The sequence below is a fragment of the Lepidochelys olivacea genome, assembly GCF_965140295.1.
Source record: "Lepidochelys olivacea isolate rLepOli2 genome assembly, chromosome: 3".
In the NCBI taxonomy this organism is placed as follows: Eukaryota; Metazoa; Chordata; order Testudines; family Cheloniidae; genus Lepidochelys; species Lepidochelys olivacea.
In genome coordinates this window covers 68,408,209-68,480,297 of record NC_140413.1, presented here as the reverse complement: position 1 = coordinate 68,480,297, position 72,089 = coordinate 68,408,209, and the positions used below count along the sequence as shown (strand labels likewise).

Here is a 72,089-nt window from a genome sequence, read left to right as displayed (position 1 = left end):
AGTTGAGGCCTAACTAGGGCAGGGTAGAGTGGTAGAATAACTTCTCATGTCTTCCTTACAACACTCCTGCTAATACATCCCAGAATGGTGTTTGCTCTTTTTTCAACAGTATTGTATTGTTGACTCATATTTAGTTTGTCATCCTCTATAATCCCCAGATCCTTTTCTGCTGTACTGTTCCCTAGGCACTCATTTCCAATTTTGTATTTGTGCAATTAGTTATTTCTTCCTAAGTATAGTACTTAATATTTGTCCTTATTGAATTTCATTCTATTTATTTTGGACCATTTATCCAGTTTATCAAGACCATTTTGACTTCTAATCCTGTCCTCCAACGCGCTTGCTACCCCTTCAGGCTTTGTATCATCCACAGACTTTATAAGTGTACTCTCCAGGTCATTATATAAACTAGGGCTGTCACATGATTAAAAAAATAATCGAGATTCATTGCACTTTTAAACAATAATAGAATACCATTTATTTAAATATTTTTGATGTTTTCTACTTTTCAAATATATAGATTTTGATTATAATACAGGATACAAAGTGTACAATGCTCATTTTATATTTATTTTTATTACGAGTATTTGCAGTGTAAAAAAACAAAAGAAATAGTATTTTTAATTCACTTAATACAAATACTGTAGTGCAATTTCTTTATCATGGAAGTTGAACTCACAATAGTAGAATTATGTACAAAAAACTGCATTCAAAAATAAAACAATGTAAAATTTTAGAGCTTACAAGTCCACTCAGTCCTATTTCTTGTTCAGCTAATTGCTCAGGTAAACAAACTTGTTTGTATTTGCAGGAGATAATGCTGCCTGCTTCTTGTTTACAATGTCACCCTGAAAGTGAGAACAGGCATTCACAGGGCACTGTTGTAGTCGGCGTCACAAGATATTTATGTGCCACATGTGCTAAAGATTAACATGTGTCAACCACCATTCCAGGGGACTTGCATCCATGCTGATGATGGGTTCTGCTCGATAACAATCCAAAGCAGTGCGGACCAATGCATGTTCATTTTCATTATCTGAGTCAGATGCCACCAGCAGAAGGTTGATTTTCTTTTTTCCTGGTTCGGGTTCTGTAGTTTCTGCATCGGAGTGTTGCTCTTTTAAGACTTCTGAAAGCGTGCTCCACACCTCGTCCCTCTCACATTTTGGAAGGCACTTCAGATTCTTAAACCTTGGGTCGAATGCTGTAGCTATCTTTAGAAATCTCACATTGATACCTTCTTTGCGTTTTGTCAGATCAGCTGTGAAAGTGTTCTTAAAATGAACAACATGTGCTGGGTCATCATCCGAGACTGCTATAATATGAAATATATGGCAGAATGAGGGTAAAACACAGAGCAGGAGACATACAATTCTTCCCCAAGGAGTTCAGTCACAAATTTAATTAACACACTATTTTTTTAACGAACATCATCAGCTTGGAAGCATGTCCTCCGGAATGGTGGCTGATACATGAAGGGGCATACGAATGTTTAGCATATCTGGCACGTAAAAACCTTGCAGTGTTGCCTACAAAAGTGCCATATGAATGCCTGTTCTCACTTTCTGGTGATTTTGTAAATAAGAAGAAGGCAGCATTATGCCCTGTAAATGTAAACAAACTTGTTTGTCTTAGTGATTGCCTGAAAAAGTAGGACTGAGTGATTCACCAAGGGAAGGTCATGCCTGACTAAGCTAATCGCCTTTTATGATGAGATTACTGGTTCTGTGGATGAAGGGAAAGCAGTGGATGTATTGTTTCTTGACTTTAGCAAAGCTTTTGACACGGTCTCCCACAGTATTCTTGTCAGCAAGTTAAGGAAGTATGGGCTGGATGAATGCACTATAAGGTGGGTAGAAAGCTGGCTAGATTGTCGGGCTCAACGGGTAGTGATCAATGGCTCCATGTCTCGTTGGCAGCTGGTATCAAGTGGAGTGCCCCAAGGGTCGGTCCTGGGGCCGGTTTTGTTCAATATCTTCATAAATGATCTGGAGGATGGTGTGGATTGCACTCTCAGCAAATTTGCGGATGATACTAAACTGGGAGGAGTGGTAGATACGCTGGAGGGGAGGGATAGGATACAGAAGGACCTAGACAAATTGGAGGATTGGGCCAAAAGAAATCTGATGAGGTTCAATAAGGATAAGTGCAGAGTCCTGCACTTAGGACGGAAGAACCCAATGCACAGCTACAGACTAGGGACCGAATGGCTAGGCAGCAGTTCTGCGGAAAAGGACCTAGGGGTGACAGTGGACGAGAAGCTGGATATGAGTCAGCAGTGTGCCCTTGTTGCCAAAAAGGCCAATGGCATTTTGGGATGTATAAGTAGGGGCCTAGCGAGCAGATTGAGGGACGTGATCGTTCCCCTCTATTCGACATTGGTGAGGCTTCATCTGGAGTACTGTGTCCAGTTTTGGGCCCCACACTTCAAGAAGGATGTGGATAAATTGGGGAGAGTCCAGCGAAGGGCAACAAAAATGATTAGGGGTCTGGAACACATGACTTATGAGGAGAGGCTGAGGGAGCTGGGATTGTTTAGCCTGCAGAAGAGAAGAATGAGGGGGGATTTGATAGCTGCTTTCAACTACCTGAAAGGGGGTTCCAAAGAGGATGGCTCTAGACTGTTCTCAATGGTAGCAGATGACAGAACGAGGAGTAATGGTCTCAAGTTGCAGTGGGGGAGGTTTAGATTGGATATTAGGAAAAACTTTTTCACTAAGAGGGTGGTGAAACACTGGAATGCGTTACCTAGGGAGGTGGTAGAATCTCCTTCCTTAGAGGTTTTTAAGGTCAGGCTTGACAAAGCCCTGGCTGGGATGATTTAACTGGGAATTGGTCCTGCTTCGAGCAGGGGGTTGGACTAGATGACCTTCTGGGGTCCCTTCCAACCCTGATATTCTATGATTCTATGATTCTATGATTTGTAGGCTCTGAAGTTTTACATTGTTTCATATTTGAGTGCAGTTATGCAACAAAAAAAATCTACATTTGTAAGTTGCACTTTCATAACAATGAGATTTCACTACAGTACTTGTATGAGGTGAATTGAAAAATGCTATTTCTTTTATCATTTTTACAGAGTAAATATTTGTAATCTAAAATAATGTACACTTTTATTTCAATTACAACACAGACTACAATATATATGAAAATGTAAAAAAACATCCAAAATATTTAATAAATTTCAATTGGTATTCTATTGTTTAACAGTGTGATTAAACCTGCAATTAATTTTTAATCGTAATCAATTTTTTTTAGTTAGTCACGTGAGTTAACTATGATTAATCGACAGCCCTAATCTAATCCATTTATGAAGATGTTGAACAGAAACAGACCCATGACAGATCCCTATGGGACCCCATTCGATATGCCCTTCCAACTTGACTGTGAACAATTGTAAACTACTATCTGCACACAGTTTTCCAACCCGTTGTGTACCCACTTCATAGTATTTTCGGCTAGGCTGTATTTCCCTAGTTTGCTTATGAGAAGGTCATGTGACACATTGCGGGGTACTGATCAGCATTCATGTCTCACTCCCCGTCAGTACCTGGCCCAAGCTGGGGAAGCTAATGATTCAACCAACAGACAAAATTTGGTGATGAATCCTGGTCATGTGCCATCTGAGGCACATTGTGCATATGCTAAGAAAATGTGAGACCGTATCAAAAGCTTTACTGAAGTTGAGATATATCACATCTACTGCTTCCCCCAATCCACAAGGGTTGTTACCCTGTCAAAGAAGGATATTAGATTGGTTTGACATGATTTGTTCTTGACAAATCTATTTTGACTATTATTATCACCTTATTATCTTCTAGATGTTTACAGAATGATTGTTTGATTATTTGCTCCATTATCTTTCTGGGTACTGAAGTTATACTGACTGGTTTATAATTCCCTGGGTTGTCCTTATTCTCCATTTTATAGATAGGCACTGTATTTGCCATTTACCAGTCCTCTGGAATTTCTCCCATCCTCTACAAGTTCTCAAAGATAATGGATAATGGCTCAGAGATCTTTTCAGTCACTTCCTTCAGTATTCCAGGATGTATTTCATGAGGCCCTGCCAATTTGAAGACACCTCACTTGTCTAAGTAATTCTTACCCTATTTTTTCCTATTTCAGCCTCAGCTCCTACTGCATTTACACTGATGTTCACTATGTTAGTTGTCCGATTACTGCTAACCTTTTTGGTGAAAACTGAAACAAAAAAGGCATTCAACACTTTTTCCATTACTTTGTTTTCTGTTATTATTATTGTCTTTTCTTCCTCATTCGGTAATGGGCATACCCTGTCCTTGGTCATCTTGGTAAACTGTTTTCTTGTTACCCTTTACGTCCCTAGCTCATTTAATCTCATTTTGTGCCTGGGCTTTTCTAATTTTGTTCCTACATGCGTGTGTTATTTTTTTATATATGTATATTTAGCCTTAGTCATTTGACCTAGTTTCTACTTTTTTATGACTCTTTTTTTGAGTTTCAGGTAATTGAAGATCTCCTAGTAAAGCCAGTGTGCTCTCTTACCATACTTCCTATCTTTCCTATGCATTGGGATAGTTTGCTTTTGAGTCCTTAACAATCTTTCTTTAAAAACTGCCGACTCTCCTGAACTCTTTTAACCCTTAGACTTGCTTTCTATGGGATCTCACCTGCCAGTTCTCTGAGTTTGCTAAAGTCTGCCATCTTGAAGTCTGTTGTCTTTATTTTGCTATTATCCTTCCTACCATTCTTTAGAATCATGAACCCTACCATTTCGTGATCACCCTCATTCAAGCTGCTTCCAGCTTCCAATTCTCAACCAACTCCTCCCTGTTTGTCAGAATCAAATCTAAAACAGCCTCCCCACAGCTGCTTTCTCCACTTTCTGTAATAAAAAGTTGTTCCCAATGCATTCCAAGAACTCTTTGGATAATTTGTCCCCTGCTGTATTGTTGTCCCTACAGAACTCTGAGTAGTTGAATTCCCCCATCGACACCAAATCCAGTGCTTTGTATAATTTTGTTAATTGTTTTTAAAAAATTTCTGTCCTCTCACCAAGTCCCAAAGGACTTTACAGTCTCACCCCCCACCAAGAGTACTAAGCACCTCACAGAAAACACAAAGGGTATGTTTCATTGCTGTGTAAACTTCTAGGCTCAGGCTGGAGCCCTGGCTCTAGGATCCTGTGAGAGTGGAGGGTCCCAGCGTTTGGGCTCCAGCCCAAGCCTCCCAGCCCCACAAGCCCAAGTAGGCTGGCACGGGCCAGCTGGGGACTTTGCTGTGTAGACATGCCCACAGAGGAAAGTACTTGCTTTGGGGAGATTACAGTCTAAGGGGCAGATTGTCAGGTCCGGCTCTAGGCACCAGCAAAGCAAGCACGTGCTTGGGGCGGCACATTTCCAGGAGCGGCGTTCCAGCCATCCTTTTTTTTTCGGGGCAGTTGCGCTCTCGGAGCTGCACCACTTAGACAGGGCGAGGGTGCCGCGCCCCCGGCCACAGCGGGAAGGGGAAGCCCCGGCCCCGGGATGCTGAGCTGCCAGGGCTCAGCCGCCACCTGGGGAGGAGAGGGCGCGTCCTGTCAGGGAGCCGGGGCTGCGCTGCCTCATCTGCACACTGGCTGCTGCGCTGCCTTGTGCCACCCCTTATATCGGGGCTTCTCTGTGCGTCCGGGCGGGGGAGGGGGGAAAGCCCCTGCAGGCGCTGGGAGAAGGTGACATCACTGCCTCCACTTCCAGTGCCGCCTGCGAGCCCCAGCCCCACCTGAGCTTGGGGCGGCAAATTTTTTGCTTGGGGAGGCAAAAAACCAAGAGCTGGCCCTGCAGATTGTGAAAGGCCTTTGGGTAAGTGGGGAGGAAGGCAGCAATGACTCTTCCTCTCCACCTTTATGCAGTGCAGCCCCTGTAAAGCAGAGCCACAGTTGCAGTTTGGGGATTGCATGGGGCATATAGCACTCCACAGGCAACAGGACTGTGGCCCTGTCCTAGCTTGACACTGGCCCGGGGAGCTGCCCCACTGTCATGAGGGAAGCAGGCTGCATTATCCCCAAGAATGGTGCAACCTAAGCAGTTCCTGATGTGTACCATGGAACTTGGGAAGAGCTTGTGTCCCATAGCTTGATCCCTCCCCTCATGTCAATGCAGCTTTGCAATATGCCCTGCACAGACCAGTCCCTTAAAGGCATGATCTAGCCCTAAATGATGGAGATGACAGACAGCCCTGAGGGCACGACGTCCACCAGGAAGTGAGAAGGGCGGAAGAAGGACACAAGTTACAGAAATATGACGCAGTTACCCCAAATCAGACATATGCTTGTCTATGTGGCTCAACTTTTTTTCCTATGTGTAAAACGAAATGTTAGGCAGCTGGTGTGCTGTGACAGCTGCTTATCATGCTTGCCATAATCATCTCATTGTTACTTTGTGCTCCCCTTCCCCCCATCTGTTTATTTAATCCACTTGTTGCTTCTCATTTTACCCTATAAACTCTTCAGCCTGGGGCCCGTCTTTTGTTGGAAATTTATTCAGTACCTAGCGCTGGGACCTTCAGGTGCTACTGCAATACAAGTAATACGTAATAATCAAGCTGATATTTCTGTAAGCCATTTTGCAAGAGCTTAGGGGATTTATTTGAATGAAGCAAGGGTGGGCACTCGATGGATAGCTTTTGCAAGATCATTTGAAGCATACTGGGCATCAGAGAGATTTGTGGGAATAAGAGCTGGAAGAGGAATCAAGGCTAATGTCATTGGTGGACATATCCTATTATGACCCCCATGAGCAGGTACTAAGGTACCATTTCACCACCTCCCATTGCAATATGCACATTAAAGGGGAAAATGTAGTAGTCAAAAATTCTTTATGATGTTTTTGCATGTATTTTTTTTATGTTAAGTGCCCATATATTCAGAATAGGGCTTTGGATAATTTACAAACCTTAAATTTGTAGAGACTTTCATCTGCTTCAGCCTGTACTGTGCCAACTCAATGGGCAGATTGTTTGAAGTTGGAGTTGTTAGGGAGAAGAATCATATTTTAAAATGTCACATTTCAGAAAAATAATGCCTCCTTGCCTCCAGCCTGAGCCAGGTTTTCCAGAGTTTACAACCAACAATAATACAGGAGAGTAGTGTTTTTCTGAAAATATCTCTGCATAAGGCACTGACTCCAAATGATCTACCTATCTCTATGGCACAACTCAGATTATTGCAGTTGATTTTGCCACAGCCACTACAGGTGGAGTTTCCTATTTAATCCTAAACCTCAAACTGTCTCTACATTGCAGCTAAAATGAACAGAGCAGGAAGTGAATACTGTAGACAGATATTGAAGATGAAAATAGAAGGTCTTTATTCTAGTACAGTGATTCCCAAACGTGTTCCACCACTTGATCAGGGAAAGCCCCTGGCAGGCCGGGCCGGTTTGTTTACCTACCGTGTCCGCAGGTTTGGCCGATCACGGCTCCCACTGGCTGCGGTTCGCTGCTCCAGGCCAATGGGGGCTGCGGGAAGGGTGGCCAGCACGTCCCTCGGCCTGCGCCGCTTCCAGAAGCTCCCATTGGCCTGGAGCGGCGAACTGCGGCCAGTGGGAGCCGTGATAGGCCGAACCTGCGGACATGGCAGGTAAACAAACCGGGCTGGCCCACCAGGGGCTTTCCCTGCACAAGCGGTGGAACAAGTTTGGGAACCACTGTTCTAGTATAATGAATGTAGAAAATTTTAAATCAAAGCCTTTGTTTCCAGTTACTTTTACCTACAAAAAGTATGTATTAAAAGAACATGCTCTTAATGAATTTGACCTTGACTAGGATTCCTCACAGTGCAAAAGAGGCTTACAGAAAGGATACCACAATACCAATAAATAACAATACTTTGTGCTTCTGTGGCACTTTCCACCCATGGACCTCAAAGTACTTTATAAACATAAATTCATTTATCTTTGCAGCACCCCGGTGAAGGAGAGAAGGATTATCCATATTTTACAGATGAGGAAACTAAGATACACAGAGCTTATACAGGAGATAAGGATTGACTCTATATTTTTAACCCTAGTTCTATGCTTTAGCTGCATGGCCATAAATTTCTACCAGGACTCAGCTCTGTCATATATCACCCTTTACAGAAAAGACCTGATCTTACATGACAGAGTCTGAGAATGGATAGTCAGACTCTTTACCACTGCAATTTTCTACCTTTATATGGAACTTGTGGATGTTACTCAGTTTGCCCATAATGTCATAATTGTTTCCACACTAATACATATTTTTAAAGCGGGTGGTGATGCAGAGGTTCACAAAGGACAAAACTCAAATCTGAGAGCATCTGCTTCTGCACTAATTACTAGGGCAATACTCCTGTTAAGCTCATTGCCCCTTTGTTGAGTTCAGTGGAAGACTCACCTGAGCCAGGAAAACAGGCTAGGCCTCTAAAGTGCATAAGAAACTATAATAGTGTGGGAGTTCTATTAAGTGTTTATTTTGTCACTTGTTCAGGAGGACCTGTCTCATTCATTCATGTCTCCACCACTTGTAACTGGAGAAGTCACCCAAAATTTATGGCAATAGAAGTTTGGTTCCACCACACCTCTTCATATAGTCTTTTATTTTACCCATCTGTTGCCGTACATGGTCAAATTAGCTGAGACTGGGTCATGAAAAATCATGGAGCAGGTCCTCAAGGAATCAATTCTGAAGCACTTAGAGGAGAGGAAAGTGATCAGGAACAGTCAGCATGGATTCACCAAGGGCAAGTCATGCCTGACTAATCTAATTGCCTTCTATGACGAGATAACTGGCTCTGTGGATGAGGGGAAAGCAGTAGACATGTTGTTCCTTGACTTTAGCAAAGCTTTTGACACTGTCTCCCACAGTATTCTTGCCAGTAAGTTAAAGAAGTATGGGCTGGGTGAATGGACTATAAGGTGGATAGAAAGCTGGCTAGATTTTCAGGCTCAACAGGTAGTGATCAATGGCTCCATGTCTAGTTGGCAGCCGGTATCAAGCGGAGTCGGTCCTGGGGGCCGGTTTTGTTCAATATCTTCATTAATGATCTGGAGGATGATGTGGATTGCACCCTCAGCAAGTTTGCAGATGACACTAAACTGGGAGGAGAGGTAGATACACTGGAGGGTAGGGATAGGATACAGAGGGCCCTAGACAAAGAAATGTGATGAGGTTCAACAAGGACAAATGCAGAGTCCTGCACTTAGGATGGAAGAATCCCATGCACTGCTACAGACTAGGGACCGAATGGCTAGGCAGCAGTTCTGCAGAAAAGGACCTAGGGGTTACAGTGGATGAGAAGCTGGATATGAGTCAACAGTGTGCCCTTGTTGCCAAGAAGGCCAATGGCATTTTGGCCTGTATAGGTAGGAGTATTGCCAGCAGATTGAGGGGCGTGATCGTTCCCCTCTATTCAACATTGGTGAGGCCTCATCTGGAGTACTGTGTTCAGTTTTGGGCCCCACACTACAAGAAGGAAATGTGGAAAAATTGGAAAGAGTCCAGCGGAGGGCAACAAAAATTATTAGGGGACTGGAACACATGACTTATGATGAGAGGCTGAGGGGACTGGGATTGTTTAGTCTGCAGAAGAGAAGAATGAGGGGGGATTTAATAGCTGCTTTCAACTACCTGAAAGGGGGTTCCAAAGAGGATGGATCTAGACTGTTCTCAATGGTAGCAGATGACAGAACGAGGAGTAATGGTCTCAAGTTGCAGTGGGGGAGGTTTGGAAAGGTTGGGAGGGCATTAGGAAAAAAATTTTCACTAAGAGGGTGGTGAAGCATTGGAATGCGTTACCTAGGGAGGTGGTGGAATCTCCTTCCTTAGAGGTTTTTAAGGTCAGGCTGGACTAAGCCCTGGCTGGGATGATTTAGTTGGGGATTGATCCTGCTTTGAGCAGGGGGTTGGACTAGATGACCTCCTGAGGTCCCTTCTAACCCTGATATTCTATGATTCTATGAAATACCTTAATACTATGAAATACCATAATGGTCAATTGTTTTGAGTCCTAAGAAGGATTGACCAATTAGCAACTTCCTGATACAGGGTCTTACAAAACAGAGAAGTCTAATACAGAGTAATTCTGATGCTGCAGCTCATTTTGGGGCTTTTCTGCAGCTTTTTGGCTTCTCAGCTATACTGCAGAAAACAAGAATTGTGGAAGGAAATTGAAGCAAAAACTGAAGTAAATAAAAACCTTCTGCTTCCTTATTTTATTGTTCAATCGAACATGCTCATTGCACAGATTCCAGCTGCAGCAGGAGATGTGCCCAACAAGATTGGGCACAAATGGCTTTTAAAAGTGACTGTGAAGAAGGGAGAAAGTAAAAACTGAGGCAAGTTTAAACCAACATTCCATTTATCCAAGATGGCTTCTGTTGTCACTGCTGTTGAGTGAGAAGGTTATGTGACCCTGTGAGCTAGAGCCAAGAGGTAGGAGTAGAAAGTACCTTAAGGTGCAGCAGATTTAGAGGGAAAGGACATTTTAAAGTGTTTACTAAAACATTTTTAGCCCATCTTCATCCCTAGTGTAACTCCATTGACTTTTAATATAACAAAACCGCTAAATCTAAATATTGTGGTTTAGGCAACATTAGATTATGATGTATGTTTGTTTTCCTGTGTACTGCACCTTTGATTTCTAAGAACTCTCCCTGCATGCAGGTGCAGTTTATCTGACATTTTCTTCTCAGAGTTGTTTTTAGCCTCTTACAGAGGAGCCTTGAGAACATTGTGCTCTCCCATGGAGACTTTAATGTTGTTGTTTCTTGTTGTTTTTTCTTAACATAAAATAACATCCATTTTCAAATATATATTTTGCAGTGTCCCCTAAATGAAGTGAATTTGTCAAACGAACAAACTTAGCAAAACTTAATATTTTACAATGGAATCTCAACATATGTTCTCAAGATCACATGCCAAAACAGTCACTGTGTGATCTCCCCACTTATTGTCTGTCATTCTCTCGTTACAGTAAGTCTGATGTTAGGTCCCAATCCTGTCATCTGGCCTGTTTGGGCAGACTCCAGTACTTGTGCAGAACCCCACTGAAATTAATGGAGCTCCGGAAAGGTAGAGGGGTCTGTCCCCATAGATCTGATTTCAGGACTGGAACCTTAAACTTTAAGCTCTTTGTGACAGGGACCCAGATTTTTTAACATATTTTTGCAAAGCACCTAGCATGCTTTCAGCTGCTATAAAGCTAGATGAATTTTCAGGCCTGCAAGTGCAATTCAATTTCCATTTCAAAGCAGGTGAAATAATAAATATCCAAGCAAGGAAAGTGACTTCATAACCAAAGCATTTTATTAAATGAACACTTACACACAATTTTTAAGGGAGCTGCCCTTCATGTAGAAACTAGTGGAACTGTAATTAACTAAATAAGTGTGCTGGGGCAGAGGGTGTGATAAGAGAGAAATGGTCATGTATGCCTGAAAGCATTAGCCTGCTTTGACCATACAAAGGAAATAAACTCTTGTAATTGTAATAAAGGCAGATATGGCAGAGAAGCATCAGCTGAAGTCAAAGAAATACCCCAACTCCGAAGCTTGAGGGCCAGATTGTGGTCCTGTCTGTATGCTGGCACAAGACAATAGAGGGGAGCAACAGCTGCTCCTTACTCCTTTGTGCCAGTACATAGCACCACCTCCTGCACGCAGGAGGAAGCAGTCTCTGCAAAGCCGCTGTGCTCCAAGCCCCACTGCCCCTCTGGTGGGAAGGGATGGATGGAGGTGGGAACTTGGCAGAGCCTTGACGCTACCCACTCAATGCACAGAGTGCCACAGCTATGCCAGTGCACCAAGAAGGGCATGATGCAGTGGGTATAAACCTGTCACAGGTTACTTACTCCCCAGAGCAGCAGGGAGACAGGGAGGCAGATTTCTGCTTGAGGAGTCACAGTCTCCCTCGCATGCTGCTCCAAGGGCAGCACAACAAGGCATTGTTCCTTACTCTGGGCAAACTGACTTAGCACTTAAGCAATATGTTTTTTATTTTATAATAATTATTGTTCTTGTTTACTATTGATATTACAGTAGCCCCCAAAGGCCCCAATCGCAGCTAAGGGCTCATTGTGCTGGGTGCTGTACAAACACATCTGAAGAGAAGGTCCCTTCTCTAAACAGCTATATTAGGTGGTTTGAGCTGAGAATATGTCATTCTCTTTCAAAACCATAACTGTTTTCCTTGGTTGGCACTGCATATGTACATGGCAGAGACAGATATATATTGTTCCTGTTTAAAAATTGACACGGAGAGTTGTTTTTATGTATAAAAGGAACAAAGAACATGTGAACAAAAATCGAGACAGAAAACAAATCTGTATATTTCTATAACAGAACCAATCTACCTTAGGGTTGCCTGAGCAGAGTTACCCTTTTCCCCTCATACCAACGAATGATCTATATGTATGTTGTGCGGAAGTTTGAAATATGACCGTGTGCCTATTTCCAGCAAATGAAACATTCACAGCACCCACAGTCATTTGGAGACATTCCTGACTTTGATGCTTCTGTACATGAAGCATGGTTTACAGAATCAGGAAAAAGCTTTGTCATCCTGTTTATCCATCCCTTCCCTTCACTACACAGTTGTTTTTGTTTATTTATTTTTGGAAGCTCCTTTTTTTTACACTTTGCTGTGCATATTTATGATGAAAAGATGATCTACATCCTCATTACTGTTCTGGTGCTCAATGATGAAAAAACATGTTAACAAAGGAAGTGCTTTTCAGTCAGCTCATAATGTTCCCTGCTGCTCAGCTAGGACTCTAAAGAGTATGGTTTAATGAACGAAGGTGAGAAGGTGAAAAAAACTAATGAGGTTGTTCCTCTGTATTGAAAGATCACTTAGGAGAGGCAGTGATTTCCTTTGTGTTAGAAAAATGTAAAAATAAGGTTCAAAAGCAGCATCCCCAAGGTCAAAGAGGCCCCTCCTCTATAACAAAGCACACTCACTCCCCTCTATGGTAACCAGCATTTTCCACCTGGAGCAGATTTTCGGGGCTTTAGTTTTCTGATGGTTGACTGAAAAGAAACTTTGTTTGCCTTAACCAATCTTGAGCTCCCAAGAAACGTACAAAAATGCTGCGTGAAGTGCTCTAAGCTGCATGCATCATTAATGGAGCAGCTCATGAACTCATAGCTGGAACTGAAGTCATCTGCTCAAAGATTCAAACTCTGGAGAACAAGCTAGTCCAAAATTGTGAGCTTTAGCTCACAAGGCTACTGCCCTTCGACTTGTGATGAGTCTCTACCAAGCCACATTCAGCAAGCAGACAATGCAAAAAGGTTCACAGCCCAGAGCCAATTAGAGCTGCTGACACCAGAAGGTAATGCTCACAATTGGATCACTGTGTCACCATTTCGTATTGAACACCGTATTTTTTTCCAGTGTGTTTGAGCTGAGACTTGAGCATCAGAGAGAAAATCAGAAAGGAAGAGGGAGGGGAGTGTGGATTGAGCCCCACAAGAACATGTCTAAGAGGTCTTCCCTAAGCATCAGCAAGCATGTGACAGAGAAAGACTTCAATTAAGATATTCCTAGTCCCAGAACCTTGGCAATCTTTTGAATTTAAAAGTGGGGTTTCCCCATCCCAACCTCTCACCACTCTGCCAGCTCTTCTCTTTTCTGCAGCCTTTGGTGGGAGATGGGGGAAAGGAAGGTAACAAGACACAATATCACCTCCCTCAGAGCCAAAGAAGAACCTTGTTAGCACCCTGCAGTACCACCCACAGCAGAATAGTCAAAACATCTGAAAATATCAATAAAGCAGAAGATTAATCTCAAATACATTCTATCCGGTATGGTTATTAACACTCCTGTCAGGAATACATTGAGATTTTTCTTAAAATATTCTGAGGTAAATGTGCTCCATGGCTCTCTCATCTTCTTAATTTCACAGAGTGCATAACCCAAATTGCACAGAACAGTGGCTAAATTGGTTCATCATCACTCAACTCCAATCTAAAAGGACAAAGCTGGAAGAAACTGGAGAGAATGACATTTGGGGGAACTGGATAGCTTCAGGAGTTAGTTAATGATGGGTTAGAAGCTTTAATGCTGGCATCACTGGTTTTAATTTGGTTTAGATCCATAGTTACAAAAAGTCATTAATATACGATAGCCGTTTGTTCTTCTGTGTGAAATGAGTTGGCGGTCTCAGTCTTGCCCTAGTAGACATATATTCACATTATAAAAATCGCCAGCATAATTAGCATCCTTATCGGCCATCTGAGTTGAGAAGCCAAGAATGGACTAGATATGCAGACTGAACTGCCATCTCGCCCACAGATCAGGACTGAGGCATATTGGTGGGTTGGGGTGATGTGGGGGAACTTTCAGTGCCTGTACTAATTATGTGGCTAGTAACTATCAGTTGTCAGAGCTGTCAATCCAGCATCATTCGCAAGGATTAAATTAATGTAGCGGTTAAAGGAAAGGAGAAAATAGCATTACTTGTACAATGTAACGATCCCTTATTTACCAGTTTTTTGTGGCCACTACAAAATTTTACCATAAATATTTCAAAAACATTTGGATAAATGTGCAGATAGCTAATCAGGGGAGTTTCTGGATAACTAACCCACATGCAGGTATTCTGTCTTTTCAGGGGGGTTTATTCACTTGATGGCAGTAAAGCTACTTCTGGACAATAACAGTTTTGATTGGGTTTTTATTGTTGTTATGTTTTAGTGCCTCAAGGCCCTCTGCAAGATTGCCCCATTGTGCTATGTGCTATACAAACTATTAGTAAGAGACAGTTCCTGTGCTGAGGATCTTACAATTTAAGTAGACAACACAAATAAAGGATGCTAGAAAGGAAGCGTTATTATCCTAATTTTACAGATGGGGACCTGAGGCACAGATTGGTTAATGGCCTGATTGTCAGCAGTGCTGAGTATCTGGAGCTCCCTTTGAAGTCAGGGAGAATTCTGGGTTCTCAACACCTCTGAAAATAAGTCTATAACTTCTTCCCGAAGGTCAGACACAAAGTCTGGGGCAAAGCCCTGAACTGAATTCAGATAGCGTCAGTCCCAGTTCTGTGTCTAGACCACAAGACCATCCTTGTCTGTTTGATCAATTGCTGAGAAAATATAGAATATCCAAAGATTCTTGTTACCTTAAAACTGCTCTCTCCCTGTGTTTTGCTATGGCAGTTGAACAGCCGAGGTGCTCAAGGTAACAGCTGTCTGGTTTAGGAGGAGAGGGATAGTCCACGGAATTTTGAGAGTAGGGGGTCTAATTTTTGGAACTCCTTCCCCATCTTAGTCTTGTGGATCTCATATCTGCTGACCTTCAGAGTACGCAGAGACAGAATTTTATTTATGATGGAGATTCCCTTTGTGACTACTGATTCACATAACCTAATTCTTGTATATGTTTTTATTAAATAAGGCATCTAGAGTACTAGGTAGATGCATCTAATCAATCTAAATAGATAAATAACACTTGACCATTGGGATAGCAAAATTCATAAAGAAATGGGGGGAATGTAGTTTTCAACTGGAGCCACAGATACCAAATTTCAGTGAAAAAATGATGACTGTGAGAGCAACTATTGGTGGAGTTTTGTGATGTAGAAAGAATTTAGTCTCAGCTCACTTATTCCAACCAGAGGTAAGAAGTGCTGTGCGGGGGGCAGATTGGCATGATTCATGAAGAAATGTATAAAATTCCAGTTGGAGACCCAGTATTAGGACTAGGAGCAAGTGTGTGAGAGAGATACTATCCACAGGAGTGCATCGTAAATATCTGGAGGGACGAAGTAATTGCCATTCCCCTCCATGTCTGTGTCTACACTAGGTTTTTTTCTCTTAAATGTCTCACCATTGATGCTGTTGGTTTTAACACCAATGGTGGCAAAGAGGAAAGTGCTCGTTAAGACAAGGCTCTAGGTATCCACCATTTTAAGCACTTTGTCATCTAACCTTACTCTGAGAAGGTCTACACCGTGGGTTCTCTAATTGGGACCTAAAAGTGTTCTACTGGGAACAGGTGTCATGAGGTCATCACTACCCAGCCCTCACCATGTTATTAATGAAAAGGGAGTCCTGGGAAAGGATGGTCCCAGTATGGAAAAGGTTGAGAACCACAGGTTTATGCAGCATGGTGCTTACCATTGGTTACCAATGTCTGTTCTTCTATAAGGTTTTTGCCATTGTTACCACTAATGAACTAAGCTGGTGGTAGCCACATTGAGAGATTTTAAGAAAATAATTCCTAGTGTAGACATGGCCAATGAGAGCATATTTCTAAACTGAAACATCCCCTCTTGTTATCAGAGTTTAGAAGTGAAGAAAGAAGAATTATCCTGCAATTGCAGTAAGTCCCAGTTCAGGTTGGGGATCTTTTACATGCTGTGAACATGAAGGAGGAATAAGCAGTTGAAATAACGCATGTCCTTAAACTCACTCTGTGGGCTGGTTCTTGTCTATTGACATCCACTGAATGTGATTTACCTTAGGAGAGGAGATGCTTTGGGAAGGTAAGTATAAACTAGGTTCACCGGGGGAAGGAGACCAAAGCCCTGAGGTAAGTGGGGAAGTGGGATACCAGGAGGAAGCACGAGCACGAGAGCGCAAGAGGGGTGGGCTCCTGCCTCATACTGAGAAAGAGGGATGATCAGCGAGTTATCTCAGGTGCCTATACATAAATGCAAGAAGCCTGGGAAACAGGCAGGGAGAACTGGAAGTCCTGGTACAGTCAAGGAATTATGATGTGATTGGAGTAACAGAGACTTGGTGGGATAACTCACATGACTGGAGTACTGTCATGGATGGATATAAACTGTTCAGGAAGGAGAGGCAGGGCAGAAAAGGTGGGGGAGTTGCACTGTATGTAAGAGAGCAGTATGACTGCTCAGAGCTCCGGTATGAAACTGCAGAAAAACCTGAGAGTCTCTAGATTAAGTTTAGAAGTGTGAGCAACAAGGGTGATGTTGTGGTGGGAGTCTGCTATAGACCACCACACCAGGGGTGTGAGGTGGATGAGGCTTTCTTCCGGCAACTAACGGCAGTTACTAGATTGCAGGCCCTGGTTCTTATGGGAGATTTCAATCACCCTGATATCTGCTGGGAGAGCAATACAGCGGTGCACAGACAATCCAAGAAGTTTTTGGAAAGTGTAGGGGACAATTTCCTGATGCCAGTGCTGGAGGAACCAACTAGGGGCAGAGCTCTTCTTGACCTGCTGCTCCCAAACCGGGAAGAATTAGTAGGGGAAGCAAAAGTGGATGGGAACCTGGGAGGCAGTGACCATGAGATGGTCGAGTTCAGGATCCTGACACAAGGAAGAAAGAAGAGCAGCAGGATATGGACCCTGGACTTCAGAAAAGAAGATTTTGATTCCCTCAGGGAACTGATGGGCAGGATCCCCTGGGAGAATAACATGAGGGTGAAAGGAGTCCAGGAGAGCTGGCTGTATTTTAAAGAATCCTTATTGAGGTTACAGGAACAAACCATCCCGATGTATAGAAAGAATAGTAAATATGGCAGGCAACCAGATTGGCTTAACAGTGAAATCCTTGCTGATCTTAAACACAAAAAAGAAGCTTACAAGAAGTGGAAGATTGCACAAACGACCAGGGAAGAGTATAAAAATATTGCTTGGGCATGCAGGAGTGAAATCAGGAGTTGCAGCTAGCAAGAGATGTTAAGAGTAACAAGAAGGGTTTCTTCAGGTATGTTAGCAACAAGAAGGAAGTCAAGGAAAGTGTGGGCCCCGTACTGAATGAGAGAGGCAACCTAGTGACAGAGGACGTGGAAAAAGCTAATGTACTCAATGCTTTTTTTGCCTCTGTCTTCACGAACAAAGTCAGCTCCCAGACTACTGCACTGGGCAGCACAGCATGGGGAGGAGGTGACCAGCCCTCAGTGGAGAAAGAAGTGGTTCGGGACTATTTAGAAAAGCTGGAGAAGCACAAGTCCATGGGGCCGGATGCGCTGCATCTGAGAGTGCTAAAGGAATTGGCGGATGTGATTGCAGAGCCATTGGCCATTATCTTTGAAAACTCATGGAGATTGGGGGAGGTCGCAGATGACTGGAAAAAGGCTAATGTAGTGCCCATCTTTAAAAAAGGGAAGAAGGAGGATCCGGGGAACTACAGGCCAGTCAGCCTCACCTCAGTCCCTGGAAAAATCTTGGAGCAGGTCCTCAAGGAATCAAATCTGAAGCACTTAGAGGAGAGGAAAGTGATCAGGAACAGTCAGTATGGATTCACCATGGGCAAGTCATGCCTGACTAATCTAATTGCCTTCTATGACAAGATAACTGGCTCTGTGGATGAGGGGAAAGCAGTGGATGTGTTATTCCTTGCCTTTAGTTAAGTTTTTGATATGGTCTCCCACAGTATTCTTGCCAGCAAGTTAAAGAAGTATGGGCTGGATGAATGGACTATAAGGTGGATAGAAAGCTGGCTAGATTGTCGGGCTCAACGGGTAGTGATCAATGGCTCCATGTCTAGTTGGCAGCTGGTATCAAGTGGAGTGCCCCAAGGGTCGGTCCTCAGGCTGGTTTTGTTCAATATCTTCATAAATGATCTGGAGGATGGTGTGGATTGCACCCTCAGCAAGTTTGCAGATGACACTAAACTGGGAGGAGAGGTAGATACACTGGAGGGTAGGGATAGGATACAGAGGGCCCTAGACAAATTAGAGGATTGGGCCAAAAGAAATCTGATGAGGTTCAACAAGGACAAGTGCAGAATCCTGCACTTAGGATGGAAGAATCCCATGCACCACAACAGACTAGGGACCGAATGGCTAGGCAGCAGTTCTGCAGAAAAGGACCTACGGGTGTCAGTGGATGAGAAGCTGGATATGAGTTAACAGTGTGCCCTTGTTGCCAAGAAGTCCAATGGCATTTTGGCCTGTATAGGTAGGGGCATTGCCAGCAGATCGAGGGACATGATCATTCCCCTCTATTCGACATTGGTGAGGCCTCATCTGGAGTACTGTGTCCAGTTTTGAGCCCCACACTACAAGAAGGATGTGGAAAAATTGCAAAGCGTCCAGCGGAGAGCAACAAAAATGATTAGGGAACTGGAACACATGACTTATGATGAGAGGCTGAGGGAACTGGGATTGTTTAGTCTACAGAAGAGAAGAATGAGGGGGGATTTGATAGCTGCTTTCAACTACCTGAAAGGGGGTTCCAAAGAGGATGGATCTAGACTGTTCTCACTTGTAGCTGATGACAGAACGAGGAGTAATGGTCTCAAGTTGCAGTGGGGGAGGTTTAGGTTGGATATTAGGAAAAACTTTTTCACTAGGAGGGTGGTGAAACACTGGAATGCGTTACCCAGGGAGGTGGTGGAATCTCCTTCCTTAGAGATTTTTAAGGTCAGGCTTGACTAAGCCCTGGCTGGGATGACTTAGTTGGGGATTGGTCCTGCTTTGAGCAGGGGGTTGGACTAGATGACCTCCTGAGGTCCCTTCCAACCCTGATATTCTATGATTCTATGATAACCCAACCAGTTTAAATTAAAACCCTAAACCACAAACATCTCTTAGAAAAGGAATCAAATAAAAATGTTAAATTCCCTTAGAAAGACAAGTTAGTACTTTCTGAAAAGTAAAGCCACAGAAGAACCTGCTCTGATTTACTGTGGTGTTAAACAAGTTTCCTTTCCACACACCAGCATTTAAGAATAAGCAAATAGACTGTCTTTCCTCAGAAACGCTTGTTGGGCACAAATGAGTTAGCCCTCCCTCCTCTTTTTTCCTCTAAGAGTAACGATGCTACTTTTAAAATTCTATGCCTCTTTCTTGTGAATTTAATTATTATAATCAGAAATAGCCCTGTGGACAAGAAATAGATGTAGTAAGTCATGGTTTAGCAGGCTTTGCATGGGACTGGGAGCCAGAAAGTCTTGAATGCTAATCCTGGTTCTGATTCTGACACTGGCTTGCTCTGTGGTCTTGGACAGACCCACATTTTCAAAAGTGACTAATTATTTGGAGAACCTCAGAGTGTCCAACTTGAGGCACTTTAAAAAGGGCTGGTTTTCGGAAGACAGATACTCAGCACTTTCTGAAAATCAGGCCACTTTGAAGTGTGTCAAGTTTAGCAGCCAAAAACTTAGATTCCTGCAAATCTCTAGTCACTTTTGGAGATTCATGTGTTATCCTCTCTGCCTCCGTTTCTCTATCTGTAAAATGGGGAGAATAATACCTTCTTCACAGGTGTGTTCTTTGGATTGACCAGTTGATATTTTAAGATACTATGTACATTATATTATTTTTATTAATATGTGTGGGGACAATCATATCTTTTTAATACTATAGAGATAGGGACTGGGGGGCAGGGGGGAATAGATTTGTTTTTCAGTGAGTTGAATTTAAAATAAATTCCAACTTTTCAGGCTTGCCTCCTATCTTTGCATCCTGGCTGACATTTCAGCGCTCAGAGATCAGGGATTCCCTTCATTGTATCTGACAGTATTATTTTATTACTGTAATTTATTATTTATTGTGCTGGTTGCTATGCAAACATAGAAGGTGCAATCCCTGACCTACAGCAATAATCTTGGGGGGAGTGGGGTGTCACATACAATAGGCCAGAGTTTGGGAGCCTAGATACTACCGTGACAAATGCCTTCCCAATGGACAGGGAGAGGCTGCAGTCTTGATGTGCGGTTAGGTTTGGGGCCATGGTTGCTGAAGGAGTACAGTCCAAGAGACACAGTTTTAAAAAAAAAAATCCTTCAGCCCTTGCTCATCAGCCTCGTGTGTGAATGCATTTTAAGCCGTAACCATGATAAATGTAAAGCCCAATCAAGGCTTGATCTGTGCATATGGGAAGCAAGCAGAGGGCTGCTGTTATTGTAACCAGCTAATTAGCATGCCCCCTAAATACCCCCGCTGGTACAGCAGCCTGCCCCGGCGGGAAGCTTCCTCGGTGGGTTTTGCAGTCACATAACAGGAGGCGGAGGAGGGCTGGGTGACCTGGCTTCGCCGGACGCCGTCCCGGACCAAGCGAGAACAGCTTGCGGAGATGTGGCCCGCCAGTGAGCACCTTCCTTGTGTGAATTACACTGGGGGCCGGCAGTGCCCCCCGCCCCCGGGGGCAGAAAGGGCAGCAGCAACATTGCAGGGCAACACTTCCCCCTTCCTCTGTGGGGAAGGAGGGATCTGCTGCTCCCTGGGGGTTGGGAAAGGTGTCGTCCCGCCCGGCAGTGGGTCCCGACCATGCCCTTCTGTCCCCTCCCCAGCTGCTGTCACTCCGCAGAAGACGACAGCAAGACGATGATGATAATAATTAATAATTTAAAGCCCATAACGGGATGAATGGGGAAGGCTGTGTGCAAAGGCAGGGGCTGGCTACGCGAGGGGAGACGTTGCTAGGTTGCTGGAAAGGAGCAGAAGGCAGGGAGGGAGTCTTGCCCAGGACACGGTCTCTTCAGGAGAGGAGAAGTGGGGACAAGGTTGTGCTTGGAAACGGAGATCTTAATCATCTCCCCCATCTAACGCTCTCAGACCCAGAGCAGCGCAAGTTCCCCCTTGCCCTCCCAGCATCTCAGTGCACAGAGCAGCCCCGCCTACCCCAGCACCCCAACGCACAGAACAGATCCCGTTCCCCGTCCTCCCCCAGCACCCCAATGCACAGAACAGATCCCGTTTCCCCTACCCCCTGCACCCCAATGCACAGAACAGACCCCGTTCCCCCTCTTCCCCTGCACCCGAATGCACAGAACAGACCCCGTTCCCCCTCTTCCCCAGCACCCGAATGCACAGAACAGACCCCGTTCCCCCTCTTCCCCCAGCACCCCAATGCACAGAACAGACCCCGTTCCCCCTCTTCCCCCAGCACCCGAATGCACAGAACAGACCCCGTTCCCCCTCCTCCCCTGCACCCTCATGCACAGAACAGACCCCGTTCCCCCTCTTCCCCCAGCACCCCAATGCACAGAACAGACCCCGTTCCCCCTCCTCCCCTGCACCCTCATGCACAGAACAGCCCCATCTTTCCTCCAGCACCCCCATGCACGGAGCACTCCCGGGTCACCCTCTTTCCTCCAGCACCCCAATGCACAGAGCAGCGCCCACTCCAGCCCCGCTCCTCCCAGGGCGGCGAGCATCCCTCCCTCCCCAGGCGTGTGAATGAAGTTTGCTGCTGCGCTTTGCCCCCTTCCCCGCTAGTTACTGTTGCCGTGTCTCTGCCGCTGCCAGGGCCAGGACAAAGGCACATTAGCACGTGATGGGGACGGAGCTTCATAAATGGGACCCGAGAGAAAGAGGGGGGGTGCGAGGAGCCAGGCTGGGAGGAGAGGCGCGGACACACACACTCAGCCGGGGCCGGGCGCGCAGCAGCTGCAGCCGCAGAGGAGGAGTGGGGGCGGCTTCCTCCCAGCCGGGGGCAGGAGGAGCACATGGAGAGCAGCGCCCGGCGCGCTGCCTGAGCCTGCCTGCTGTCCTTCCCCAGCTCCCAGCGCCGCCTCCTCTCCTCTCCCCGGCGCCCCGGGCCCGGCCGGGGCGGGGCGGCCCGCGTGCTCCCTGCTGGGGGGGAGCTGTAGTGAGCGCGGGAGCGCGTCTCAGTCCCGCCGAGGAGCCGCCGCGCCACTTGGCAAGAGCACGAGGCAGGCGAGAAGGAGCAGCGGCCCGGAGCAGGAGCCGATGTGAAGGGTAAGGAAGAGCGGGAGGGGCGCTCAGCACGGAAGGAGCCGTCCCCTCCCGAGTGTGTGTCTGGGGGGGCAGCCCTGAAAGCGCATCTCACTAGGGGGTGAGAGATACCGGCTACTACACTAGTGTCAATGCCAGATCAACTTCCTTGCTGTGCTGGTCAAGGGGCTGCTGTCCTCCCCATGTCTCTGCTCAGTTCCTTGAGTATTCTAAGGCTCAGGTATCTGTCTATTACAAATAGCTTCCTGACCCTGTGTGTGTCTGTCTGTCTGTCACAAATAGCTTCCTGACCCTCTGTGTGTGTGTGGGGGGGCTGTCACAAATAGCTTCCTGACCCTCTGTGTGTGTGTGTCTGTCTGTCTGTCACAAATAGCGTCCTGACCCTGTGTGTGTGGGGGGGGGCTGTCACAAATAGGTTGCTGACCCTCTGTGTGTGTGTGTGGCTGTCACAAATAGCTTCCTGACCCTCTATGTGTGTGTCTGTCACAAATAGGTTGCTGACCCTCCTTGTGTGTGTGTCTGTCACAAATAGGTTGCTGACCCTCTGTGTGTGTGTGTGTGTCTGTCACAAATAGCTTCCTGACGCTCTGTGTGTGTGTGTGTCTGTCACAAATAGGTTTCAGAGTAGCAGCCGTGTTAGTCTGTATTCGCAAAAAGAAAAGGAGGACTTGTGGCACCTTAGAGACTAACCAATTTATTTGAGCATAAGCCTCTGTGTGTGTTTGTGTGTCTATCACAAATAGCTTGCTGACCCTTTCTCTGTGTGTTTTTATCACAAATAGCTTACTGACCCGCTCTCTCTCTCTCTCTTTCTGGGTATACCCCCTACTAACACACTTAAGTAATACATGTAATCATCTGTATAATAATATACTATGGATTATTTGTTAAGCACATTCTTGGTGCTGTACAGAATAGAGGGGAAGGTGCAGTCCATGTCCCAAGGACCTTACAATCATATTACAAAGGGACTCACACGCACATATTCTGTTGAAAAAATTTTCTCCTCATTAAATGTAGAGGAATGCATTAGAACCCTCTTAAACAAATACCTGTTAAACTGATAAACTTTATTTGCAGTAGCTTGTAAATTACAGTAGTAATGCCCCTTATTAGCTGAACAAATTATGTTCCTTGAACAAAACAGGAATATTAAAATGCAGGAGACTGTCCCAGTAAATTGCCATTTAATTAAATAATTATTAGAGACAGTCCTCCCTGCGCGCCAAAACTATGACATTTAATTACTTTTGGTGTATTTTCATGAATTTGAGGTTTAAATGGTAACACTGTGAATTTGTGTGTTCTGTATGTATGTACTGCTTGTTTTACTGTGTGTACATACATGAATAGCATGCTGGTAAAATGAGTATGTTACTGAAAGCTACATGCTTGTTAAAAGGCTACCAAAGTCTTTTGAGTATTGTAGTTTATTTTCTTTACACATGTATATTAATTATGGTCTTTTGTCTGTTTTGAATGATGCTCAGTAATTTCCTCATGGCTGGCTGTCTTTATTTTTCTGTTTTTCACACTATGTCAGCAGTCTAACCTAAGATTGGTAAGGACAGTTTGTTATAGAACAACATTTACTGGATGGAAAATTTTGTCTGTTTCATTACTTCCATTAATAGATATGTATTGAATAGAAAGGACAAACCCAGCTCCTGACAAGAAAGAGCCCTGTAGATGCTAAGGACTTGTGGTTTTATGGTTAATATAAGTCTATTCTTCTGTGATTCTGAAGCTCTCAGAGAAATCAACCTCTTAGGTTCCCATAGGACATTAGCTGACATTGAGGATTTCTTCTCTAATCCTAACTCATTGATAATTTACAGTGGATAACATTCTTATTGATTTTTTTCTATACTTCTCCCTCCACCTCCCCCCCAAAAAAGATAACCCTCTGCTATTGACATTTTAACTGAAATAAAAGTCAACTTGTAATTGTGTATGCAAAGATGTTCAGCGAGGATGTCACTAAACCTTGAGCATTGAATCTCATTTGAATATTCAGTATTGTTGGTTTTTTAAACCTAAGAACTGAAAAAAATTCCCCCAACCAGTCAGGTGTTTCTAAACTTCTTGCATGTATCATAATAAACTTTCAGATTTACAGTTACAAGTAGCCAGCTGGGTTTTATTGTAAATGGACATTAGCTGATATTTTGGAAACAAAATAATCTGCATTGAGGACACCCCTGGATGAGGTATGTATTAAGTCTTTGATAGGAGAAAAGGTTTCACTGGGATACTTTGGTTTAAGATCAGTAAAATAGTGTTAGAAGACAAAATCTATAGCTTTTCCCATTTTCCTAAAATTACGATGAGTGTTACTTCTTGTATGAAAGGAGATTACATGAACATGTTATGCAGCTTTGATCATAGGTAGTATATTTCAGAAGAGTTAAGGAAATGTATGACAGTGAACTAGAGCTGAAAAATTCTTCTTTTTGGTATTTTTATGCTTTAAGATATAATTATTTGTTGAGAGTTTTTTTTTTTAAAGTCTTAAATGTAGGGTGGTGGATTTTTATCCTTTTTATTTGTATCCCTTGTTTTCAGTTTTATTGTTCACCATTTCCTAAAGGAACATGTTGTTCTCTGTGTAGTAGTGATACTAATATTCCCATCTAGCAAACTTAGGTGCAGGACTAGAGTGTTGTTTTTGGTATTTAATAATGTTAGAGTACTCAAACTGTTAAAATGATAACAATTAGTTGAGAGCAGTTAATGATTCTTTTCAGATTACACTTAATAACTGCTTGCCATAGGTTTTCCCATTTCTTCTCCAGAAAGAAAAAGGCTCACTGATTGTGTTGGAGGTATTTATTAAACAGAAAGACTTAATTAAATTAACTGTAAAAGAAATGCATGAAACACCTTTTAAATAACTTAAAAAGATGAATGTTAAATTTTTTTATTTGCTTCAGGCTGAAATTAGTTTTGTAGCCACCACCAAATTCAGGTACCTCATTATTATTCTTTGGAATAAAAGGCAGAACAATTTGAATAAAAAACATTTTAAAATGGAATTGACAAAAACAATAAACATATTTCTGGGGATTGTAGTAGGGATTACTTGCGGGGGAGGGGGGGGAAGTTGGCTAGGTAAAGAGAGATTATTTTCTATGCATTTATCTCATCAACTAACCAGTAACAATATCTCAGAAACATTAAATTAAAAATACTTTACATCATGCTATGGAATCAGGATTTTATTAGTAAGAGAGTAAGCTGGTTGAAGCCTTTGATCTTAGCCGTTGTTCTTTAGTTAATTATGTTGGCTCAATTGCATAAAGGACACCATTAAGCGCTTTCATGCTTTACTAAAAGGATGGCATGTCTCAACCAATGTAAGTCTGTCTTTCTGTTTCAGTGTTCACAATTTTCTAATTTGGCTATTGAAATTTTAAGCATGAAATAGTTTTGTTTATTTAAATTATTTCCTTCTTTTATCCTTTTGACTATAATATAGACTTGATGAAAAATGCTTGCAAGCTATAATAGAACTGAAAATTTCAGTGCTGAAAGGTTTATATTCTAGAGATTGAGTACTTGGTTGCTTTCTCCTCTTATTGAATAGAGCTTTGTGATAACATTAAAAAGCAAGTGGAAACCCAGACCAATCTTTATATTCACTTAATACTACCAGAGAATTTTACACATTTCTCTTCATTCCTGACTCTACAGGTCTCTTTCATCTACTCACTGCCACTCATTTCACTAATTTCTTATAGAAAAAGTTTGGTTTAGTTTTCTATATTTAGAAAGAGATTAACATATTTTTTTAAATACAAACTTTGTGACCTTTCTTTGGCAATTCAGTCAGAGGTTTCTATGTATCTGCAGAATTCATTTTTGTCCACAGTGATTTCTTTTCATTTCTTTGTGCATGATTATATTGGCTTTATCTGATTCTCCTCATGAAGCAGTACATGTCTATAGAGATGTTTTGCTGCAGCTCCCCAAATAGTTCAGCCTATCTGAAATGATGAATGTCATACAAAATCATTTATCAACCATCTGAGTGAAAACTTGGATATTTTCCTTTCTGTGCCAGAGAATTTGTGCAGTTTGCTGCTGATTTAAAATGTGTACTTGCAAGTGACCCTAAAACTGGTGTTTGGCCAAGTTCAAAGCAGCTGTGCAGATGGACACAGAAGACAGAAGTCTGAGGGAAATAGACCCTTTTAATCATAACAAGGCTGCTCTTGTTTTCCTATCGATAGTAGAAATGCATGCCAGGCCCTTGTACTCAAACGCAATCTTGCAAATGTGCCAGAATAGGCAGCAATGGCATTCTATTATTAATATAAAGTTAAAATGTGTTAGGATTTAGTAGGGTTGAACCCTCTATCTTGTTCATATTGTTCCCTACTTCTGTTCTATTCGTAGACTGGCACTGTATTGATGTAAAAGGTGCACATAGAATTACTATTGTTGAGATAAGGACTTCCACTCAGAACCTATCTTATTGGAAATGTATGTGTTTGTAACTGATTGCAGAAGCCAGGTTGGAGTTGTCTATGGAATGGTTATAATTACTTATAAATCAGTTTCTTGTTGAAAGAACTTCTGAAGTTGCCTTTGGTGCACGTAAAAATAGTTCAATTAGCAACGTGAGGTTGGACAACATTTGCTCATGTTTGTGTATTATGCAAGGGCTTTATGAATATCCAACCATTGGGCCCAATCCTTCTCCAGTTGTAGGCTTTTCTGATCAAATTAGCCAAATTCATATTGCAGATAAAATAACTAATTCACTATTGAATTACTACTCCATTTACCCCATTTACTCTCAACTATACTACTTAATACAATACAGTTTATTTAGGTTTATGTTGAGCTGTTACCATAACTAGACATATAGATTTAAGGTTTTGTCCTAATTGTGCAGATTGGGGCTAAATTTTATTAGATTTTGCCTGATCCAGTATAAGCCTTATCTCTGGCAAGTGTGTATTTATTCTTTCTGAGAAAATCATGTTTACCCACTAAAAAGTGATGAGCAGAAGCAGTTGATTAGGGAATACTATGAAATCTATTTCAGATCCAGCTGGTGTAATTTTCACACCTGCATTTTAGGAAACCCTTTCAACATTTTTGTTTGTTTGTTTTTGTTTTTTCTTTCTCTTTGTGAATATCTGAATGTGCCTGCTATAATCAGGAATCTTTATTTTTAGCCAACTCTGTCTCTCTAACAGTGCAGACTGCATCTGTGCTTGGAAAATTATGTAAAATGGGTTTGGAGGTTTTAAATAAATACATTGACAGCATCTCAGTGGATACACTGACTTTAGATTTTTGCTTTTCCCCCCACAAAGGCTGTGTACGGGATATATTAAAACAATGTGCAACAGATATTTCACATATAGTAGCTCTGCCATCTATTATACTTATTCTTATTCTTCTTATTCTTTAACTTGTCTGCTAACATTTAGCACCAGGAATTTGGGTTTATTGATGCTAAACACCATTGCGACACTCTTAAGACTTTGCGTTTCTCCAGTGAGATTTGATACTATATTTTAAACTTTCAAACTGAGAAATGAATTTTATCTTTTTAAAAATTTATTTCTGCAAATGAAATATTATACTGGTTGGATGTATTTTTGCTTTTTGTTCTGATATAAGGGAGATCAGAATCTACTATAATTCTTCTCTCTGTTAAGAAAAGCATCTGCATATTTCAAAGACATGCACCATTGCCAAGCAATCTGGTGTAGTGGTTTAATATTCTGGCAAATAATTTCACAAGTTGCTTGTGTATATAAGGGCAGTATAGCAGAATATTATAATCTGAATGCAACTATGAAGAGTTATCTGATCTTATTTAAATTTGATAAAAGTCGATAGAGATCTAAAATCCAAAGAATGTTTTCCATTTTTTAACTGAAGTACATCTTACAAAGAGTTCTGGAGTGAGACATCAAATTAACTAAAAACCTTGCTATCGCAAATTCTGAGCATTGCACTATATGATGGTCTAACAATAATTTCCAAGAGAAGTGGACTCCTGAGAACTAAAGTAGATTAATATTGCATGGTGGGTACCCTTTTGACCCTCTTTGCACTGACCTTTTGTTTTCACCAGTATACCCCTTTCCTTTCCATATTCTGTTTATTGTATCCCCTGCACTGATCATTCTGTAGTTACATTTGAGATCCTTCTCTTTCTTCTCAGCCCAGTGCTTCCATTTTCTCAAACACTTTGATTTCACTAGAGTCTGCAGCCTGAACTGCTCATCTGATCCATTCTTTGCTAACCTTCCCCAACCCCAGTGCCTTGTGTCAATACTTACAGTCCTGTCCTGTTCATTGCCCATAAGCAACTTGGCACCATCAGAATTCTTCATTTCTTCCTGCACTGTCTGAATACAGATCAGAAATAGACCTTCAAATGCACAAGCCAGTGCCTTAAAAACAATGATGTGTGCTCTAGTTCCATATCCACTATAAAATCTGGAAATCCTATCATACCCCTCACCTTACAGTGCATCCGAAGTGTAATCCATATTCTCTTTCAATTCAAAAGGCATTGGTAATCTTCTCATGCTTCCATGCCATTACTTTTCTCCTTTACCCACCCAGCTTTTCTCTGGCCAGCTACAAAGAATATTTTCCTTCTTTAAATCTAAGAACCAGCATTTGTGCTAATCTCCCCTCCATCCTGCTCCTCTCCACTAATGCCTTCTCCTCTTCTCTTCCACTTTTCTGTTCCCTTCCCACTTAGCAATAATCTGTTAAGAAACCACGTGTTCTTTTGCTCCCCACCATTCCCCAGTTACACACGTCCTTCTCCTATAGTTGTTCCTACATAACCACCGCTGTCAATATTTACTTTGCATCTGGCACGTTACTTAAAATCTGCTGCTGTCCACTTCAGTATTATTTATTTATGTATCATTCTTTTCAGACAGAAAAAAGAGAGTCACAGGATCTGCCCCAGTTTCTTAAAATCTCTCTAGAGCTTGACTTCTTCCTACCATTCTGTCTCTAACCATCACTTTCTCAGTAAAGTACAGTACATTTTCCCCCCTCCCTTCAATCCTTTCTACCACAAGAGTATCCATGACCTTTTTTTATTCTGAATTTTGCTATGACATGGAAACAGCCCTCTTCTGAGTAGATAATTATTTCTTCCTTTCTGTTAATTAAGGTTTTTCCTCTCTGATTGTTTTTCCTTAACTTCACATTGTGGACCATTCCATCCTTTGATGGATCACTTCCAATGCTATCCAGTAGTCTCTGGTTCCCTCTTTGAGGCTCTGCACCTTCGAATCAACCTGCTCTTTCTCTCTGTACTTGATGATCATCCCTTTCTGTGCCAAGCCGTTCTCTGTGCTGTCCCACATAATTCAGTGCTAAGCTCAGCTCTTTTTTGTCTACTTTCTCCCTCTTGGTCATCTTGTCCCTACCTATAGCTTTTACATCAAATGGCACTCAACTGTACATAGCAGTTGCATCTTTCAGTATTAAGCTAGTTGAAAAATGCAAGAAAAAATACCTTTTCATCATTTTTTGGTTGCTGAAATTTTGAATTTCTGAAATTTTTTGACCAGCCAAGTTTGGTAAAAAAAAACAGCAAAAATCTTCTGAGAAATTTTTGTCGAAACATCAAAAAGTCAAAAAATGTTGACCAGCTCTCTTCAACACCTTCAATGAGTGTTCTTTCTACTTTCTCTGTCTTCAGTAGGTAAAGGGTGTTTTTGACTTCTCAGCTTTCTTCAGCTAAATGTCTCAAAGACAGAAGTGCTTCTTTTGGGAAAGGGGAACATCTCTAAATAGAGTTATATCTTCCCTATTGACCCAGATCTCCCACTTGCCTCCACTGTCCGCAACCTTGGCATCATTCTTATTTCTGAACTCTCCTTCTCCTCCCACATCTCCTGTGTCTGTAAATCTGCTTATCAGCGCCTCTGCAATATTTCCTATGTATACTACTGTCTCAACTCCACCTCTACTGAAATCCTTAATCAAAATGTCTAGCACACTGTTGGCATCATACAACTAGAACTTAGTAATATTCACCTTTTATTGAAATGTTGTTCTTGATGGCTTCCCCAAGTACTAGCTCTCTGGACTCCAGCATCTATACAGAATGCTGCTGCCCAATTTCTCACATTCACAAAGAAGCATCATCTGGCTATCCTGGAACAGCTCAGATGGCTTTGTATTAAATTGTTAGGTTATAGTTCAAAACCCCCCTCCTTGCCTTTAAAACCTTCCAGATTAACTCATAGGAAACAGGAAGAGAAAAGGCCTCTCTGCCCCCCTTTTCACCTAGCACTAGCTTCTTCTCAGCCTTCACACAATCGACAATGCAAGGAGTATGGGGAATAAATAGGAAAAACTAGAAGTATTAGTACATAAGCTAAATATGACTTTGTGCAATAAATCTCATGACTGGAATATTGGTATAGAAGTGTATAGCTTGTTCAGAAAAGACAGGAAAAAAAGGGAGGAGGTATTGCAGACCAGTTGAAAGCCTCTCTGGGAGAAGATAAAAGGAGAAAAAACAAGGGCAACACCATGGTAGGAGTCTACTATAGACCACCAAATCAGGAGGAGGAGATGGATGAGGCATTTCTGGAACAAACACCAGAAATATCCAAAATAGAAGACCTGGTAGTAATGGGGCATTAACTACCCAGACATATGAAGTAATACAGCAAAACACAAAATGTCAATTAAATTATTGGAATGTATTGGGGGACAGCTTCGTGTTTCAGAAGGCAGAAGAAGGGGGACAACCATTTTGGACTTGATTCTGACTAACAGGGAGGAATTGGTTGTAAATGTAAAGGTAGAAGGCCATTTGGGTGTACGTGATCATGAAATGATAGATTTCATGATTCTACGAAAATGAAGGAGTGAAAGCAGCAGATTAAGGACAGTGGACTTCAAAAAAGCAGACTTTAACAAACTCAGAGAACTGGCAGGTAAGATCCCATGAGAAGAAAAATCTAAGAGAAAAATGTTCAGGAGAGCTGTCTGTTTCTCAAAAAGACAGTATTAGAGGCACAACTATCCTGATGCAAAGGAGAGACAGGAAAAATAGTAAGAGACCACTATGGCTCCATCAGGAGCATTTAACTGACCTGAAAATCAGAAGGGAATCCTACAAAAAGTGGAAGCATGGACAAATGGCTAAGAAGTACAAAAGAATAGCTCAAGTATGTAGAAACAAAATCAGAAAGGCTAAGGCACAAAACGAATTACACCTAGCAAGAGACACACAAGGCAATAAGAAGAGGTTCTATAGAGGAGCAAGAGATGGACACAAGATTACTTAGTAGGAAAAGAGAACTAATAATGGATGACATCAAGAATGCTGAGGTGTATAATGCTATTTTATGTCAGTCTTCTCTAAAAAAGTTAATATGGCTTTTGACACAGTCCCAAATTGCATTCTCATAAGCAAACTAGGGAAATGTGGTCTATATTAAATTATTGTAAGGTAGGCGTAAACTGGTTGAAAGACTGTATTCAAAGAAAAGGAGTACTTGTGGCACCTTAGAGACTAACCAATTTATTTGAGCATGAGCTTTCGTGAGCTACAGAATGCATCCGATGAAGTGAGCTGTAGCTCACGAAAGCTCATGCTCAAATAAATTGGTTAGTCTCTAAGGTGCCACAAGTACTCCTTTTCTTTTTGCGAATACAGACTAACACGGCTGTTACTCTGAAACCTGTATTCAAAGAGTAGTTATCAATGGTTCAATGTCAAACTGTGATGATGTATCTAGTGAAGTGCCGCAGGGGTCTCTCCTGAGTCTGGTACCATTCAATATTTTCATTTAATGACTTGAATAATGGAGTGGATAGCGAGTGTACTTATAAAATTTATAGATGACACTAAGCTGGGAGGGGTTGCAAGCACTTTGGAGGACAGGATTCAAATTCAAAATGACCTTGATATATATGAGAACTTTTCTAAAATTAACAAAATTAAATTCAATAAAGATAAGTACAAAGTACTACACTTAGGAATGAACAATCAAATACAAAATGGAAAATAACTGATAGGTAGAAGTACTGATAAAAAGGATCTGAGGGTTATAGTGGATCACAAATTTGAATATGTGATGTAGTTGTGAAAAAGACTAATACCATGTTAATCGGAGTACCATATGTAAGACATGGGAAGTAATTGTCCCAGTCTGCGCGGCATTGGTGAGTCTTCAGTTGTAGCACCATGTCCAGTTCTGAGCACTACACTTTACAAAAGATGTGGACAAATTGGGGAGAATCTAAAGGAGAGCAATTAAAATGATAAAAGGTTTAGAAAACCTGACCTGTGGAATGGTTAAAAAAACTGAGCATGTTTAGTCTTGAGAAAAGATGGCTGCAAGGGGACCTGATAACAAGTCTTCAAATATGTTAAGGGCTGTTATAAAGAGGACCATGATCACTTGTTCACCATGTCCACTGAAGGTAGGACAAAAAGTAATTGGCTTAATCTGCAGCACGGAAGATTTAGATTAGATATTAGGGAAAACTTTCTAACTATAATGACAGTTATGTTCTGGAATAGGCTTCCAAGGGAGGTTTTGGAATCTCTGTCATTGGAGGTTTTAAGAGCAGGTTAGGGATGGTTTAGGTTTACTTGGTCCTGCCTCAGAGCACAAGGGCTGAACTGGATGACTGCTCGAGGTCCCTTCCAGCCCTACTTTTCTATGACTGTATGAATCTTAAAGCTACAGGTATGTGAGTATGTGAGCCTTTTCCTGGGCAGCTCCTGTTGTCAGGTAGAGCCATCCAGTGTTTCTGCCTGCCCCTCACAATCAACCATCCACCAATTTTCAAATCTCAGAAGAGAACCTATGTTTTTCTTCCCTGTTATTTCCCTCTTCCTCTGGTTTCACTTTTTATTCCCACTTGGTCAATCTATTAACTCTGCAAAGCTTTTTGCACTAGAGTCTGCATGAAAGAGAGTATGCAAAACAGTGAGTTTAGAGCATGTACCCCTTACACTGATTGCAGAACAGTTTCCAGTATAAACTCATGTATTCACTTGGTCATAACCCTTCCAAAACATCCACCTTTTTGGCTGAAAACGTCCATGTTTAATCACTGCCCAAACAAGATTTTTTCCCCTAGAAAATGTAAGCAATCTCCCTTCAGTTGTTTTGGAGTTTAGTGAGAGTGGAGAAGGAATATGCTACCAGTTAAAATCTAACCATACTTTTTTTAGACAGGGCTAATGCTAAAATGGCTGAAGTTTGAAAGCTGGCATAGGCGTAGGCATGGAGGCTTTTCCTGGGTTGGAAAAAGTCCCTGGAGGTTGATTTTTAAAAGTTATGAGCATTTGAAAATTTTGCTGTGAGCCCGGGCAATAGATGTTTCGTTATGTATGTTGGTGCATATTTAGGCTCCGATCCTGGAATGGGCGCTATGTAGGTGGATCTTTGCATCCATGTGAATCCCTGTTGACTGCAGTTGGGCTCTGAATGGGCACAGCTACTATCATTAAGTGTACATTAGTTGAAATTAGTTTGCAGAATTTAATTATGAAAAACTATATCAAACTGCTATTCATTGCCAAATCTATTCTGAGTTGGTCCCACCTTAACTGAGTTTATCCTGAATCCAGATCAATCTTCTCCAACTGCTGCTCTTAATCTGAACCCTCCCCTGTCCTGGCAGTTGCTTTATTGTCTCCCAAAACTGGTTTATTTTTTTTTAAATGCTTAATAATGACCTGTGAAAGATTTTAAAATTTTGAGCTTGTGCCATTTTTTTATATATATATCCTAGCAGCTGAAGGCCTGTCCTGTCACATGGGTGTAATTCATAAAGCCATCGGTAAAAGAGCCAAAACTGAGGGTTCTTGTTTCCATGCACTGTGTTGTAGTGAATCATGTTGCTGTTTGTACTTGTTCTCCAGCCTGTGCACAGAGCTGCGCTGGCGGCATGACCACCTCTTTGTTACCTCGGGTAGCCCTTATTCCCACCTTCTCTGATCAACCGTCACATTCCAACCACCATGGAACCTTTGGACTCCAATATTCCGTCTCGTTCTCACAGGGCCAGTGACGACTGAACATTTCTAAACAAAATAATATTTTGTAATATTTCTTAGTAATATTTCTAAACAAAAAGAGCTCTTAGCCCGCTGTTTCCATCACCTGTCACTGACGCAACAGACATTCTAGGCTTCCGAGTGGCACAGTCTGGTGTCAGTTCTGGAATATGTGTGTTGCTTTGTGCAGGTGGCAAATGAGGGGTGTTTGCTGCTGTGAGGGAGTATGTGTACCTGTGGTTATTGTTTGTGGTGTTGTGTGGGTGATTTTGAAGAACTGTGATTGTTGGGCCAAGTAATCCACCATCTGCCTCATACAACCAATGAAATTATTGCATGCAAATTGGCACTGGAGTAAGGGTAGTGATGGGTTGAGTTACCTCTGATATCACAATGGCCTAGGTTTCTTGGTGTGGCATAGATACCTGCCTTGCTGTCGCCTGGGTGTAATTCGTAAAGTCAAAATGGCTGAGAACTTAAAAATGGATGGTAGCAGACCACGAATCCCTGTGATGGTTGACCCTGGTGATATTCTGAACAAAAATGTCTCAGCCATGGTTGGAGCTGTTTCCATTGCTTCACACTGCCTCTACAGACATTCTAGGCTTCAGAGTGAAATTTCTAGAGTCTTATTATATAGCTAAAGGAGGCCTGCAAGGTGGGGTTTTGATTTGTTTTGTTTTTTCAAAAAGGTTATGCACATAGCCAGTCTCTGTAACCATACCTTCCCATCACTGTTACCCTCATCCGCCCTCACCCACTCCCTCTGCTTGTTTGTGATGCCAACATGTTGTGTCTTCTCTTAATTTAGATTATAAACTCTTTGGGCCAGGGTACAGCACCCAAAACAATAAGACCCTGATCCTGATGGGGCCTCTGAGCACTACAATAGTAAAACAAACAAATAATAATCACTTACCACTGGTTTCTGACTAGTTTACACCCAACATAAAACTTGCATCACTAAATTATATAAAAATCTGAATTTAGTCCGGTGACTTCATAAACATCACACTTGCTTATGCCAGTCCTGATCTTTGGCCCACCATAGCTAGAAACTACCTTATTTGTTGAGAGCACTTATTATTCTCTTTAATGATCTTCCCTCTGAAGTCCTCACACAGGCAAAATTTCCACTGAATTCAATGGGAGTTTTCCTGAGTAGCTAGTGTCTGTACACTTGAAATGTTATTTAAATCCTAAAATGTTAAATAAACAGCATTCAAGATGTAACAAACATTTTCACGTTCTTTTGCAACAAGCTCTTTGCATCACTTCAGTGAGACGCAGTCTCACTTCTTGTATTCTGCGTTTTCTTTTTAAGGCTTGGAAACCTAGTTCTGGTCTCGGCAGTTGTACTGTTCACCACCATTTATAATAACGCAATTATTAAACTAAATTTTAATTGTATACGCCTGTTCTAATTCATTTAGGCTATCATCTACTATTTCTCTAACATTTTTGATTACCCAGGCATGATGGTAAATTATTATTATTGTTGTTATTACTATTATTTCTACTGGGCTAGGGTCCATGGGACCAGTCAAGTTTGTAGTCCCATTTGGCTTGGCATTGTACAAACACATAGGATACAATTCCTGACCCAAAGAGCTTACAACCTAAGATGGTGAGCAACATATGAAGACTTTGGGAGAGGATTACAATCCAAATATATGATTTTATATACATATTTCAATGCATTTTAAAAAAATACATTTCAACTATACAAGCTGCCCTTTGACCAATTCTGAATGATCTGTAAATCTCATAGAAGAACCGTGTAAAATGGAAATCCAAATATTTTACAAAATGAAAATTAGTGAATCATGATTATTATTATCATTGTATTATTTTAGTATTGTTTTGACTTCTTGTTCTCAGCATATCTGCAGTTTTCAGCAGCACCATCATTTTACCTTTTTTAGGAAGAATTTTACTATTTATTTTTATAGATTATTAAAATTGCTTTGTCAATCATTCTGCCTTGAAGAAAAATTCAGCTTTTATAGATGATGGCAATAATTGTAATAACCTGCCTACTGCAAAAAGAATAGAGAATTGTTATTCATATTAGTGTAGTATTCTTTTCCCCTGAGTAAATGAGCTTTGCATGGGGGACCTACACAAGGTTTAGGAGAGAGTTGATCCTCCTGTAATCCAACCATGTATTTACACAGCCTTTCCATGGTCACTACTGCATACAGCTTCTGGATTCTAGTAATATCTATGTAACCCTTAAGAGGCTTTACGTGACTGTGCAATGGGGAGCAGAGGCAGAATTTGCCCCGTAGGCTTTAATTAATTCAGCTGTTTAAGGGTTCACTCCTACAAAGTGCCAAGTGCCCACAACTCTTAGTAGAAGGTGTGGGTGGTCAGCACTTCGCAGAATCAAGCCCTAATAATGCAAACTGGAAGGAGAATTGATAAACCAAAGTCAAACCAAGTAATGTCATTGACAGACAAGATGGCCAATTGTGTCCTTAAAAACTAGTCCAGTTAATGGATGACACTTTGTACATTTTCTGTGGTAGTGGAAGTCACAATGCCACAGGCTTGTGGAAAACTTCTTATGTGGAAGAAGTGATATGGGCTAAAGTAGTGTGCGTTTGTTTTGTTTGTTTTTGTTGGCAAGGAGGTTAAGGTAAAAGGGAAGATTATTTATCTTGTACTTTAGCTGGAGATTTTAATCTATTAACTTTTGTCTGTAGTTAGAATTCACTACTTACTGTGAACTAATTCATGTAGTTATGTAATTGCACTAAAACTTTTAGGGTTGGCACCAGCAGTGCCTCTAATTCATCTTTAATCAATTTTTTTCATTCTTTTAAAGCCATTTTTAAAAGCAAGCCTAGAGAGCTCATTTCAGGTGCCAGACTAAGCGCTTTGGAGATAGAAGTCCTATATTCTCAGAACAGGTACAGACAGCACAGGCAGTAGAAATGCAAGGTCCCACACTGCTGCATTAATATGTCTCCACGCTGTCCTGGAGGGACCACTCCTGGGAGGAAAGATTTTGAACACTATTGAAGCTGCCAACAAGGGGAGAAGTGTGCTGGTGATTTTCATGATGTGGACTCTTGTCCACTATGAAATGGCAGTGGCGCTCACCCATTTATTTGTGTTATCAGATGGTCACTATTGATCTGGGCTGGATTTAAACCAATTGCTTAGAAGAGGATGGCCACATAGTTCATTTCAGTCCCCTAAGATATCCAGCTGCCATTGGCACTTCCACACATGCCACCAATCTCTCCATTTGTAGAGTAATAGTACTGAACTGTTTCTAGATGGAACATTTGAGAGCTGACATCTCAGAATACTGACATATGCATCTTACAAGCAAGTGACCCCATGAATGAGGGCCTGCCTTTGAGAATATAGGACCAGATTCTCAGCCAATATAAATCAATGTAGCTCCTTTGATTTTAGAGGAGCTACGCTGGTTTATACCAGCTGAGGATCTGGACCACAGTCATCTGCTAACTCTGCAGCCATAAACTCTGACTTCTGTTTTCACTAGCTGGAAGTGAGGAAGTTTGCTAATTGATTATATATATATATCCATACTATAGTTTATACAGAGACACCATATTATGTATATTAAAAATAAGCTAACCCCCAATAAAATACAGTTCAGTGTCACTTGAATGGTTGTTTTACTGCAACTTTAATAAAAATCAACTGCTACTTTAATAGGTGCGTGCACACATACTGCCAGAGATTTCCAATTATGATATTCCCAGCAGCAAACAATAACAAAATTAATGTCAGTTGTATCCCCAAAAGCCTAAACTGTATTACTAATGAACTCTCAAAGAAAACTCTATGCAAAGGCAATAAGGTGCAAATCACTATAATAATCTAAATGTAGAAATACAGAAAAACATCATTGAAATGCAGAGTAGGATTTGCCTCTTGTGATCCCATTAACCGTCTTGTTAGCTTAGTGTCTGCATACATAGTGGTACTGTAACATACTCCTTCTAAAATACAAACACACAAATTCATTTCCACTACATGCATCTGACGAAGTGGGTATTCATCCATGAAAGTTTATGCTCTAATACGTCTATAAGGTGCAACAGGACTCTTTACCACTTTTACAGATCCAGACTAACACGGCTACCCCTCTGATACTTGACACAAATTCATGTTTTTTTTTTGTATTTTAAACAAGGGTAGGATTTGAACCAGGGCTTGTACTTTATTATGAAGCAATATATACTTAAGGTGACTCTAGCAGAAACTATCTCCTTCCGAGTAATTTGTCTTTCTCGTAGATGTACTCAGTTGCATAACAATTTGCAGTCTTGACTCAAATACAATCTTCTTGACATTGAGTTATAGCTTTAATGATTAAGACAGCTGTCTTTCCTCTGGCAGAAGTAAATTCTAAGACCATTGAATATTTAAATACTACCATCATCTTTATATGTGTATAGAGTTAATTGGTTTTTTTATAGTTTGAAATTAATAAAGTGTTTTTTACATACTGTTATAAGCTGTGTTCTGTTAGAAAGTTGCCCAGTTCACCCGAGAGTTGGTTACAAATCAGTTGACAGCAAAATCATTGTTATAATGTATACAATCTATAAAAACAACGAGGAATCCTTGTGGCACATTAGAGACTAACACATTTATTTGGGCATAAGCTTTCATTGGCTAAAACCCACTCCACCAGATGCATGAAGTAAAAAATACAGTACGCAGGTATTTATGTTACAGTATGTGAAAAGATGGGAGTTGCCTTACCAAGTTGGGGGTCAGTGCAAACGAGGCCAATTCAATCAAGGTGGAAGTGGTCTATTCCCAACAGTTGACACGAAGGGGTAAATATCAACAGAGGGAAAATTACTTTTTGTAGTGCTAACAAGGCCAATTCAATCAGGGTGGATGTCGCTCATTCCCAATAGTTTACAAGAAGGTGTTAGCACTGATGTCTCCACTTGGTAAGGCAACTCCGATCTTTTCATGTGCTGTAACATATATATACCTGCCTCCTGTATTTTTCACTCCATGCATCTGATGAAGCTTATGCGCAAATAAATTTGTTAGCCTCTAAGGTGCCACAAGGATTCCTTGTTGTTTTTGCTGATACAGACTAACACGGCTTTCCCTTCTAAAACAATCAATACAATCCACTATAAACATTTATAAAGTACCTTCTGGATGAAAGGAGCATTAAATGTAAGATTATTATAATTTATTTTCAATATGTTCTTCAGGAAAGTTGTCTTTCATCACCATTCAGACCTTAAGAATTCTAATCCATTTTAAGACTGTGTGTTTTACAATGAAGATTTTGCTTTGCACAGTTATGAACCCTATACATGATATCAAAACTCACACAGCCATTTGTTACGTATTAGACTCTCCGGTTATTACATATACTTTTTCACCATTTTTACAACACTGATGTTGCACTGTCCTCTTGAGGTGTAGCTTTATATCCTACCTTTAACACTAGCTGTCTAGGAGCTTTATCCAAAACGCATTGAAGTCAGTGAGAAAGCCTCCGATTGACATCAGTGGATTTTGGACAAGAGCCTAGGTGCTCAGATACCAAAGCATAACTGCAGTATAAATATCTAGCTAGACAGATGATCTCTGCTTCTTTCTGGAAATACCAATGATAGCCTCCATTTTGAAATGTTTCTATTGTCATGAGAGAGGAAACATACTTTTTACTACATATTTTTTTTATATTCAGTAATACTGAGCAGATGTATTTTCTTATAATTGTGGAACTCCCCTCTTTACTTCAAGGACTGAGGCAATCAGTTTCTCTGGATTTTGCCAACTAATCCCTTGTATGCTGTCTAACATTTATAGCCAGCCATACCAACTGATCAGGTGAAGTCAGTGTGTGGTTGTATGCAATACCAGTAATTTGCTGGTGACCCCATCAGTTTCTCCAGAGTTTAAGCTTCCATTTTAACACAAACAAAACAAAAAAAATAATTTTTTGGCACTTATAGTTGCTGATATAGCCTTATGAATGTCTGATTAAGGCTTAATATAAACAGAAACAATGGGTCTGCTTCTCACTTGCACTATGACTCTTTTACACCACTCTGGCAATATAAAGGGGCTTTAAGGTAGATATTTAAGGTCCTTTTATACTGCCAGAGTAGTGTAAAGAGGTTTTGATGCAAATGAGAATCAGGCCTGGTAGCTTTAGGGCAAAAATGAACTGCCCCTATTCATCTCTATGGGGTGTTAACTCTGAAGTTTATTGATTGAAATTACTGTAAAATGTCAATATTGACTATTTAACTACTGTTAATTTTATCAGAAACATTCTGGGATTGTGGGCACAGCTTATGTAGAATACCATCACTTTTCCCTTGTTTTCTGCTACTACTTCTGCTAGAAGTAATTAACAGAATAATGACACTCATTATCCTCCAAATGCATATAGTGTGTATATAAATAAAACAATTTAATAATTAATTGTCAATAATTATTATATATCCAGTATCCTGGCACTAGGCCTTCAATATGTAGCTCAGATTACTGCAACACAGACCTAGACACACACACAGGAATACGGACAGGGTGAACAGTGAAATCTGCATTTGTATATCAATCTTTGTTGATCCGCTCCTTCAGTGTTCTTTCCTTGCAGTTAGATTTACAACACCCTCAATAGTAAAGTAAAACAATGATTGTTCAATTTAAAATGATCTCTGCACTGGCAATTGTTTCTAAATGGAAAAAGTCAGAAAATGTTGTTCCACAAGGTTCTTTGAAATCAGACATCTCAGCTCAGTTCTAGAGGTAATATCTTTCTGGTGGAGCTGCTCAGAAAATTTTGATGAAAAATTAAAACTATTTTCTAGGGAATATCTTTTCCCCATTTTTCAGCTTCTTTCTCATGTGTAGACATGTAATGTGTTTCAGATGTTTTGCTTCTAAATAATTGATCAACTCTTCTGACTACATAGCAGGTGACAAAGGCTAGACCTGTAGTTCAGTACAAGGAAAGATGAAATGTTATTTGTCATGACTGAGTTAAGTTGTTTGTAAACTTTATCTACCCGTTTATCTTAATTGTTTGATCTTTTTCCCCCTTCCCAGGATTTCCTCACATGTATTTTTTCCCAAGTCTCTTTGAATCCTACCTAATACAAGACTGGGGTTATGAAGTCGATCCTAGATGGCCTCGCAGACACAACTTTCCGAACAATTACAACAGATCTTCTTTACATGGGTTCCAACGATATCCAGTACGAAGATATTAAAGGTGACATGGCCTCCAAACTAGGATACTACCCACAGAAATTCCCCTTATCTTCCTTCAGGGGTGATCCTTTCCAAGAAAAAATGACTGCAGGAGATGATCCCCTATTAAGTATCATTCCATCGGATCAGATCAATATTACAGATTTTTACAACAAGTCCCTATCCACTTTCAAGGATAATGAGGAGAATCTACAATGTGGGGAGAACTTCATGGATATGGAGTGCTTTATGATTCTAAACCCCACCCAGCAGCTGGCCATTGCAGTGCTGTCCCTTACCCTGGGCACCTTCACCGTTCTGGAGAACCTTCTAGTGCTGTGTGTTATCCTGCACTCTCGAAGCCTCCGGTGCAGGCCCTCCTACCATTTCATTGGCAGCTTGGCAGTGGCTGACCTCCTGGGCAGTGTAATTTTCGTCTACAGCTTCGTTGATTTCCATGTTTTCCATCGGAAAGACAGTCCTAATGTGTTTCTGTTCAAATTGGGTGGAGTTACAGCCTCATTCACTGCTTCAGTAGGCAGCCTTTTCCTTACTGCAATAGACAGGTACATATCTATACACAGGCCACTAGCTTACAAAAGAATTGTTACCAGACCAAAGGCTGTCGTAGCATTCTGTGTGATGTGGACCATAGCTATCGTAATAGCTGTTCTTCCTCTGCTCGGCTGGAACTGCAAAAAACTCAATTCTGTTTGTTCAGACATCTTCCCTCTCATTGATGAGACCTATCTAATGTTCTGGATTGGGGTCACCACTGTACTCCTGCTGTTTATTGTGTATGCCTATATGTACATATTGTGGAAGGCTCATAGTCATGCTGTTAGAATGATTCAGCGTGGCACTCAAAAAAGCATAATAATTCATACCACAGAGGATGGTAAAGTACATATTACTAGACCTGATCAAACTCGTATGGACATCAGGTTAGCCAAAACCTTGGTCCTTATTCTGGTGGTTTTAATCATATGCTGGGGTCCTCTACTTGCAATTATGGTGTATGATGTCTTTGGGAAAATGAACAAGCTCATCAAGACTGTCTTTGCATTCTGTAGCATGCTCTGTTTGATGAATTCAACAGTGAATCCCATCATCTATGCTCTAAGAAGCAAGGACTTGAGACATGCTTTCCGGAGCATGTTTCCACCCTGTGAAGGGACTACGCAGCCTCTTGATAACAGTATGGAGTCTGACTGCCAGCACAAACATGCTAACAATGCAGGTAATGTTCACAGGGCAGCTGAAAGCTGTATTAAGAGCACAGTTAAGATCGCCAAAGTGACCATGTCTGTCTCCACAGACACAACTGCAGAGGCATTGTAAATCAAAGCCCTCTCAACGTTGTAAGAATAGAAGTTTGTTTTAAACTAACAAAAAATACATGACTTAAAGCTTTTGTTCCCTCACCTGTAACATTTAAGTTTGTCATAATAAGCTATACAATGATTGTTTTAAGAATCATTGCCATTGGCCAGTCCTCCAAGTTTAACAATTAGGGATTCAAACTACTTTAAAAAAATAAAAGTTTTCAATTAAAGAAAGTGCTCATTGAATAATAAAGTATAAAACTCTGGCAGAACGTACAGAAAATGTCAAACTAGCAACAATTCCTTCAGAAGTTACTGGGGGGGGAGTGGAGGGGAATCTGAAAACTTGTGAAACCTAACTGAAAACTAAAACATCCTAAAGCCATGTCATCAAATAAGAAAAAGCCTTGTAATCATAATGTTCATTCCATTGTGAAATGTATTAAATGTCTATAAGTCATAGAAGTTTTCATTTCGTTCCAAAAGCGGCAGTACTGAGTTTTAGAGGTTCTGTAAAATGTGTTGTGTCCTGTGCAATGTATACTGTTTTATTACTTGTTACTGATATTTGTCTAACTAAACCAAGTGATAACGTAAAGTTGTGTGGAAATAATGTGAAATATGTGTTATGTAAACCCCACTGAAAATACCTTCTGTATTTGAAGCACTCCTATGAACTATTTTGGAAATTTTACATGTTTAGTCGGCTTCTGTGGATTTAGAGGAAAGGCATTGTATTTCTTCAACTAAAATTATTTGACATTTGAAATCCCCATTAATTTTAACTTTCATCTGTGTAGAAGAATAACAGCAACAAGGGAATATAGACTAGCACTGCACAGAAAGGAATGCACTGGTTCAGACTTTTAAATACCACTGCGTTTATACATAAGGACATTTATTGTCTTACGGACTATGCCTTTCTGGTGGGCATTATGTAAATATGAACACTAAAAAGAAATGGTACTGGATACTGGCTTCTTTAATTGGCAACTGCTAGCACTGGACCTCTGAAAACAGCATGTGTCAGATTCAGTGTATAATGTTATTACTGTGCAGTTGATATATACTGGAACTGTGCTGTGTTCCTATATCCCAGGATTAAACAGATTTAAAGCCTGAGATGCCAAACTCCAGTCTTCACTAAACAAGGAGCAAGTATTGTCGAAATTAGACATTTTTTATGTTTGAGCGTTTATATAAATAAATATCTGTGTTTGTGTGTGCACACACTTGTGTGTACGTATACTAAGTAAATGTGGGTCACAATAGTATTACTAAGATAGGAAACTGTGCCCAAATGTAAACTATTTCTTGTTGCACTCTTTGCACATGAATTCTGTTCCTAAAATTGAGTTCTTCCAGCTGATCAGTGATGAACTTACTAATTGTAAGATTCAGAACATACTCGTTGATCCACACTGAGAGACTTATCCATGTATTAGAGAAAATAACCTTTTTAGTTTTACTTGAGAACAAGGCAGAAAACAATCAGGAGGAAAGGGTAAGAGGCAAAATATGCCATGAACAAAAATAGACAACAGAAAATCAGTATTTACAGTGTTAAAAAAATTGAATGTTGGAGATAAGACTTTTTTTTTTCAAAAAAGTCCTTGAGTATTAAATCTATTTGCTTGAAATCAGGTGTGTCTCTCTGTAAAAACAGGGTATCAACCTGAAACCATCATAATTAAGGCAAAGAAAGAGTTTTTAGATCCAAAGGTGCAATTCCATCTTATAATGGAAATTTTTAAAAGCTTGGATATTTTTTAGTAATTAAATCGCCTTCTTGACATGGATATTCTCTAAATCTCATTCTGAATAAGAGCCATTGAGCCTTATTCTCCACTGCCTGGTACATTAGGTCATATTCTGTCCCCTGCTCCACCTGTTTTATGCTAAAGCCGCCACAAAGCCAAGCTAGCCAACTAGCTACCCAAGGATTCCCCCAAGACGGGGAATCCCTCAGTGGCATAGGGCTTGTGTAGCCAATTCTACACCACCTCTTCATGCTCTATGGGGAGGAGCTTAGGAAAGGAAGCATGGCTAGATCACTGATGATCTGTGGCTGCCAGAATGACCTCTTGGGCACTGTGGTAGCTGCTCACAAGTCAGAGCAGCCAGTAGCACCAAACACCAGACAGCCCCAGGATTGTGGGGGGAGCAAGGGAGTGTCATATAGCCATCTTTGCTCCCAACCCTATCTAGGGTACTGTGCTGAGCAGAACTTGACTGGAGCTAAGGATGTAGCTCCATGTTTAGTCATTTACATCTGTGGTATCTGAGTCCAAATCAGAGAAGTTGCATTTTACGGCTACTGTGCACTGGTGTAAATGACTCCACAAGGTACAAAGCTGTGAAGATTCAGGCCTATTTCCTAAAGACTGGTCATAGCATGGCACTTTGTAAGAGCCCTGTCCTGCAAGGTTCTGAGTAATTCCTGACAGATACTGAGTTCCTGCCATTCATGCTTACCTGGGTGGGAGAGCAGGGAGCCTAGAACCCTGCGAGGAGGTCCACTGTACCTTGTAAGAGTAGGCCCATGGGATGACTAAAGGATGAGGTTTCTCAGAGTATTGCTCTACTTCTGGTGAAATCTAACAATGAAAGAGCTTTCTTTCCTTTCCACAAATACATTGTTTTTCATGCAGCAGTCTGGGAGGAAAGAACACAATGTCAAATGAAAAGGTATTTTAAGAGCCATTTTTTGAAACTGTCTTCTTGTGAATTCAATGAAAATTTTATAAATTTTTGTTGTTGTGGATTCAAGTTCTAAATTTTATGTGATAAATCGTGGGACAATGGGGCTGTCTTGGCACTAAACTTGGTGCTTATTGATATAAGAAATCACATCCTGTGAAATATTCACATATCAAGATCTTCATTTACATATGAGTTTTTTAAAAGGTTTGTGGATTATATTTCATCTTAACATCATTTCTCAATTTAGGTGGCAAAAAAGTCCCTACAAAATGTAAACTAAATAATTATTATTTAATTAGAAAATCAGTTCCTGTTCTTAGATTTGCTGTACTTAAACTTGTGCCTAAGGTAGTCCTATTTTGCAATTGCCCACCTTCCTTTGGTGATGGCACAACTAACCCAAATAGTATTCCACAACCGCCCCCACTCTCATAAAATGAATAACTCTGTAGTTACAGTTCGGTGTATTTATCAACTTTAAGTGTTGTATATCTATAAAAGAGACCATCCATATCATGTGCAAAGTTAGATTCTCAACGATCTAATTGTATATTTGTATAATATCGTATCTCCTCGATGCTGTGCAATCACTGTCAAAGTTTTCTTGCACTGGCCTTCTGATGAAAATGTTAAGATGCCTATTGTAAGATAAACAGAACATTTTACCTGCTGTTATTGGGCTGAATGTATGTAAATAAGTAACAATAAAAAAGTCATCTGTACAAGCAGTGGCCTAAAAAGTCTGTAATTTTAGGATAGGATTGAAGTTGCTGTGACATCTGAAAAGCTACCTTTGAATAAACTGTTTACAGGGCCTCTTGGGATGCAATGTCATAGAGAAAGGAAAGTCTTTCTTTGTGACAATATGCCATAGAGAAATTGGATTACCAGAGCTTTTATTTCCAATGTTTCAAAGTGGAGAACATAATTCTTTATTGTCTGTAAATCTAACATTATTACTTCCTCTTAGAAGAATATTGTATTGTTAGATGTTTGTTTGAGCTGGTAACATCCTTGCAACTGCTGCAATATCTTCTGTTAGCAACCTGTATGATACTTTGTACACAAGTACTGGTAAGATTGTCATTAACAGTAGCTTCGACCATTTAACTACCTATAGCAGAATAGTATTTCTGTAATATTTCCAATGTATTACTACCATGCCATATTTTATTTCTATAATGTAATTAAACTGTTATTTATTCAAAGAGAAAGTATTCCATTATGTTTGTTTTCCAAAAGTCAAAATTACTGAGCGTACCCCAGAAGATGCCACTTCATCCCACAATCTGGGGCTGTAGATTTTATTTATAAAGGTTTTTTTCCCTTGTCAAATGTGTAAACAACTGGTTATATACAACAGTTGTCAAGCTTCATGCATCTTCATTGTATTTGTGTTTCTTTGGGGGTCGAGGGTAGATAATATATAAATAAATATATAAATTTTATATATATAAAACTGTTATGGAGACAAAGGTGTGATGACGTGGATAAGACTGAATCTCTTACGTCATTACATAGGCAAACTTTTCACTTCCTCGAACTGCAAAAGCATAACTAAGGAACCTGGAATGTCAATATTCAGAAGGCTATCTCAAAGTGGAGCTTTTCTGGAAAGTTTGAGGGAAATCAGACAAAGCATTTCCAAGAGTTATTTAAAATCTAAGGGAAATTCTTAGACAAGAAAATTTGTTAAGATGAGGTTAAGGATAAAAATCAACTTTGATACCAACACTCAAACTAAACAATCTTTGACATTTCACCAGCATTATCTTACACCCAAGGCAGACTTTTTCTGAAAAGTGTGTTGCAAATCAGATGAAGGCTTTGTACTTTCTGATGAATTTTCCTATGTTTTCTTTTGAGTGTAATTTTGACTTAGAATTTCCAGCCTTACTAATGTTTGTTCTTTTCTGAAAAGAACACTTTTATTTTAAGGATTCCCTCCCCCCCCCCCAGTACCCCCAGTATTTAGTTGCCACCCAAGCTCCAGCACAAGGAAGTTATGAAATACTATTATTAGTTTTCATTTTTTGCCTCTGTCAGAAGCTTATGTATGCATGAAGATGTAATCATATTAAGAAAGAGAAACTGTACCATACAAGAAAGATAAATAAAAGGTCAGAAGAGGGGAATAAATATGTCTTCTCTGCCAAGTGCATCAAAAAACAAAACCCTGAATTAGTTACTGGTAAGTATACAAATGAAAAGAGCAGTGAGTTAAACATGGGGGGGGGGGGTTAGATTGTCCCCAGGTTTGGCCACTATTAACTAGTACAAAGGGCCACTAGAGGAGGAAAGTCTATAAAAGGAGAGGGTATAGTGGCACAAGGCTGTGACAACCTATTTGCTGCTCAGGGCTCACAGGAGCTAGCGCTAATGCTTATCAGGGAAGAAGTAGCAACAGGACATTTAGATGACAAACATCCTGAAGCACACACTAGTAGTGGGGCTTTTTTATGGTGCTTCCAGCAAAAACTAACCCTCCTGACCTAACACCTGGTGAGGGTGAAATTCCTCTGACGGCACAAGAGAAATATTGCTGGCTGGCACGAGAAAAACAAAATTTGTGTCTCTCTGCACCATTCAGGGTGACCTAACCCACTAACTATGGTATTCACACTGTAGTAGGGCCTCGTCTCCCACACCCTCACTCCCATGAGTAAACCCATTAACTCTAATGGGACTATTTAAGAGTGTGCAGATTAGGAACCTACATGAAGAAATATTCTCAATGGAATTTAAGTAAGATTGTAACCTTATAAAATGACAACAAGGAGAACTTGAAAGCTATCCCACTTGTTTAGACTAGATTTAGTCACAGATGTTTTCCACTTTTTCAGTTGAATACCCAAAGTACCAGTGGGACCCAAGCAGCTTAATGAAGAAGTGCAGTCACAGTGGAGTGAAACTTGACCAAAGTTTGATACAAAGCCATTAATAGTACTTGGTACTACGTACTTTTACAAAAGTGGTCAGTATGATTATCCCTATTTTACAGATGGGGAAATGAGGCACAGAGTGTTACAGTGACTTGTCCAAAGTCACCCAGCAAAACAGTGGCAGAGCCAAGAATAGAACCCCAGTCTCCTGGTCCAGTGCCTTCCGTTAGAGGGAAATCAGTCACATTGGGAAAGTTCATGGTAGGAGCTGATATATTATTTGACCAAATAAATGGGTTCCATAGTGATAAACTATACCTCCATTACCAGATAAGACAATTCAAGGTCTTGTTTAGTCTAATCTAATCTAATCTAATCTATGTTGTTTATAAATCCACAAAGGTCTGGTCCAAAGAATCCCATTGACTTCAGTCGGTTTAGGATTAGGTGTCTATAGGATCTGGTGGTATATCTTAGATCCAAGGAAGTTGAACAACTTTCTCTTTTCACCTTTAAGCTTCCAAGACTACTAAGATCTTCATATTGAGGTCACCCCTGGACTGAGCAGGGGACAGGGACTTCTTGTTGTTGATTTGACAAATTATTTATATTTTAGAAAATATTAGATCATTAATCATTGAGAAATAATTGACTAAATGAAAGCAAAGAAAAATTAAGATCAAAATCTGAGCATCTCAGGCAAAAACTGTAACTATCAAGACAACTAGGAATATATTCACATTTTGTTAGCATGCCATGTAGTGTTTCATTGATAAATACTAGGCATACTGCTACAAATCAGCAACATTTCCTCTTGAAAGTACTACATAACTGAATTGTATGTCTGTTTTTAACAAAACAAGAGGAAATAATGACAAATATCCAAGCAACTGTCTTTCCAAACTATTCTTATTCATGAAATATGCAGTCAGATATACCATCATCATTTGGGCCATTCAAGTTAACATCAAGCCCATCATCATTCCTATTCTTCTGATGTTCTTTTTAAAAATCACAGTATCATCCCACTCACAATAATACATATTTTTCGTCTCCAGTGAAAACACAGAATTTGACCAGATTAAGTACTGAAGTCTTGATACCCAATGGAAGAACAATAAATGCAGAAACAAAAAATATCTTTTCCGGCATAATTCAATAAGACTTGGCCCAGTAAAAAAAAAATTGATTTTTCCCTTCATATTTTAGAATACCTTTCTACCTTCACATTGCAGGCATACCTCAATCTATTTCAAAAATGGACATAAAAGGTCTACTTAAAACAGCAGAGCTGGGTATAGCAATAGGTAGTTGTTCTTTAATGGGATTCTACCAAACTTAATCTGGAATAAATCATTATCTATTATTATGATGCTTCTCTTGCGGTACACAGAATTGTAAACCACTGTGTTACCCCTCTCGGCCTCAGGAAATGTGAGTTTTGCTGCTGCTAAGCTATGTCACATCAACTTGTCTGCCTTGCCAGCAAGCTCGACAGGACTCTGCCAGTCCAAACCTTGCCTTCCAGGCAACAACCAGTGAACCCCAATTCCTAAGAGACATCTCTGCAGTGTCCAGTCCCCCTCACTGGACACTCACAGAAGTTATGAAGTTTGCTGCCTTCAAAGAGACAATATGCACAACAGCCAGTTGGGATAGCTCAGGACTCGCTCCCCAGTTTAATACACAGCACTGAGATGGTTTTGTAATAAAACACGAATATGTTTATTAACGTAGAACAGAGACTTAAGTGAGAATAAGTAAGAATGAAAGAAATCGGTATGGCTGAGTAAAACAAAAGAAAACGCGTCCTAGCAACTAAAACACAATTTCAGTTTTAACTGAACGTAAGTTACAATCTTTGTCTAAGCAGCTTTCTCACCTATAGTCAGTTTCCAGGATTGCCTCCCAGGATCCACTTTTCATGAACTCAAAGGGTGCTGTGCCCCTTTGTCCCCTACGTGATGGGAGACTAAACTGTCTCTTTGCCCCCCTTATGTTATCTCAAAGTTTGTCAAAGAACAGGAAGGGTCCCTTGGGGGAAGGGGGGGAATATGCAGACTTTATTCCCCATTGTGGTCGTTACGTGGGCATCTCTTCTACTTGCTAGCTTGATGGCTTTGTTGTACTTTTCATTGTCCTCTGCAATCAAATTTGGCAGACAGCACATAAAGCCAAGTCTGCCCTAGACAAAGGAATTTACTTGTCTGACCAACACATTCTAAGAACACATTTCCAGCATACCTTTATAGCTCTTTGTACACACCCTGTCCATACATCACACAATGATTTTCAGGACCAATGGGTAACCAGTTTTCATATGACACTTTTCGACATAGTTAATGACAACAGTGTGTTCAGGCCTGATGTGTGTGTCAGGCCTGATGAGTGTGTAATGAGTGTGTCAGGCCTGATGTGATTTAGGGGGGACGGGAGGTTTACTGCCAGTTGGCATTGAGAGGGCTCCCACGGTCACAAACATTAATTCTGAACATTCAATTATCAGAAAAATCTAATACCAGGTCTTCAGGTAATTCTAACACTCACATTTACGTGCCTTGGCATTGTATTCCAATAACTCAATTTTATTATATAAAGAGAGATTATCTTTAATGCTAAAGCAATTCAGGAGTGAAATCCTGACCTCATTGAAGTCATTAGTAGTTTTTCCATTAACTTCAGTGGAGCCAAGATTTCAGCCAAGATTGTCGCACTGTTACTCTGTGTTTGAAGTTTAGCAATATTGTGTTCCACTGGATTTGTACTTTCATTAACAGATTCAAAAAATAAAATACAAACTAATTTTTTAATTAAGAGAATGAGTCTTGGATTCCAATGGATAAATGCATAGTTGAGTGTAAAAACTCAACTGAGTTCAATGGACCAGTCATGTGAATAGCTTTAGGGCCTAATCCTGAAAACACACATAAGTAGCTTTATTTATGTGTGTTTTCAGGATTAGGCCCTTATGCTACAGATGGGGGGGGGAGGGGGAAATGTCATAAACAAAAATACTATGCAAAAACAAAACTGCCCCAATCATTCTTCTAACTTCTATACTGATTTTGTGCTTACTCTGCTTTCCCAGAATATATCTAGGGAGAACATTCTGTCTGGCATTCCAGTAAACAAGTACAAAAAATTCAGAACTGTACCCCAAAATAAATAAGCTCCTGGACAAGTAAAAACTATCAGAATATGCTGCTACTTCCCTGACACTCATTGCCCACTTAGAAACCTAATTGTTTCCATTTATACTCATACTAGGGGGGATTGTAACCTGACATTGCCATTTAAATTTTCCTTTTTCAAGAGAATCTGACCTAATATAGCTTGGAAATATAAGCAGGGGGGATTTTAGAAATAACATGATGATTATTCACTGCAGGCCAAGTCTGTAGCAGTGTGTGAGACTCTGATGAGCTTCAATGGCAGTGCTGTATGCAGCCCTGTAGCAAGAATGATCAAGTCCACCGTTCAGACAGCTGGACCCAAAGGCCAGATCCTCAAAGGCATTTTAGGTGTCTGATTCCAATTGATTTGAAGGGGAGTTAGGCACCTAAATACCTTTGCAAATCTGGGGCCAAATGCTTTACAGACTGTGGACTAGATCCCCAACTTGCTGAGGATTTGATGCTGTATACATAGGGATCTCGTCAGTCCCCATTAAAATGCACGCCACATGTGAGGTAAAGCAAAGCAGCCGTTGTGCGCCAGCATTGTTACATAACACTGGTCAAAGGGGAAGTGACGAATAATTTCTCCAGTTGAAACTGGAAAGGGAATTTAAGTAGTTCAGAAATAATGTAATCATCAAAGCTAGAAAATGAATTGAACACCCAATAAACAGCCCTACTCATGCAAAAAACAAAAACCATGAGACTCTTCTCACCTCTATTGGTGTCATTCAAGAATACCTCCACTGATGCCAGTGGACTTACATCCAGTGCAAAACCAGTTTAGGTGAGAAAAGTCAGGCCCGTGTAATCTCTAATAACCATAAATAGTCGGCACCTCGTTTTTTAGGTCTCATCTGAACTGTAACACCTTAAAACACCTATTGTATAGTTCACTGACATTTCAATTTGAAGATCCTCCTCCAACTGCACTCCATCACTCAACAATGCCAAGCTGGTTCAGCAGATCACTTAGAAGCTAATATAAACCTGACATACTCAACTAGTTCAACTTCCTGGCCTGCCCGCCTTCCACCCACTCCTCCCCTTCTAAAATATAAAGCTACGCCACTTAGACAAATTGTAAACTGGCATGGAGATTGTCAAGATGCCTGGAGTGGCCCATGAACATGAGTATAAGCCTCAGGGGACCCTGTTACAAACCGGGCCAGAAACCCCAAGTTGGTTGTGTGTGTTCTATACTTAGATTTCACCAACCAAGTATCAACACTTCAGGCACTGCAACAGCCTTAATGCAGAGTCACAGATGGTCCCCTTGGGTACCCCAGTCTATCCTGCCACCCATGCAAGCCTGCCTTTGTGATAGATGGTCCCTTACACCAAAAATCTCAGCAAAATTCAGGTTACTTCCAGTCACTTACCCCAGGTCAATTGCACCTTAGATCTCACACCAAAGACAATGTTGGTAGCCAATCCTATAATAAACTATTTATAGCTATATTAATGAAGAAAAAGAAATGAGAGTTATTTACAAGATTAAAGCAAGTAAACATACACACACAAACGAGCTACAGTCTTAAGTTCCAAAAGATGACAGAAGCTGCTGTAATGTGCGAGCTGTATAGGTTAATCCAGGCCAAGCCCTGGGGCACTCTTGCTTAGGCTTAGAAATCTTCACCCTCCCCCACAGAGTTCAAGCAATGCAGAGCCCCAGTTTCTTCTTCTTGGGGATTTTTATTCCCTTCCTCCCAGAGTTCAAACTGATGGGAGGAGTTCACACACAGGCCTCCACTTCATGGGTGCAGGGGAGGGGGAGAGCGGAATGCAGTTAACACAGTCTTTGTTCTTTGGTGTTTCACATTGGCTCATTTGGTTTCAATGGGCGTTCTTATTGGGCAGGCCCTAATCCCTTCTGTAGGAAGCCAGGATTTACATGAGTTAATGCCACCTTCCTGTTTGGTGAGTTGCAGAGAGTTACAATGGAAACACTTAATATAACCTTATAAAGTGGGGTACAGATTTTATAAGTGAGATTAGTACATGCAGCATCCTACAAGCACTTCATGAAGTCTAAACACTAAACACATTTTTATAAAGCTAGTACTTATTTTACCAATACTAATACACAGGTGAGCCAGACTGATTTCCAGCTATGCATTCATCAGTGTTCAGTTGGGGTCTAGGGGCCTTGGCATGAGCTAGCACCTGGCCTGCCAGCATCATAAAGATAGCTTCAGGAAGATGCTCAGAAGGACCAGAAAGTGCCCAGGGCTTAGTGTGCTTTGTAATCACTATAATTATTCTGGAATGAAGTGACTTTTATGCCAGAATACAGTGTCCACATGCAGACATAGGGGAGCTATTTTGGAATAGATATTGGGGAATAGTTTATCTTGGTCAAGTTCCACATGTGAACAACCCCAGATATTCCTTCATATTGTCCCCTCAGGAGCGAGAAAGGCTTGGGACTCTATCAAGGATCTCCTAACCATATGGCTCTCCGGGCTCTATAGGGAAGGGAATCCCTATTTCTCTGGGGAGGTCAGAGACTTTGTTGCTCTTCTGGCCCCTTTCCCAATCAGAATGGTTGTTATCGAGGACATGCTGCCATTCACCACAACCTGTCCCTCCATGGGTGAAGTGACAGATTCTTAAGTAATGCTGCTTTAAGCATCGTTCGTTTCGGGGTGGCTCTCAGAGCACAATACTACAGAGGAGGATGCCCCCCACAAGTCCCCAGAGTTGAAGCCTCTGGCGCATTACTGGAGTCAGAAAAAGATTGCCTTTAAGACTTCACATGACTTTCATGCCATGGAACGATTCCAAAGTATTAAGCACTAGTCGGGGCAAGGGCTTCAAATCATAATTTTATCTAAAAACGCACAGCAGAATATTATTAGTGAGTATCAATTCAGTCTAATCAGACACATATAGAGAAGGACGCATTAACTCACAAACCGCATTGGATGTAGTCAAATCAGGAAATGCCAGTCCATCCTCTGTGCAATCTTTTTTACTTTTAGTTTAGCCCACTTTGTTTTTAGGCTTTCTACTAAGCGAATAGCAACAAAAGTCTTAGCCTCATGCAATCTTTACTGAAACTTGGGCAAACGGATTATTGTGCACACAAAACCATACAAATAACAACAGAAAATAAATGGCCCACCTCCAGCAGCCCCACAATATTCTCCAATTAGTGGGGTTAAAGTAGACCTTTATGGGAGTTCTAAGCACAGGAGGATAAAATAAATCTCCAGTAGGTACCTCCTTGGTGCCCTCCTTCTTCCATAGGAAAGTTCAGGAGACACCGAGTAGAAAAACTGAAAGGATTAAGTAAACACTGGGATTTTATTAAATTAATACTGAAATCTGTCTGAAAAGAAGCAAAGTAATACAGAATCAAAGTTATTAGAAGGACAGAGCCTTGGGCTAAGCTATAAAACATAGCAGATTGATTCTGTATAATACTGGTTTGATGATAATAATAATAGCTCCCAGTGTGATTCCAGAAAAGTCCCAGTGGTCCCTCAGTACATTAGCTAAGGATAGCAATGAAAAAAGCAAAGCAAAATGGAACTTGTGAACATCCCTGACATGTCCTGTATTCTATCTGAAAGAATGCGGATTAGGGTGTATCATTAATAATGGTAGCGCAGAGAATTACACAGGGTTATCCACTCAGCGAATACTTCTCCCAAACCAAACCTTCTCAAAGAATAAAACTGACAATCTGGTCCTACCAAATGCCTCATCACCAGTCCAAGAAACAATGCAGTCATCGCCTCCAGAGCTCATAGCCCATAATCTAATACGCAGTAATGGTCACAGTATATACGTAACACCTACCGGCTACAAATCCAGTTTGATCAGGCAAAAACTAATAATAAAGGCATTTTCTCTCAATCTGAGGGTTAAAGCTTTAACCAGAATTTTAACATGTAGCTTGAGTAACACAATCTGCCTTTGAGCATTACAATGATCTGCCTCCTCCTCCTCTTTTCGTATTGATTTTTGCATTATTTTAGTGCTTTTGAAAGATGCTGACAGAACTCAACCCAGGGAGTGGGAAAGGAATCTGGGAAAGAGGACAACTATTTTTTTCAAAGAAAGGTTATTATTATGGTGCCCCGGGGACACCTCACCCAAGACCTCGGCCTGATTGTGCTAGACCCCATACAAACACATATTAAGAAATGCAAGTGAAGTGACTAGCACAAATTTAAACAGCAGGTCAGTAACAGAGCTGGAAAAAAAGAAACTGGCTCTTCTGATTTGCATTCCAGTTCGACCATGCTTCCTCTCAGCTAAGGACAGCCAACGCATAGGCTGGATTGGTGTCTGCCTTCATTACCAATTTCGGGAAAGGGGGGCTGGGACATCTTGACTCTGGGAGGAGTTCAACTGCAGGAAGAAGACATCTAGTCAGAAAATCCATCTCTATAAGTAGTAAGCAGATGTAGGCAGGCTGGCCAGAAGACAAGGTCCCCACCCTAGCGAGGAGGAGTCAAGGAGAGATGGAGTGGTAAGGGGGAATAAAAAAGACAGGGAAAGTCTGGGGTGAAAGTGGAAGGAGTTGAATGATGAAAGGGAAAAAGATGAGTGCACACCGGTCGGTTGACTCTGTGCTTGGAAGACACATTCACGAGAGGAAGGATTCTCCTGTGGTTAGGACACTAGCTGAGGACTCAGGAGACCTGGGTTGAGCTGTGCCATAGACTTTCTGTGCACCATTTGGCAAGTCACTTAGCCTCTCTGTGCCTCAGTTCCCCATCTGTAATATGGGGATCATAGCATTTCCTCACTCCTCAGGTTGAATACATTCAGGATTGTGTAGTGCTCATGTAATCCACTCCTTGATATGTGTTACATGTCCCTCTGTGTCTGATCTACAAAGGCTATAGGTCATTTATACCTTGCAAGCCTGGGTCTTTAGCTCATGCTGTAGCAACTCATCCTCTTAACTATGGAGGGACCTAGTTCAAGCCCTTTATAACAATGGCCACAGTCAGAGGCTACAATAATAGGAGCATGTGCTGGCCATTTAATAGAACTGTAGACACAGCAAGGTCTGCTGGGAAAGTTAGTTACCAAGGGGACATAAGAAGCAGCTTTCCCTGAGAGCAGTGAGAAACTGGTGTTGGGTATCTCAAAGGGAGTTTTGGAAGAGTCCTAGAGAAATAACAAAGAGGCTGAGGAAAGGGTGGTGGTTGGGCCAGAGCCTAGAGGAGACCTGAAGAGAGTGGGAGCTCCTTGTAAGTCTCTGCCAAAAGGCTGTGGAAGCGTGCCAGTGCAAAAGGATGGCTTGTAAGTCCTGGGCCAAAGGAGAGATCAGGCCTCAGCTTGAGTATTGTGTCCAGTTCTGGGTGCCACATTTCAGGAAAGATGTGGACAAATTGGAGAAAGTCCAGAGAAAAGCAACAAAAATTATTAAAGGTCTAGAAAACATGACTATGAGGGAAGATTGAAAAGAGTGGGTTTGTTTAGTCTGGAGAAGAGAAGACTGAGGGGGGACATGATAACAGTCTTCAAGTACATAAAAGGTTGTTACAAGGAGGAGGGAGAAAAATTGTTCTTCTTAACCTCTGAGGATAGGACAAGAAGCAATGGGCTTAAATTGCAGCAAGGGCGGTTTAGGTTGGACATTAGAAAAAACTTCCTAACTGTCAGGGTGGTTAAGCATTGGAATAAATTGCCTAGGGAGGTGGTGGAATCTCCATCATTGGGGATTTTTAAGAGCAGGTTGGACAAACACCTGTCAGGAATGGTCTAGAGATAATACTGGTGCCTTGAGTGCAGGGGACTGGACTAGATGACCTCTTGAGGTCCCTTCCTGTTCTATGATTCTATGATTTCTATGAAAGGAGGACTGAGGAATGAAGATTTGGGACATTTTGTTTGACTTTCCTGGCCCCCGGGAAGGAGAGCAGTCTTTGAGTTTGGCTGGAGGGCTAAATTACCCTAGTAAGAAGAGGGGAATGGAGGCAGTGGCTGCACTTGGTGCTGGAGAGGTAAGTTACTGCCACAGAGCCCTATAGGGCTGCCTCCTTTAAAAAACAAACAAACAAAAACACAAAGGATGGGACCCATGAAGGGACTTAGGTGTTCCAATGCTGAGCATCACAGCACCTGGATTCACAGATTCGAAGGCTAGACAGGACCAATGTGATCATCTAGACTAATTTCCTGTCTAGCACTGGCCACAGAACTGCTCCAAAATAACTCCTAAAGCACATCTTTTAGAAAAGATCCAATCACAGGAACAGCACTGCGATCCACAAAGACCCATGCTCAGGGTGACCCTAAACTTCTGACTACCAGAAGCAGAAAACAGGAGTGGATCACTCCATAACTACCTTGTTCTGTAGATTCTCCCTGAAGCTCTGGTATGGGCCACTGTCAGAGACAGGATACTAGGCAAGCAGAACCATGGTCTGGCCCAGTACGACAGCTCTTATATTAGACCTCCTGGTGCAATGAAAAGGGCTCGAGACGCACCTTACACTGCAGTCCACAAAACCCAGCATGCGAGGTGGACCTAAACCAGCCAATGGGAGGTGCTGAGGTGCAGGGGTGTGTGCTGAGCCTTGACCCTCTCACCGAGATAGGTGCCAAAGTCTGGGCTGCAGTGCGGTGCCTTGTGACCCACAAATGGGACTTCACTGCCTGGAGTCAGGTGCCTTTGGCACTTTAGCTGCTGCTTGTGGGAATGAGTTGGGTGTCTGCTTTGCACCACCCAAAACAGCCAGAGGAGGAGGTGGCACTGTTGCTGCCCCCCACCTATCCCTTTTAGCCTGAACACTTGTCTGGGAGGTGGCAAACCCAGGTTCAAGCTCCCACTCTCTGCCAGAATGGGGCGGGGGGGAGAATTTGAAAATGGGTCTTCCGCCTGTTAGGAGAGTGCTCCAAACACTGAGCTATGAGCTATTCTGATGTGGGCCTTTCCTGTTGAACCGGTTCCACGGTGGATAAAGAATGAGAGAGTAATTGGAGATGGGGGACTAGACCTGAAGGGTCTCCCAAGCACCGGGCTGCAGAATCAGTCTCTCGCTCTCTGGCCCAATTACTTTTGAAATATTTAGCCACAGTAGAACAGTCATGATGGGGTGGGGGGGCTGGGCAAACAGAGTGAGTGGCATTGCACCCTGGCGCCATTCAGGTTTGACACCTGCCAATGATATTACAGGGAGCAACTTGCCCATCCTGACTATGCCCAGAACATACCATTGCCACTGCAGCCATCAGCATGCCAAGCCTGAAGTGACCCACCAGGCCAAGACCCCAGAGGCAGGAGTAGGGTTGAGTGTCAGGGATATCACTTCCACTGGCAGCTAGGTCTGGCACTCAGGGAGAAGCAGGATTGAGAGCAGGTCCCTGCCCGTATGCAGGGCAAAGCCCCCAATCCCTACGCAGAAGGCAGCAATTCCATAGGCCTGGAGGCTGTGACCTCCATCCCCATTCCCAAGGAGGGCAGTGATCCCACAGGCTTGGGCCCTCTCCATCTAGTTTAAGGAAGGGGGGGGACCCAATTTCAATAGTGCACTGGCCCCCAGATTCTTTAATCCAGCTCTGACAGAAATCATGAAACTGATTTTTTGAGACTTCATTGCTAGGTATGCATGTGCGTGACTTCCTGTTATGATTGTATGGGTGTGAGCTTTGATAGCCTGGAAGTGGGGGGGGAAATCCCTTCCATGACTCTCAAGTTTAGTATAAAGAACAGGAGGACTTGTGGCACCTTAGAGACTAACCAATTTATTTGAGCATGAGCTTTTGTGAGCTACAGCTATAGTGCACCCATTGGACCGGGAGGCTACCTCCATCCCTGCTTAGGCTCCAAACTCTGGAGTTTAGGTGCCTAAATTGCTTCGTGCATTACACAGTAAATCCTTTTGGGTTCAATCCTTCAAGATGCTGGGGCACGACTTGAACTGAGGGTCTTGGCAACTGGCAAGGCTCGGCCTTTGTTTGTTCTTAACCACATGTAAAATACTGCTACAGTTTCTTCTCCCTATGAACCAGAGTAACAGTGTCTCCTTATTTATTCCATGCATGATAAAACCTCTGATTATAATAAGAAAGGGCAGAATCAGCTTTCGCATTCAGTGCAGACTCATATGTTGTTCTTACTAATTCCCAATCTTCCCCATCTTGCTGATTACAAGAGGTTTTATGTAGTTGCTTGTGATATCTAATCTTAGACTCTAAATCAGCTGGCCTCTGCTTAAAACTTTAGCCTTCCTGCTGACTGTGAAATTATAGGTTCAAGCCACTGGAAATACCTTTGCTGTCCTGGTATATTCCCTACTGTTGGGACCTTGTGCCAAAAAGGAAACAAACATCTCTATTCCAGAAAGCAGAATATGAGAGCATGATTAAATAGTAAAATACTTATCATGGGGAAGGGATGGCAAGACTCTAGGAAGCACTGAAGCTGGGCACTCCCAGGGGCTTTGTTGAAATTAGTGCTGCAGTATGTCAGTTAATATGATCACATTCTGTGGTCAGTACCAGAACTGAACTAGGGCAATGGTGTCCATCAACAGAACAACCACAAACTGTGCTTCATCTCCGCTGGTGGAGTCCTTTCCTGTCTGCTCCCCTCATTGCCTTGCTAAATGGATCCCTAGTTCCGCTCAGCTGTGTCAGGACAGCACCTCTGAGTCACAAATCCAACCCAGGGTATGTCTACACTGCAGCTGGGAGGTGTGATTCCTAGCATGGGCAGACAGATTGGGGCTGGCTCAGCCTGAGCTAATGGCACTCTATACAGTAAAAATAACGAGGAGTCCTTGTGGCACCTTAGAGACTCACACCTTCTTATCAACTGTCTGTAATGGGCCACTCTCTTACCACTTCAAAAGTTATTTCTCCTCCCTTGGTATCCTGCTGTTAATTGATGTATCTCGTTAGACTGACCTCACACTTGGTAAAGCAACCTCCATCCTTTCAGGTATTTATACCTGCTCCTATATTTTCACTCCATGCATCTGATGAAGTGGGTTCTAACCCACAAAAGCTTATGCCCAAATACATTTGTTAGTCTCTAAGGTACCACAAGGACTCCTCGTTATTTTTGCTAATACAGACTAACATGGCTACCCCTCTGAAATCTTTATACAGTAGTGTGGACATTGTGACATGGGTAGCTGCGTGGCCTAGCCACCCAAGCCAAGGCCCAGGACTACATGTGGGCTTGGCCTAATCACCCAAGCCGCCACCATGGTGCGACATCCACGCTGCTATATTTAATGTGATAGCTCAAGCAGAGTGAGCGGGTCTCTCGACCTGCACTGATAAACACAGGTAGCTGCAGTTTAGACATACCTCAAGACTCCTTTGCGCTAGCTGCTGCAGTTCCTTCTTGGATACTGCCACAGCTGACTCAAGGGCTCTGGGGATTTCAGGGTCTGGTGTCACATACAGCAGACAGAACTGGATGTGTTTTGGAGGAGGAACTGGCATGGCCAATCGGGATGTCAGAGTGGCAAAGCCAGAGGAATACCAATTCCTGCTGCACCTAAGGCACCATGGTCAAACAGCAGCCACCACAGCGCCCTAGGTACCAAAAGCCCTCAGTGATTCTTATTTTCTCAAATCCCCATCTACAATAATATGAGAATTGGAAAAATGAGCACTTTTCGAAAACTCTGATTTTAGAACAAATGTTTGGAGGCACTCGGGGCACATATAGTTAAAAAAAAAAACATGTTTCTTCCATACCTAGTCCTGTCTCAAAATCCATGTTCCCTGGATACCAGACTTGGTAAATAAATCTGATAAGGAAGCTCTTGTGAATTCAAACAACTCCACCACGTTTACAAGCAGACTCGTGAGCTAGCTCAGCCCACCCAGTCACATTTTAATTGCATCAATGACAAACGTGTTTCCTGCACAGATTTAACTTGGCCTGTAATCCTATTTAAGAACCTTTTTTTCCTCTGAAGGGAAAAATAACAACCAGTGACAAATGTTGAGCCATGTTCTTGGCTTGTAGCAGCAGAATTTTATAGCACATCTGGGTGGCGGGGGGCGGGAGGAGGGGGTGAGGAGTAGGCTGGCTTTCCTGGAGATGCCTTTGTGAAGTAAGCTGTGGTCAGTGGTTCCTTCCTGTAGATGCACTTCTGGCAAATCTGTTCAGATCTAACCCATAAATCTTTAAGATGGGGCTTTCTTTAAAATTCCTCTTCATCTGTTGGGGAAGCCCAGATGAATAGTATTTGTGGTAAGGGACTACTCCAAAGCCCCTTAAAGTTAATAGGAGACTTCCTTGTTGACTTAAGATGCTATAAACTATGCATGGAACCAAACCAGTGGCCAGGAGCAGGAGACACCACCAGCTCATTTGTGGCTCTCTGACATTTGCTATGACCAAAGTTGACTGGGTCCCATATAGTCTTTTTCTCAGATCACTGGTTGTGTGGCCTTGCTGTACATATTGCTGTGAGCACCTGGTAGTGCTGCTAAAAGAGGTTAGTAATAGCACAACAAAATAAACAGACTTCCCCAAACACCAGCACTGCCTATGAGTTCCACGGTCCACTTCGTACTGTGAGTCAACCCATGTCACAGTCTATATTCCATTAGCGTAAAATTCAACCCTGAGTTGAGGGACCACACCAGGCCCTATTTGTTAGCTAAGCCCCTATCAAGGGCCTTAACTGGGGCCTATTAAGGCCTAAAGGGTATATATTCTGCAGGCCCTTTGCGTGGGAGAGCACACTACAGTGCAGCCGGTGCACTGACTATATTAGTCTTTCAAGATGTAGAAAAGATATTGCTCCAACTAACGGGAGCCCATCCTGTGCCCTGGGCAAGCTGACCAATTAAAATTAACCCTCTCAAATAATGTAACCACTAAAACAAACAACAGACTGATCGTTCCAGTAAAAGTAACTGACCTTCTCTCCTCACTCAATGCTTCAACAGTACATAAAGCTCTTGCTCTCCCTGCTCCACATTTCTGGGCGAAGGGATTGTGTAGCATGACCAGAAAGCTAACAAATCCAGATTCTGGCAACCCCAGTGGGAATCAAGCTCCAAAGAAGAGGGCTTTCATGAAGAACCTCTTTTCTGCAGCTTCCTGCCATTTGTAGTGAGGGTGTTGCTGCATCAGTATCTCCATTGATCTCAGCGGCAGTAGGATGGCATGTGGAAAGAGGCAGGTAACTGGGTCCCAAACCACTAAGAGGCCTAAAGGTTGGTTTGCAAAGGAATGGTGATTGCGTGCATGGCAGAACAGAACTCCACAAGGCACCATGGAAGGAGGGTGTACATATAGGGGCATGGCCAGTCATTGTCTGAATAGGGAAAACTTGTCTGGAGTCTCATTCCCTTATGTTCTGCCCCAGAAGAAGCTGTTGAAGACTCTGGAGCAGGGCCCAAAGTATTGCACAGCCCACTGGTAGGACAGGATGCTTCCAACCTTCCTTCCACCTCTGGCTCTGCAAGTGGTCAAATCATCAATGCAGCCCAATGCAGCTGTGCTCTCTGAAAGAGGGGTCACTATAGGATGTGTACCTTGGGTGCCTTCGATTTTGTTCCTGCATGGTTCCCTGAAAGCACTTGCCATGCAATAGGCATTATTCTTTCTTTCAAATTTCAGTCTGGATTTTCTATCTCATCGGCTCCCTCCCCTGCCTTGTTTCTGTAAATAATGTTATTTGAAGCACAGTTATCTTTCCATGGAAAGAACAGTTTCTCAATGGTGAATGCATGATGGATCCTCAACATACACCACCTCACAATAAGGCCATGCAGCTCTTAGGCTGGACTTTCTATCAAGTCATGTTTTGTGTCACTAAGAAGTTAGCTTCTGACAGAAAGTCTCAAAGGGCTGGAGCATATCATGTCATGTAGAATGTGTGCTGCAACTTTTTTCACAACGTAGATATGTACTTTCCATTCTGCCGTGTTCTGTTAAACATTGGAACATATCCTAGCATTGCTTTTTATGAAAAACTCCCATTGACTTCAATGGGAGCTCTATGGAACAATGACAGCACACAGGGCCTTGATTCTGCAAGGTTCTGAGCACTGTGGCCCATTCCAGCAAGACAAGGCTTCACTTTAAGTTCATGAGGCCCACTGGGGATTTAAGTGCTTTGCTGGATTGGGCCCCAGTGTTCATCATCCTGCAGAGCTGTGTCCATAGCATGGTATTATGAAGCATACTGGTAATGTTTCTATATTTGGGCTAGTTAATAAACGGGTAAGGTGAAAGGAGGTATTTTTAAAAAAATCAAAATTAGGTATTTGCAAGTTTAGGCTTCCCCGTATATGTAATAATAAAGCATTGACTCTTGCCCTCAGATGCATGCACGTGAACCCCATTGGTAAAACATTGGAGAGGATGCAGAAAAGAACTACAATCATGATTTGAAAGCTGGAGAAAATGCCTTTTATAGTGAAAGACTTAAAGGGCACCATATGTTTAGCTTATCAGAAAGAAGACCCAGAGATGACTTGATTAAAGCATGTGTACCTTCACAGAGAGAAAATACTGAGTATTAAAGGTTCTTTAATCTAGCAGAGAAAAGCATAAAAAGCACCAATGGCTGGAATCAGAAGTCACCTCACTGTATCATTGTCACATCATTGCACTGAGCAGGCTGGATTTGGTCCTATAAGTAAATATTTAATATGGCCTGGAAGACAAAATGTGAAGATCTTCGGAAATATGAAGCTCTCCAGAATCCACTTATAAATTTCAAAGAGTAAAATCTGCAAGTTCAATTAGGTTCCTATAAACTCAGGAGAGAAACTATAATTAATCATGGGTATTGTTTAAATACCTGCAGTAAGTTACACTCAGGAGGAAAAGTACTTTTTATTTATTTTGAGGATAATTTTCTCTCTTTAAGAATCCACAAATTCTAATAAGAAATAAGGCACACATTTTTAACAGAGTGTGTGAGTTAACCATTGGAACAAAATACCAATGGAAGCTATAGATTCTCTGTCTCCTGATGGCTTCACATCAAGACTGGATGGATTTCTAGATGGCATGCTCAAGTTAATCACAAGTTATTAGGCTTACCATAGGGATAAACTGGGTAAAACTTAATGGCCTGTGATATTAGGAGGTCAGTCTAGATGATCTAATGGTTCCTTCTGGCCTTAAACTCTATGAATCTATTCAACTAAATGGGAGCTGGGTATGTACACAGGGTAGACCTAGATCCGGCCTCCATTTTAATTTCTATAAAGCTAAGAAGAATTGGTATGTAAACATTCAGAAGACAGTTGGATCAAGTGATGAGTCAGAAGCTAGTCAATAAGAAGAAATGTATCAAATTATGCATGTCTTTTTTCATAGATTCCATTGGAAGTCCAAATGACTGTAGAAACTGGGACCGGTAAGGCAGTAATTTACAGTGAAGATGTTCAAATGGAATTGGGAAATATAAATGTATGTTTGGAGACTGTCAGACTTGTGTGATGAAAGTGCTTTTTTAATTAACAATCTTATTGAAAATAGAGCCATCATCTGCTACCATGTGTCTATTAGCAGATAAATCCAAAGTGAAAGATATCCCCTGTGGGACTACTTGATGGATCATATTAAATTTAATGGTAATAGAAAGAATACTGTAATTGTAAGTTGCTGGAGGAAAAGTTATTGGGGGAGGAAAGAAAGAGACACTGCTGATATGATAGACCCATTTATATAGAAATTGGTTAAATTCCTGCCATGCTGCACAAAGGGAGCAGATGAAGATTTATCTCTTCACACAAGCAGCAGAAGTGCACTAGGTGAGTCCAGCTACTATGGCATCCTGCTGACAGCATCCCTATGGGAGTTTTGTTCTGCAGCTTGGGGTGAGTCCAGATCCCCAGACCAACTGGCACTTGTACAGCCACCAATGGCACGCACTAGCCAGCAGACCGAGGGTGTGCACAATACTCCTGCTTAAAGAAGCAACGAAGTGATCTTCTTGTGGCACAGCCAGACCATCCAGTGGGATGCTACCTTGGCTAGCAGAATTTCTTTGGCAGTGGCATCACCTCACTGTATCATTTTCACATCATTGCACTGAGCAGGCTGGATTTGGTCCTATGTGTAAATATTTAATATGGCCTGGAAGACAAACTGTGAAGCTCTTCGGAAATATGAAGCTCTCCGGAATCCACTTATAAATTTCAAAGAGTAAAAACTGCAAGTTCAATTAGGTTCCTATAAACTCAGGAGAGAAACTATAATTAATCATGGGTATTGTTTAAATACCTGCAGTAAGTTACACTCAAGAGAAAAAGTACTTTTTATTTATTTTGAGGAAAATTTTCTCTCTTTAAGAATCCACAAACACAATAGCTAGCATCCTCAAAGTTCAGAGGCAAGCCTGTATTGAGCATCAAGGCACATACAGCAAAAAGTAATCCAGATTTAAGTAAAACAGAAACACATTTATAGTGTCTGGTGTCCAGAGACATGGTAGAAAAATAACTGAGTTTCACAGAACTGCCACATCCCCACAACTTTCCAGCAGAATACCAAAAGTTAACATATTCAGCCAGTGAAACATCAAATGAGTATTATGTTAGCAGCACACACTCTGAATCTGATCTTTCCCTGAAACCCACTGCTGTTTCTATGATGCTGCCAAAAGCCACCTTCTGCAGATTGAGCTTTTTCATACACTCCAAAACTAAAAGGAAAGAGATGAACATAAACCAACACATGTTGACACACCACCATAAAAATAACATCATACTATAAAACATACAGTCCATGAAACAATAAGATACCTCTGGAAGGAATCCCTGTTTTCCACTAGTTTTCTTTGTATAGCTAAGCTAGTGGTTTTCCAAAATCTTGGTCAGATCTTGTGAGAAGGAGTTTTATTTTTGGTGGCTTTGTACCACTTTTGATATTAAAGGTTCAATGTGATATTGGGGGAGGGGTGGGTTTCACACCACTTGTATAACTAATTAATGACAGATAGGGCTCTTGTCTAATAATGACTAGTCCCTATAGTTGTTTACCTCTCCCACATGACATACCCACAGTAAATATGAGATCACTGGAATAGCATTACTAAATACTTTATTCGGGTGAATTCTGAATTGCTTCCTAAAGAAGCCTGTTTGGGAGCAAGGGATGTTTCAAATAATATACAAGCAGCTGCTTAGAGCTAAAAACCTGTCAATGTGGGTCAAACCATAGCCCATTTTCTCAGGGCAGTATCAGTGAAGCAGAGCTGGGAGCCAAGTACTTCCAAATCTACATCCTAAATCTGCCAGTGACTTGCTGTGAGAACTTGGACAAAGTACTTAACTTCTGCCTCACCCACCTCTCGCAGGGTTGTTGTGAGGATTAACTATTTAATGTTTGTATATAGCTTTGATGTAACATGCATCACTTCACAACTACATAAGTGCTAAGTAGGATTAGTTGATGGATCTCGAATCACAAGTTCACTAAATGTGTTTTCCTAGCTAGCATGGGGGAAAGAACAGATTTTTTCAGTCCACAGGCAATTCAGAAAAATAATAATGATAAAAAATTCATTTTGAGGAGTGTTGGGTCTGACTCTGGCACTGTCCGCCCATGGTGAGAGTCTACAGTGGTGTTGCCCAGTGATGAGAGTCAATGGGGCTGACAGTAGGGGAACCTGGGTTCCAACACAAGGCACTGTGACTAGCAGGTTGGCTATGTGGCATAGGGGGTCAATGCCACCAAGTCTATTTCCTGGGTCACTTCCTACCATGGCTTCTGCCCCTCCAAAGTCACAGCCAGGGCAGAGCTGCTAGTTTCTCTGCAGGAGCTAGCAGCATAGGACTGCTCCCTTGCTCTGTCCATGCTGACTGAGCTGGGCCTCTCCCTTTTCAGCTCGGTTTCTATTGTGAGCACGCCCAGCAGGTGTGACTGGGTGGGGACTTTTGGGCCCCAAGCTGCTCATTAACCCTTGGTTCCCTGGTGTTGAGCTTATACACCCCATCGCCACGTCAAACTGAAAACAATTTTTTTCTAATTTTCAGTTAATCAAAAAGTTTTGGTTTGGGTTGGAATGAAGCATTTCATCTGACCTGAAAAAAAAAAAGTTTTGATTTTGAGCATTTTTAACATCTTTCCTTTTCATTTCAAAAATTCCTTTCCTTTCTTTAAATGTCATTGAAATGTTTCATTTTTTTCAGAATATTTTCTTAAAAATTGACCAGAACAATTGGTGACGTTTCAATGTCACAGAATCTGGGTCACTGAATCTCCCTTTTTTGCTTAATGTTTCTTTGAAAAGTTGCACCCAGCTCTATTCCTGGACTCACTTAGGTGCGTAAGTATGACTTAGGCACCCATATTTGAAAAACTGGGTCTTGATGCGTAAATAACACCGAGGCTGTGACATAACAGATCAAAGCGGGGGAACTCAACCTGTCCAGATTTAAAGCTTGACTAAAAGTTTCAAAAGTGCCAATGGGTATGTCTTCACTGCAATAAAACACCCATGGTTGGCCCATGTCAGCTGACTCATCCACGCAAGGGGGAAGGGTCCCAGAGCTCAGGCTCTAGCCCAAGCCTGAACATATGCACTGCAATTAAACAGCCCCGTAGCCTCAGCCCCGCAAACCCGAGTCACCTGACGCAGGCTAGAGGTGGGTGTTTAATTGCAGTGTGGAGTTTGGTCTCATCTGTGCGGCAACACCAGGAGAAAAGGGACTGAGTTAAGCTTGTTCTTATCTTGTGTTATAATGCTAATGTTATCTGAGTGCATTCTTCATATGTTAATAGGTTTGTACATTGTTAAACAGAATCTGATTATGTTTTGTTTGCTAGAAGCAACAAATCATGCTCACAATCCCATTTTCATAAAAGCCCCTATGATTCTATGTAAAGATTTCATTAAGATGTTAATTGCTCTCTCTGAATTATAGGCACATAAATAATAAACAAGAATATCTACCCATTATTAGAAAATAATTTCAACACATGCTGAGTCACTTACCTTATTTTGTTTTTGATTTCAGAGGAAGAAGGTAAACATGGTTGAAAATTAATAGAAGCACTTTTGTTGTAAAATGTGATATTATTTGATTCTATAAGGAATATGATTATATAGAATAGAATTTGATTCCATAAGGGAATGTGAGGAGAGCAGGTGATGTCATATTTGCATAACTAAAAAGGGTTGTACATGAAAAACTCCAATAATGAAGAATAATGCACAGATTACGTTGAAGAAGTGTTCAAGGAAGCAACCTAATAAACAACTATGGTGTGAAATATGATTCTGTCACGTTGTGTGAGCCAAACTCCCAAGGACAACAAAAGCGTTGTCATCCATGACATCACATGTTAACTATTTAAGGACTAAATTCTTGATCCTGCAATGAGCTCTGTGTGGGCAAATCATGCTCCTGTGTGGAGCCCCATTGACGTTAGTGGGGCTGCTTGTGGGCGCAGTTCTCCAGTCACACAACTCATCGTAAGATTGGGGCCTAACTCTTGTGCATTGGAAGGGAGAACAGCAAAACTGGAGTCTTTGATATAGTAGGAGCTGGAAACCTCAGAGGTAATCTTGGCAATGCTGCAGCAAAGGGCTTATGCTGGTTGGTCTGAGAGGTCTTAATTGTTGCTTCTGTGCAGAAGATTTCTCTTCTTTGTTTCAGGGTGTATTAGGCAGAGGACTCAGAGATGCTCCTGCCAAAGATATGCTGATGTTGGGAAGTGGAAATCTTCAGTAGGATGGGGTTAAGGAAGGGCATAAGGAAAAATACAGATTTTTCAAGGGTACCTAGTGTATCCTCACTTCTCTGCTTTCAAACAAGTGGTGCAAGCGAGCCATATATGTGGGAATTGAGACCTTTCACTGGAAAAAAAGGTTAAAAAGGAACAATTGTAAATGCATAGTGTAAATAATCAGAGACTGCATGTGAGAGAGAGACTGAATAGCAAGCAGGCTGAGATGCAAGAGAATACACATAACAGAAGCTTGAAAGTCAAAGCAACAGGAATGTGGAAATAAGAAGGAAATTAAATTTTTAAAGACATAATGTTTAGAGAATGTTATCTCTGAGACACCACACGGCCAGGGCCAGGATATTCAAAATTAAGTCTAACACTCTTCTTATTTCCTGACTTTTGTGAAGAATAACAAACAGTCAGATCCATGAGTTAATGTTTAAGTATCAAGTTAACTTTACATTTCCTGACATGTCACCATTTTGGCACTATTTAAACCTAGCTTTTTGCAGCTATACATATGTGGACTGACCCTTAAAGAAATATTTATTTTTTATATATTAAGTGCAATAAAACTATAATGCACTAATATTAATATCTTAAGCCCCCAGAAGTCATGACTTTCAGAGTCATGGTTCATGTAGACCTTAACTTGACACCCCACCCCCATTCTCTGTGTGTATATGATATAGGTCTAATCTTTATCCTAGTTAGGGTAAAACTCCCATTCATTGAACAAAAGCATAGGCCCTATGCTCGGGTCTCTTTATTATAAGATCACATCATAGTGGTCAGTGTGAACCTATCTGGCAAATATTTTTCTTTTTAGAGACCAGATCCTGTATCTCTTAGTTCTTACTCAGATAAAATTCCCATTGACTTCAACTTGTTAGGCTTTTACCAACTACATTAACTAGGTGAAGTAAGAACATAAGAATGGCCGTACTGGGTCAGACCAAAGGTCCATCCAGCCCAGTATCCTGTCTTCCAACAGTGGCCAATGCCAGGTGCCCCAGAGGGAGTGAACCTAACAGGTAATGATCAAGTGATCGCTCTCCTGCCATCCATCTCCACCCTCTGACAAACAGAGGCTAGGGACACCATTCCTTACCTGTGCTGGCTAATAGCCATTAATGGACTTAACCTCCATGAATTTATCCAGTTCTCTTTTAAACCCTGTTATAGTCCTAGCCTTCACAACCTCCTCAGGCAAGGAATTCCACAGGTTGACTGTGCACTGTGTGAAGAAGAACTTCCTTTTATTTATTTATCAAGTTGCAGTGGGGGAGGTTTAGGTTGGATATTAGGAAAAACTTTTTCACTAAGAGGGTGGTGAAACACTGGAATGCGTTACCTAGGGAGGTGGTAGAATCTCCTTCCTTAGAGGTTTTTAAGGTCAGGCTTGACAAAGCCCTGGCTGGGATGATTTAACTGGGAATTGGTCCTGCTTCGAGCAGGGGGTTGGACTAGATGACCTTCTGGGGTCCCTTCCAACCCTGATATTCTATGATTCTATGATTTGTTTTAAACCTGCTACCCATTAATTTCATTTGGTGGCCCCTAGTTCTTATATTATGGGAACAAGTAAATAACTTTTCCTTATTCACTTTCTCCACACCACCCATGATTTTATAGACCTCTATCATATCCCCCCTGAGTCTCCTCTTTTCCAAGCTGAAAAGTCCTAGCCTCTTTAATCTCTCCTCATATAGGACCCGTTCCAAACCCCTAATCATTTTAGTTGCCCTTCTCTGAACGTTTTCTAATGCCAGTATGTTATGCAAGTTTTTGTGATGAGGGGACCCACATCTGTACACAGTATTCAAGATGTGGGCATACCATGGATTTATATAAGGGCAATAAGATATTCTCCATCTTATTCTCTATCCCTTTTTTAATGATTCCTAACATCCCGGTTGCTTTTTTGACTGCCGCTGCACACTGCATGGACGTGTTCAGAGAACTATCCATGATGATACCAAGATCTTTCTCAGAAATATTACAGAAATATTTAACAGCTTGACACGTGCCCCTGCAACCCCTGAGCACCCATTGGCTTTCATACGATCTTTGGGTACACAAAGAGCCCAGGATTAGGCTCCAGTTGTAAGAAGTGGTCACATGGAGATAATATGATAAATGAGAGGTTCCCAGAATAGTGGGCAATTATCACAGCTGCTACTAACCCTGCATTGAAAAGAATTTGAAGCTGAAGATCTTTTTCTCAAACAGTTCTTCACCCAGAATACCACAAAACAAACAAAATCACGCTAGTATCTGACTACTTATTCAGATACAAAGAATCATAGAATCATAGAATCATAGAATATCAAGGTTGGAAGGGACCCCAGAAGGTCATCTAGTCCAACCCCCTGCTCAAAGCAGGACCAATTCCCAGTTAAATCATCCCAGCCAGGGCTTTGTCAAGCCTGACCTTAAAAACCTCTAAGGAAGGAGATTCTACCACCTCCCTAGGTAACGCATTCCAGTGTTTCACCACCCTCTTAGTGAA

At 41.5% G+C, this 72,089-nt stretch overlaps 1 protein-coding gene across 1 annotated transcript; it reads left to right on the top strand.

Moving 5' to 3' along the window:
* The first annotated feature begins 22,189 nt into the window (after positions 1-22,189).
* CNR1 (cannabinoid receptor 1) lies at positions 22,190-47,068 on the top strand. Its single transcript, XM_084623663.1, has 2 exons — positions 22,190-22,604; positions 41,710-47,068. The coding sequence occupies exon 2, from the start codon at positions 41,773-41,775 to the stop codon at positions 43,192-43,194; it is 1,422 nt and encodes a 473-aa protein (XP_084479789.1). The 5' UTR covers positions 22,190-22,604; positions 41,710-41,772; the 3' UTR covers positions 43,195-47,068.
* The last annotated feature ends 25,021 nt before the right edge of the window (positions 47,069-72,089 follow it).

What these genes read in the sequence shown, in the direction of transcription:
- CNR1 (XM_084623663.1), top strand. Translation starts at nt 41,773, where the DNA reads ATGAAGTCGATCCTAGATGGCCTCGCAGACACAACTTTCCGAACAATT.